General features: G+C 34.6%; 1 pseudogene; it reads right to left on the reverse strand.

The window, feature by feature from the left end:
- Positions 1–37,911: 37,911 nt before the first annotated feature.
- On the reverse strand, positions 37,912–50,633 carry LOC149243285 (CBL-interacting protein kinase 2-like; annotated as a pseudogene).
- Between the last annotated feature and the right edge of the window lie 15,817 nt (positions 50,634–66,450).

Below are 66,450 nucleotides of genomic sequence, written 5' to 3' on the forward strand. Positions count from 1 at the left end.
TGAAATTATTCATAATCTCTTGATCATGTGCTTCATTGTTGCATGTATCTTCGAGTGAGCTGCAATAACACCTCACTGACCCTCTAATTTGGCTCAGACATTTTGCATCTTGGTTCGCCTCTTATGGAACCTATCTAGCTTCACCTACTTGCTTGGATGTTGTATGCTTGCTCACTAATCCTTTAAAATTATACCCACCACTGCAGCTATGTAATTGTTGCACAACTTCTACCCAACCACAGCTACAAGTTGTTCTCTACACGAAATGTTCCCTTTCCCTGCTCTAATACAACCTGAGGCCGACCGATTTTGGGGTCTGCATTTTTCAACCATTGGTGGCTCCAATTTTAATTTGAAATGAAGCGGGAAAACATTTGAATTTTGAAATCCTTTGGTGCGGAGGTAACATTGAATGCATTTGTGTTCATGTCTTATCCACCACTTGTAATAGCTTCCAGGTGTCAGCTGTCAGAAGTGTCAGAAGTGCCGGAAATCTGGATAGCAGTGGCGTGGTCAGAAATTGGAATATTGAAAGTATTCACGGAATTGTCAACCGACGGAATTGGCAACGGAGACGGATGGACCCACTGGTCACGTCAACAAGATTGAGCAACCTGCAATCGAGATAAGCTCGGCGATCCAAGAGTCGTGATCACTGGAATTAGGTGAGTAAGGGACAACCTATCATCTTGGGCTCTTTGCTTGTGTGTTGCGATTCATGCCACGTGTCTTTCCATCGATTTCATTCTTGCATCATTCCGTACCGTATACGATAAATGTCTCCGACTAACTTGTTTGGCCGGCTTTCCCTTTTTTTAAGTGAATTTGTGATCTCACCATGGCATTTGATTATAGTTTTTAATGTTCATATGGAGTTTCATTTTATTTTGTCATCATTTGGAAAATTCATTTTTTTAATATACTAATGGAATATTTGGTTTATTAAAAGTTAAAATTATATGTTAGTTTTATTTTGAAAATCATTTTTTATATAAAGACATATATAAATATATATAAATTAATTATAATATTAATAATATTTCGTAACTCATTTTAATTTTAATTTTAAATATAACTTAAACATGATTAATTTTATTAAGGTTTTGTAGACATCAAATTTTAAAATGTAACTTGATTTTACTTTAGTTACATATGTATCATGATTTTAGAATTTGAAATTTAGTTGTATGTATCATTATTTCAAAATTTGAAATTTTTAGTGGACTTCTAAGGGTTAAACACTTAGTGAAATGGTTTATCATTCAATTTTCCAAATTTAAGAAGTTAGAAGTTTAAGACTAATTAGAATTGAATTAATATTTTTTTTTGGTAATTATATAGAAAAAAGTAAAAAGTAAGTGTGAGTTGTTTATAATTTTAAAATGTGAATTAATCTATTTTAGAGTTTGGTTAAATTTTTAATGATTAGGTAGAAGTTTTATTTTTAAATTAAAATTAAGAAATTTCATAATAATAAGATCTAAAAACTAGTAGTTATAATAAACTTTTTAATTATTATTTATAAAATACAAGTTTTATGTATGAGAAAGTTAACAAACTCCATAGCAAACATGTCAATATAAAGAAATTTTATAACAATGAAGATAGTGTTTTTCTAGGTTGATTTTCAGAATATAAGAGATTGTAAAGAGTTTTGAATCCATTGATTGTAGAGTTAACAAACTCCATAGTAAACATGTCAACGTAAAGAAATTTTATAAAAATGAAGATATGCTTTTGTTATTAGAAGTATCTAGAAAATGTCTTCACGACCATCACATAAACGTATTAGTTGTTGATCAGTTTTGAACCAACTAATGCAGTTCATCATCAAGATAATAAGATGGATGAAATTTGATTCAATATAGATATATAAAGAAGAAAAGTCAAAAGAAAATTATTGTTAGAAAAATAATTAAAACTAATAATAAAAAAATCATTGTTAAAAAAAATATTAAAGCTAATCAATTAACTGTTAGGAAATAATAATAATTAATATAAAAAATATTATAATTATTTATAATTTTATAAAAATGAATAATAATAATTAATATAAAAAAATTATTATAATTATTTATAACATTTATAAAAATAAATTAAGGGAATAATCATATTAAATTAAGAGATAAAATGATATTATAAAAAAACTAAAAATAATATTAAAAATAATTAAAATATAAATATAAATAAATATAAATATAAATAAATATTATGTTAATATTTTAAAATCAAAATCAAAAGTAAAAAATTAAGATAATAAAATATAAATTATAAATAAATAAATATTACTACTCTATATATATATATTCTATTTCTCTTATATATATGAAATCCTTTTCATATATATTATATAGGTAAGAAATGAGAATAAATAAAGAAAAAAAAAAGAACATTTCTCTTGAAATTAAACTATCCAGACATTAAAATTTCTTGCAATTTTAATCAATAAACAAGTGGTGTGGCCCATTCTTTCCTCTAGCCCCCACATGCTACTCACTAATATTTCCAGGTTTGGACAAAGGTGCATAATCAATGGTGATCACATGGCACTATCTAGTGAGGATGGATTTATCCTAGTTATTATTCTACCTATTTTTTCTCGTCGTATCATTGAGCCATGGTAGTTTTTCTATAACTTTGATGACGTGGTTGTTGGCTCTATTTATCCTTGGTATGTTAGATGGTTTTTTTTTTTTACTCTCTCCATTTTTTTTTTGTAGTATTGAGTTCAAACTATTTCACCATGGATGGACATTGGCACACCATACAATGCTCCCCATACAAAATTGTAGACTTTCATCAGGTTATGAGAAGGGTTCTGCAACATTCAAGGACTTTCAGGTAGCAATGTCACAACTAAAAGGGAGTTTCATTTTAATTAGAAGCTCATCTTGTCAACAAATGTAAGTTTTAAAACTTTATAGCAAGTAATGCAAGTAATGCACACGCAAATTCTTTATATATAGAAAATTAACAATGGTAGGAACACATAATGCTTAGAGATTTACTATGGAAACCACTAATTGGAAAACGAAAAAAAATTAGAGTTACACCTCTAACTTTTTTTATCATCTCGCTTCATCATTTACAATATAATATATATGATCCCATGGTATACAAAATCATAATATATTCAACTGGATTATATTTCTTTACTATAATTATGTTACAATGGGTTGAAATACCATTGGCCAAAAAATCACTAAAACCATGCTAAAAGGGAACCAAATCAATGCAAAATAAATAAATCAAAAATCAAAAAAAAAATTGGCATAAACCACCCTTACTCCAATATTAGTAATACATGAGACTAATCATATAAAGAATATAAAACATACCTAACAATCTTCCACTTGTTTTTTCCTTTACATACAAGGGTCACAAGATTACATGATTAATAATTTAAAGAAACAATGGCCATTATTTCTATATACCGAGGAAAATCTCTCTATGATCATAAGTTTTGTAATAAATTTGTATCATTCTTCAAAGTTTCCACTTTCACCAACAACACCTTCTTGTCTTAAATCATATCTCCCATAAAGTGATATTGAAGGTCAACATGCTTTGTCTTAGAGTGATAAGTTGGGTTCTTTACTATAAAGGTTACAATTTGTTTTTCACAAACATTTGATCTCTATAGCTATATAGCTTCTTGTATGAATAATTTCCATGGATTTAACTTCATTAGTTGAGGGAAAAATTATAATCTATCTCCTATTCATCCAATTGATTTCTCCTCCAAATAGGTTAAACATGTAACCACTAGTAGATCTTCTACAAGACATATCTCTAACGCAGCCCATGTTAATAAATCCATGTATGTCTAACACTCTATCTACTCCATTTCTTCCTTAGTGGAAGATTCCATAATCTATAATGACACGTAATGACGTGAAAACTCTTTCTACAAGTGTCCAATGCTCCTTTATTAGTTTTTACATATATGTGCTCAATACTCCCACTACATGTGAAATATTTAGTTATTCATTGGACCTCGTTGATCAAAAAGAACTCAACTGAGTTTAAATTTGCAGATTTCATAGACTGTTTCATTCACCCAATATCACAACTTTTTAGCAGTCAAAGTGAACCAAGAGTCAGTCCCAAAATCAAGAGGATCTTGCACCTTAGTGATCAAGTCAGAACAGGAGACTGGTATCTCTACCAAAACTACATAGATATCAAAGTATATAGATGTGAATTGGTTCCATATAAGTTGCCAAAGTATGTTCCAATGAGAAGTTTTCCTTTGGAATATATCAGGCAAATGATGAATATGGATGAGCTACATTTCATCTTATGAAAGAGAAAATCACAGTTTAAGATTAAAGCACACGTTGGGTCATTCATTTGCAACACCAGATTAGTTGGCTCAGACGTAGATGTCATACTCAAACATATGGGTTTTCAACCCAGCTTCACTTGGTCATATGATCCATTCAACATTATTTCAAATTTAAGGGTGGAGCTTAAGACTACTCCTTATAATCACACACCTAGGCCTGAGATTGAGAAATTTAGAAATCAAGAACAGTGGGAAGAGAATACTCTTCAAGAAGTAGAGGAACAAGTCTTTCCTCCTATACTCATCAGACTCCAGGTTCTCAAACTAAGCTTGACAAAAGGCCTAGGGAAGGATCATCATCATCAACAATTGGAGAAAAGGAATTCATCCACTACTAGAAGAAACCAAGGATTGAATCAAAGGCTACTACTACTACTACTACAAGTCAAGGTCAAAAGGAGCCTATTGTCATCAATCAGGATGATTCACAGGTTTCTATAGTCACTGGGGAGCCTGTAATTACTACTCCTTCTTCCTCTTCTACTTCACAAAAAATTCTAGAAATTACTTAGTCTGTTGGACCAAGTGAAACAGAGAAGTCAATTGCTTTCGCTAAATTTCTTGAGATCAAGCAGAAGAATGAAACTTTAAAAGCTAATGTCTATGCACAATTCTGGAAGCAGACTTCCACTTCAAAACACAGGTTACTGACAACATTTGACAATGAGAAGGGAAGAAAGCAGATGGCCTTTCTGTAAGCTCAAGTACCTTTTCCCAAAGGTTCTTCTGATTATAAGAAAACTATATTCTCATTTGATGCCAATCAGATTCATCCAATTGACCAAATGGACATGCATAGGCAGTCTGGTGAGATGTTGTTCTCAACCATGACCAACACTTCCATGGCATTGTCAAAGCTTAAAACTGCTCTATCAAATGTGCAGTCTCAATTGAAAATTGAGAAAATATCATCTCTGGCTAAGGATAATAGGGTTAATTCATTGGAGGACTTAGTCATTAAAATAGGATATGACCCTACTAATGTAAAAGCAGCAGAAGATATAATAAGAAGGAAGAACACAAATATTGAAGCATTGAGAAAATAGCTCAGACTGCCTTCTATAGAGGACCCCCAGACTAAGGAAATAGCAGATACCAAACAACATAAGGAAGAAATGCTCAAACTGATAATTGAGCAAAATGTACAGATTAAAACCATGGAGGAACAAATTGAGAAGTTGCTTAAAGGAAAAGAGAAATTTACTCAATTATATATAGCCCCCATCACATCTATTCCAATTACATCTTCATTAGCCACAGGGGAATCTACATCGACAAAAGAGGATTTGAACAAACTTTCATAGGAACTCATTCATCAAAAGCAAGAAAATGAAAGGCTTCATAAGAAATTCCAGACTTTGGAAGCACATAAAATAAAGAATGGCAATTTGTATGTTGAGGAGATGCATAAAACAAACAGGTTGAACAGAAGGATCGAAGAGTTAGTCATTGATGGCACAGACCTTGGCCCAAGCCAAGGAAAGGATTTGGGCAAGCATTAGTCAAGTCATAACTGAAATAGGGCCATCCAAGAAGATCGTTTTCGAGCAGGAGGAACTCATCAACAAATGTCAAGTAGTCATTGATGAAGTGAAACAATTGCTTAAAGATAAATCAAGTGAGGCTGTTGATATGATCAAAGTTCTTAATTCAAAGAGTAGGACAGAGTTGGAGCAAATATAGATTTTAGACAGAACAAGAACCATTTTGGAGATCAAGAAAGTTCTCTAAAAGAAGAACTTCATGACACAACTAGAAACTAAATGTTAAGCATTAAAGACCTCTGTTCAAAGGTTTCACTTTAAGTTTAATTTACTTAATCAGAGAGGATTGCTGGGATTAGTGGCTCCAAATGATAGGCTTATCAGTTTGGAGGATTACTGTGAGAAACTTTACAACGTAACAACTGATAGATCAACTTTTGTAGGCATAAAAGGGCACATTATAGGGAAGCAAGCATTGGAAGCTTTAGATTTTGATTTGACCATTAAGCATGAAATAAAACATATTTTTATAAATAAGCTCACTTTTGAGAAATACACAGAAGTAGATGAAGTTTATAGGAAGTTGGTAAATCTCACCATACCAAGTCAACAAATACGGAATCACTTCTGCAAAGTAATTGAATAACTTTCGTCCTCAACAAATAGACAGTTGGGCATCACTTTTTGGGGACCAATCATCAACATATTCCTAAATAATAGTGCCACCACATAACAATTTTCAATTTCCTATTATTTTGTACTATTTCTGTAAAATTTTGTAAGAAATATCTCTAACAGATATTTAGTTTGTATAAATAACTCCTCATTCTAGTTATTATGGGTTGAACCCTTGTATGAACTTTTTGGAGCAGAATTGTAATTGAGATGGAGATTTGTTGCATTAATAAAAGGATTCTGAATTTGCCTTCTATAGCTTGTACTTTGTGTGAATTTTTCTTTGTGATATTTCATAATGTTTTCTTCATATATTTAATTCTTTATGCAAATACCTGGGTAAGATCAAACTGAGTTTTAGTCAATGTTAAATCCCCTGTGGAGTTATAAATATTAATCAAAGACTAGTTTATGAAGCTATATGTTATTGTAAACTCTCATTTATCTATTAATTGCCACACCCTTTGCATTTGCTTAAATATATTTTGTTGTGTAAGTAAACATTGGTTACTTATATTCATTCTTATGGCCAATTAAATATTCTCTCTCAATATTTAACAAGTTATACTTCAACAAATTCTACTAATCATCCACTTTAAATCAAATTGTTATTTTGGACAAATAAACAACCCTTTTAATTAATTCTACAAGTAAATATGTTCAAGCACTGTTTTCAATTATTCATAACTAAAGTCATCCAAAAATCTTGAAAACAACCAAAATATTTTAGATGTTTTGACATGACTAATTAACCTAAAATCATATTAGAAGACAACACCACCAAACCAAAAAAAATGATAATGATGTAAAAGAGATAGAAAAATAACAACTACACCACCAAACCAATAAAAGTGATAATGATATGAAAAAGATAGGAAAATAACAACTCCACACGCACAGACACACCCCTCAAAGGCCGCATCAAAAAACCCCTTGGAAACCTATGTCAAATATCTTTGAAAGTCCTGTCACTTTTTTTTTCTGCAGGAAGAAAAAGGACCAATCTCCCAAAAAAGAAAAGACTCAACCGCTCTGAGGGAAATATGTCTTAGATTCGGAGCAGCATTTTCAAAAATGCAAGCATTCCGACATAGCCAAATCGCGAAAACAAAATACAGATGAATGCCCATTCATCTGACTAGGCATGCTCGGCGAAAAGAACTTAGCTTTTACTTTTTCTCCTTCTGCTGGGTCAAAGCAAATGATCAAGTAATTCTGCCCCCATGTGTCTGATAACACTGTTTTGAAAGCATGAACATTCAGACACTCAAATTAATACGAAAAGTAAAACTTTGTCTGTACTATGTGACGGTCTGGGATGTTTTTAATATTCTTAAACCTTTTGTCAACTTTTGTTTATAGAGATCAGCTAGATCTGGCTCCTGGTTCATGTCATCACATTTGCATGCGTAACGCATGTTGGTTTAAAAATATTAAAAAACTTTAATAAGAACCACCAGATTCCTCTTACCATAAGATAAACACAATGGTTGACATGAGAAGAAGGAAAATTCATGTGAGTGATGGCAAGTTCGGCCAAAAATTTGGGTGCTTCGGATTATTTTAAGAGCGGCAACTGGAAGCTTCCCTCATATCAAACAGGAGGAATCGATGAAACCCATTTCAATCCGACACGGATTTACGTAATGTCAATGCACACCACATCATTCCGAATTTCCAATTAAAAGTTCATTCGTGGAGAAGACCTTGCCTGGTCGTTCCTCTACTCAAAGAATTCGATTATTCTCACTAGTGACAACTCATTTTCAATGAGTTCCAATGTTTTCAAACATAAAAGTATTTTATTAAAGGAAATAAATTAATCTAAATTTTAGTTTTAATCATTAAAATTTTCATTAAAAAACTAGTATATATATATAAATAAAAAGTTGTTTTGTGAGATTTTTTGGAAAAGTGTTTTAGATTTAATTTTTCTTAAATATGGCAGGAATTTATTGAAATCACGAGTTTGATGAGTAATTTTTGCAAAACTGAAGTGCTCTAGGAGTTTTTTAAGATGCTGAATCCATATATACTGTTAAATTTCACTTCAAATTTTTCCACACATTCTAGCACCAAAAAATCCAAAAAATCACACAAAAAAAATTCTTATATATAAAAATTAATGAAATTATCCAAATGTCATGAGTTTAAATGCGTGTTTCTTTTCTAACAAGTGCGATGATCTAGTGTTTACTTAATCAAGGTGGTTATTTCTATGTTATCCCAAATGTTTGGGGTGGGTTATAAATGGTAAGTTAAAGAATTGTGGACTAAATTAACGAAAATAAGTTTATTTTATATCAAGTAAATTTTACTTTTAGATTTAATTTTAATTCAATTTGTTTTTTTTATAAAATATATTTTCATTTTAATTTAATTTTTTATTTAATTTTTTACACAAAGAATGATGAATAAATGAAGTGGAACTTTGGGATAAGTCGAGTTTTACATAATTCAAGTTTTATGAATTTCATATTGCTTAAATATTTATGATTGAAAAATTTAATTTTGATTTCAATTTATTTGATTATTAATTTTGATTTGTTGAATTGTCAATTTTACTAGAAGTAGTTTGGTTATTTAGTAAATATTCATAAACATCTATCTATAATAGCTATCAAACCACTTACTTCATTATACAATTCATGTTGTTAAAATTAAAAAATCCTAAAAACTAACTAAACTATAACTTTATTTTAAATTATTATTATTATTAATTATAAAATAAATTAATATATATATATATATATATATATATATATATATATATATATATATATATATATATATATAAGAGAACATGGAAGAAGATTCTTAATCCCACTTTACCGTGTAGATTCTTAATTTGCAAAAAAAAATTGTTACAACACCATGAGTGAGTACCATGGCTTATCAATATTGCATGCCCAAAAAACCATACGTTACTTCAAATAACAATTTTTTTTAATTAATTAATCTAATTAAAAAAAATGGGCATAACTACTTTTCATATGAATTTTAACCTTTCATTTGTGGATATTACTATGAATATTCTAGAATATTCATGGAAGTTGAATTCGTGCCTAATAGTTATTGCAGAGACAAGCACTCTACATCTTAGTATAAGGGGATGTGTGTAGGTGTAAATGCTTGTGGACATAAACATTTAACATTTATATGTCAACTCAATTAAAAATAAAAAATAAAAGGTTAAAATCAATACAAGAGGAGATCTTGTAGTGCCTAAAAAAAGTGTAAACATCTAACTCTCTCCTCAATTAACAATAAAAGGTTAAAAATGATAAAAATAATAAAATTCAATTTAGTATATTGTAATTTTTATTTTTCACTTTAGTCCTTCCAATTATAACTTATTAGTTCCTTTGCTTTGGAAGGAACTAACAAATTAAGATGTGAAGTGGATAAGTAAATTGTTTGGTAAGTAATTCATGGTAATTATATTTGTTTACATCTTATTACTGTCCATTTTTTAATGCAAATACTAGATTAAATTATGAAAGGAAGTAATTGATAGTAAATATGTTATTTATTTGAGTATAAGCTATTTTCAAGGATTTTATTTTTAGATGGTTTTTGTGCAAAAGCTTAAGAATAAAAAATCACTACACAAATATCTAAAAATCATGCATGAATATTGTAACCATATACAAGGAAGGCCAGGAAGAGTAGGGGATAGAGAATTTAGTATATTATGTCGTTTAATAAATTGGTGCTCTTAAATACTTGGGGAATTTTTTTTTTTTTTCAAGTAGCTTAGATCGATCTTAACCTCGGATCTATCAAGTGTTAAGAAGGATTAAAAAAGAAGTTTTCTCTTTCAAAAATTTGATCCTTATAGACACTTAATAGATCCAAAATTAAAATGGATCTAGATTTTTAATAATTAAATTAAAATTCAATAAAAAAAATTCAAAATAAACACAGAAATTACAACAAAATTAATATACTTCCAAAGGATAAAAAGTGGTTAAATTTCTAAATATAAAATTTTAAAAATAAATAAAACAAAAACAAAGCATTCACCTAAAATATCATATGCAAAGTTTATATGATTGTATTTTCTACAATAACATGTTTTATTTTTGATTACTGGGGCTTAGAAAAGTTTGTTGCTTGCTCATTGATGGAAAGATAAATAATTATAAACCAAACTTAAATAAAAAATGTAAGTTAATTGTGTTTCAAATAGATTCCATTTTTGGAGAAAAAGTTGAAGTGGAATCTTGCCATAAATTGTGGGTTGGACTAAATTTTATGCGATCAAGTTTTATTTATCAATAAAAATTTAAAGATTGGAGAATGGAGGGGACAAAGGTTTATTGATATTGGCTTGGATTAAATTTTATGTGATCAAGTTTTATTTATTATAAAAAAATTAATTTTAAAGATTGGAGAGGACGAAGGTTTATTGATATGGGAGATTATAAAATGGAGTATTTAATAAAAATTAGAGATATTTTAGAATTTTTTTTTATTAAAAATAAAAATATATATCCAAAGTAAAATTCAAAATTAAATTTTTTGGAGATATATATCAATATTTAATAAATGAATTTAAAAATATTATTTAATACCTTATAGATATACTTATTACACTTATTACATTATGATAAAGTATTGTAAACATTAAAAATAGTATTTAATATCCTTTAAATGTATCTATTATGTCATGACAAAACATTGTAACCCAAGTCAGAGAGAATAAGTTTATTTTATAATAAATAAACTTCATTATTAAGAAAATGGTTTCAAAAGTAGTTGAAATTTAATAGATACTAAATTTCATATATCATAATATTTTTGACGCTATATATTTTAGCGCATATTTTAAACTGATCTATATATACGATTTGAAAATTTGAAAGAAAAATATTAATAATAAATTTAATTTACAATGCTAAAAATCTATACACTTTAAAAGAAAATTATTACATTCTTGTCCCAGCTATCGGGCAGTATACGGTTGTAGCATTGCGCAATACTTGATATCGTTTCATTTGATTTTGTCTTTCATTTTGAAAAATAATTTTTTTAATATATTAATAAAATATTCGTTTTATTAGAAACTTAAATTATATTTTGTTTTTATTTTGAAAATTAATCATTTTATTATTTTTATATATTAATTAATTAAAATATTAATGATATTAAAATTATTAAATTATTATTTGTATCTTATTTTAATTTACACCTCATTTTGTTTTAAATTTAACTATAAATTAAACCTTCATTAGTTTTATTATACTTTTGTTTATTTTAATTTACACCTCATTTTGTTTAAAATTTAATTATAAATTAAACCTTCATTAATCACATCACATGTAAAAATGTAACTTGTTTTCACCTGAGTTGCATGCATCATTACTTTAGAATGTGTTGACTTCTAAGGGCTTAAACACGTGGTGAAATGTTTGCCTATTCAAGTTTTAATTTTCAGGGCTTCGAGAGGTTACAAGTTCACGACTTCAGAATTTGAAACTTTTTAGTTGACTTCCACGGGCTGAAACACATAGTGAATGTTTTGTCCATTTAGTTTTTAAAACTAGTAAATGGTTTGCGCTTTCAATTTTTAGGGCTAGAAGAGGATAGAAGTTTAAGACCACTTCAAGAGTTTAGAAGTTTAAGACCAATTCACTAATATTGTTTTGTTGTTTTGTTTTATATAATCTGATAGAAAGAAAAAAGATGAAATGTAAAATGGTTGTTTAAGACCAACTCACTAATATTGTTTTCTTTTATATAATCTTATAGAAAAGAAAAGATGAAATGTAAAATGGTTCCTGTGAGGTATTTATAAGTAAAATTTTTAATTTTATATTAAGGGTAAAAATTTCTGGTTATGATATATTTTTTTATTATTAAATAGAGAAGTTTATTCTACAACTGAGTATGATAGTAATATGTGATTTCTTTCATGTTTAACATGAAGTTGACACTTGTAATTTTTTAAATAAAAATAAAATATTCTTTGAATTAAAAATTAATATTAGCTATAATCAAACTAAAAAACAAATATACATATTTGGTTACTTTTACTTTAAAGTATTATAAAACGTAATTTCACTCTAATTGTGTTTGTGCTTTACTTTATTGGTTGTTGATACTACAACCCAGAAGAGATGTAAGAATTTTACAATCTCACTTTCAGTTATAAATAAAATATTTCCATGTCCATATGAAATAAGATAATTTTATATCAACTTTTATAATTCTTTTAAAGTAATTAAAAAAAAATAAAGTTGATATTATTTATATTTTTATATTTCCATTGGATAAGTAAATAAACAATTTTAATATGCATGTTAACTAATTTGTTTTAATAAACTTTAGAAAAAACATAAACATATATGTATATAATATATCGATGACAATATAATATTTCAATATGAAATGAAAAGAAGTAATTGAAAGTAAAAATATTTAATTCTAATAAGAGGCAAATGTATAATTAATTCACTTCTTAATATAAAATTAATATGTGACATTTAAAAAATATTAATAGTAATTAAAAAATTTAATATGCATCATAAATAAAATATTTTCAATATATTATTATTATTATTATTATCCACAGTCACGGCGAGACACCAAATTAAGTAATACTGATATATATTTAAAAATATATTAATAGAAAAAAACAAAAAAAAACTTTAATATGGACAATTTCATAAATAAAATATGTCAATGTTCATGTTAACTAAATTATTTCAATGTAACAATTTACATATTATATAATATGGCTTAAAGTAGTAATAATAACAATAATAAAATGAATTCTTATTGTTATCACATTTCAAGTACCATTATTTTACATTATGATTTTAAACCTCAATTCCACTCTAATATTCAATTTTAGCGTTGGTGTTTAGGCCACTGGCAACTTGACGTGAATTCGAGGACAGAGCATTAATAGCTCACCATACTCCAGTTGTGTCGAATAAATATCCGCATTATAGTCCCAACCTCATAGGTCCACCTGATGTCAAAGGTCAAGAGTCGGTGTTAGTTCATTAATCAGAGATCAGAACTTATAATACTCCCCATTGAAATACACTAAGACCCAACCTCGCCGACTAGGGGAGAGATTCCTAATGTTGTGCAGGGACCAGTAATTGACATAGTACTGGTCCCACCAAACTACCATAAACTGAGACTTTTGAAACCAATATTTAAACAAAAATAAATAACATTAAGTATAAATAGGTATTAATTTATGTCCAAAATTTCCCCATACATTGACTGGGCCCACAACTGTCCATAAATAGTATTTTACTAGTTAAAACTGCAAACCATATTGACCCAACTAGAAAACAGTTAAAACCATAAAGGCTTCCAAAATGGCCTATTCCAGAAGTACAAAGCAGCAGTCACTTCAACCCCCACTCATCAAAACTACAGCTTTGCATCCCAAAGGAATATGCCTACCTGCACATAACAAAAGGGAATGGATGTCAGCCATAACTGCTATGTTGTTCAACAACTAAACACCCCATGTTCAATAAATGACACCCAACCCAATAACATTTAAACCCACTTTGTACAATAAATGACACCCAGACCCAATAACTGCAATAAATGGCACCCAACTCACTCTATTTCTCATTAAAACAAATCAAAGCACATGGATCAACAAATAACCAATTCCCAACCATTAGATCACATCAAATTAAATCTAGACCACACATTCAAAATGAAGCCATTGCAATCCATGTGCATCCATGTCCACCAATTAAATTCAAATGCCCAAAACTATAAAAGAAGTCCACCCACTATTGAAGTTGCATCTTATGCTTTCAAACCATTTAGCAAACTTGAAGACAACATCACAAAACAGTTGCCAGTATATCGAGGTTAGTTATATGAATTACAACTCATTCTTCTTACAGTTCTGTTTTCATTGTTTTCATTTATCAGATTTCTTACATGATCTGTCTGGCCATAACTGCTAGAAGGATACCTGGATGGTTTCACAAATAGCCATTGAAAGTCATTGTTCTTACAGTTCTGTTTTCATTGTTTTCATTTATCAGAGTTCTTACATGATCTGTCTGGCCATACTAAATATTCAGAGTAACTAAATATTCCGAGGGAGGTTTTTCTTGGTTTTCTTGAAGATAATAGGGACGCGGTTCAAAAGAGTTCCATGCTACTGTAGCAAAAATAAATTCAAAATTTTATTTAATAACCATGCGGCAACAATGATGAGAACAAGAGCAAACAATCTTGATTATAATTTATCATAAACTAGAGACACATCAATAGGGCTCTTTAGTGCCTTCATTACATAGGTAAGCCTATGTTTTTGGTAGTCATTGCTTGATGCTGGATAGTGCACAGAAAAACTCTGTTCGGCTTTAACGTTCAAATTCTCTCTGATCGAGGAGTCACCCTTGGATCTCATCATGAATTATTTTGGCGGCTGAAAGCATTTTAATTTAAATTGGCTGCATTGAGATCAAGATCAGAACAATCGAATAGCAACGCATATGGAAATTTACAGAAACCAGAACAATCGAATAGCAACGCATATGGAAATTTACAGAAACCAGAACAATCGAACAGCAACGCATATGGAAACCAAGATGACTCTAACGATTGCTTCCGAGTCAAAGTTCAATTCCAGTAATCAGAAATTATCCCAATACAGTTTAGCGTCAAAAGAGACTTCACTAATTTGAATGAGTATGGTATCAAAAATCATTGTGGTATTGGCATGGACCATTATCTTTGTTGTGTTTTATAGTGAGATATGGGCTCAAAGGAATCATGCTTTGAGATGGTCAAAGGAGGAAAACAAAACATTGATAAACTACTTGACAGTTATCCTGGTTTTCATCACTTCTAAGATTTTGGCATTGCTTCATTTTATTCTTCCTTGAGATTGTTGCTTGCAAATTTCCAAAACCTAGAGAAAATATTAAAATGTAAATCCATCAATGTGAAAACTAATTTTTACGGGTGGCCCTAGGAGGTGAATTTTGACTGCTTATTTCAGGAAAACGAAGCAAAATTTTGAAAATCCACGAGAAGTTGTAGTACTGAGACATTTTTGGCAATGCCAACTATCATAGAATCCTACTTGAATCCATATAAAAGTTGCTAAATTAATGAACTATGGATTTACTTGGAATGACATTTGTAAAATTTTGACATTGCCCTATGAAAGTTAAACATTTACTCTCATTATGAAAACAGATGAATACATGGAAAAATAGCTTAATTGCAAAATTTCCTAGATCACTTTGGGTTTGGGTTATAAGAATTTATAAGCAAGTGTTACATTGTCGGTCATTTGGTGCCATTGTCAGCCTACACAACATATGTACTCCACAAAGATCATAAAGAGTTACAATTGGAACTAGTGGACTCTTCAAGGAATTTGGCACAGATAGATTTACAAGGGTTTAAAGCAAAAAAACTTTGGTTAGGTATTAATGGGTGGCATTGTCAGCCTACACAACATACAGATTCCATGAAAACCATGAAGATTTACGACACAGAATTATGGACTCTGCCAGGAATTTGGAAAAGATATATTTACAAGGGTTTAAAGCAAAAGAAATTAGGCTATGTATCAAAGCCCCCGATCCATTGTAAGGCCATTAATACATGCAAAAAACAGCATTTCAAATGAATCTAAGCCACATCAACAAGAAACAACATCAGAAACACAAAACAATTTCATCTCCATTACAAAAACAAAATCCCACTTCACCACTGAACCCTTAATGGGATAGACAGAGTATCAAGCCATCCCCAAGGGTTCCAATATCGTTCTGGTCTCCCCCACCAAATAAAGAAGAGAGGCAGGGGAAAAAATCCAGGTGATTTTGACAAAAAACCTCGCTCTCAGAAACCTACATCTAAACCAAAATAAGTCCCCAGGGACAATCGGGTCTGCTACTCCGAACAACATCCAACCAAACAAAAGATGAATGAATAAAACTCATTACTAAAAAAGATAAAACTTGATCATTTCTAAGCACTCATTCCATCGACTCTTGAAAATTCACATATCAAACTTCAAAGATATGAAGTAGATGACTTGACTCGCCCTAATCAGGGTATAGATTGGTAATACCAGCATCAGATTTTTCAAAAAAACATCACAAAAAAACATAATGATTTACCAACATTGGAGCTACATGAAAACGAGTATAAAGGATCGAACCCATGACATAACTCTACAGAGAAGTTGCAGTACTGAGATATTTTTGGCAATGCCAAACAACAAAAAAATGGAAAGTGATATTTGAAACAACTATCATAGAATCCTACTTGAATCCATATAAAAGTTGCTAAATTGATGAACTATGGATTTACTTGGAATGACATTTGCAAAATTTTGACACTGTCCTATGAAAGTTAAACATTTACTCTCATTATGAAAACAGATGAATACCTGGCATGATGGCCATGGACTACAATGGAGAAGTTGCAGTACTGAGACATTTTTGGCAATGCCAAACAGTAAAAAAAAATGGAAAATGATATTTGAAACAACTATCATAGAATCCTACTTGAATCCATATTAAAGTTTCTAAACTGATGAACAGGCAAGCAATTGAGAGACTACGAAGTAATTTGCAATGAGAGACTACGAGGTAATGCGATTCGATTTCCTGTAACATAAGTAATGCAATTCGATTTCCTGTAACATACATGTTGATAATTTCCTGTAATAAAGGAAAAGTATTTTTGCAGAAGTAATAAACATTAATTTACAAATATTCTAATGTCTAAATGCATGCAATAATTTTACAGGTTGTTGCATCTATGGCAAAAGGAAGTTACTCTGCTCGTACAAGGAGAAGTGGCAGGAGAGTGACAAGGGGTGCGCAGCTACGATGCACATCGTCTAATGATCATAGGCCAGCTGATGTTAATGCCAAAAATGCACCAGGGAACATTGTTGAGGATGACCATGTGACAGCAGCTGATGTTAACACACCATCAGCCATAGAACCACCGTCAACTACAACCCAAGGGGCAAGCTCAACTAAAAAGATCAGTGCTATAAGAGGATGGACAAAAGAATAAATGTTAGTTGCAATTAATGACATAGAGTTTCATGGATACTTAGTTCGGGCATCTGCAAAAAAATGGTATTCCTCCCTCATCAATACATTATTGGATAAATGGACTGACTCATACAAAACGTCGAGGGCCTCTTACAGTTATGACTGAGGAGGAGGAGGCCGAGGTGGTTGAGTGGTGTAAAGAGATGGCCCAACTGGGACATGGGCTAGAGTTGATACAACTCAAATCAACAGTTGCTCAAATCTATCAAGGGAGGCCAAACCCATTCAAAGATAGGTTTCCTGGTAAATCATGGTGGTTTGGGTTTAAAAAAAGGCATCCAGAACTTGTATTGCATACTGCTGAGGGCCTTGACAGAGACAGAGCATTAAATTTGTGCCCTGCAGTGGTGCAAAAGTTCTATGACACACTTTCTAGTGCTTATGATAAACATTCTTATGGAGCAGACCATATATGGAACTGTGATGAAACAGGTTTATAGGCAGGGAGGAATTGTGGCATGCCGATAATTGCCAAGAGAGGGAACCAAAATGTGCCAAAGATTTTTCCCAAGAGCAGGGAGTGGATAACTATTTTATGTTGTGTCAATGCAATTGGTACTTCAATCCCAGGATTTTATCTATTCAAAGGTAAAAATCAACTGAAAAACTATATACAGAACTGTGAACCAGGTGCATGCATGGCTGCACATCCCCATGCATGGATGACTAAAGAACTGTTTCTAAGTTGGCTTTTTCACTTTGCTACATCGGTACTAGGTGGCGTCTCGCCTAATAACATACACCTTTTGATATTAGATGGCCATGGGAGCCACATGGCTGTACAAACAATTGAGGAAGCAAATAATTTAGGCATCAACCTGTTGACATTGCCAGCTCATACCACTCACAGACTGCAACCCCTTGATGTTAGTGTGTTTGGCCCTTTCAAGAACTATTTCAGGTCAGAGCGCGCTGCATGGATGGCAAAGAATCTAGGGGTTGAGGTGAAAAGGTTTGAGCTAGCAGAGCTTGCAAGTAAAGCTTTTAAAAGGGCTTTGACACCATCAAATATCAAGGCTGGCTTTAGGAGGACAGGAATCTGGCCACTGAACTATGATGCTCTTATACATGATACTGGTTGTAGCCAAGCATTTCATGTGGATGGTCAGGAGGAAGGGAATGCCCAAACAGGTGTTGAAGTGCAAGAAGTAGATGACCAAGATGATGTTGTTGCAGCTGGTAATATGATTTCCCTATCTCAAGGACACTTATATGCTGAAGATGATGAAACTGTATGTGAAACAAAATATAACAATGAACAAATTCGCAGTAACATGGAGATCATTCCATCAACTCAAGAACATGAAATTCCTATTGTTGATATTGTTAATGATATTGTTGAACATGCAGTTGACAATGACCAATTGACATTGCCAAGCCAAGTAACCCCACCTTCATGGCTAGCAGAAGAAATGATCAATATGAATGCACATAGTGTCTCAGCAACCAATGAAGAAAGCATGAACATGCCCTCACAACTAGCAGAATGGAACAGTGAAATTCTTCATTTTTTTGTGGACAATAGATCAATGGAAGAAGATGAAGGACATAATGAGGCATCGAATGAAGATAATGATATAGTTCAATCAGTTCCAACAGATACTGAAAGGGAAGTACCAAGCAATGACATGTAGGTGGGAGGGGTGGAGAAGACACTTGGACGGTTCCTAAAGCTACCAGTACAGAGTGTATCAATGAAAAAAAAGCAAGGTGCATCAGGTAGTCTTCGTTTGGGTTGAAGCTCATAGTTACTCACCTTAGAGGACTATATAAACTTGTTAGTTGAGTTTGAAAAAAAGAAATTTGAAATGCAAGAATTAAAATAGAAAAAGAAGGATCTAGTCAAGGAGAAGAAGGCAGCAAGGATTGTTGCAGCACAACATCGAGCAGATGAAAGGATTGAAAGAGATAAAGCAAGGAAATTTAAGGACCAACAAAAGCAAATGGCAAGACAAGAAAAGGAAAAACGAAAGGCACAACAAATGCTTGAAAAGGAACAAGGGATGATCAATATGGTTGACAATGATACAAGAATAGCTAATGAAACCAGGATTATTTCAAACTCATTGGACTCCATTGCAGATAATACACCATTATTCCAAGATCTCATAAACATTCAAGTGCCTCACTATCAAACTGAGGATTTACCCACTTGCCTTATTCCTACCAGAGTTGGTGCCAATTCTATGTATGCTCATTACACACCTCCACTTAATGCAGGGGTCAGTAGTGCAAATGTGAGGTATGGGTACTCAATACCTCCATGGTTGGAAGCTGCAAATTGGAGTCAATCATATGGCAGCAATCAACCATTTCCTAATCAACCCTTGACAGGTAGGCCAACCTACCTGGCTCAAGAAGGTAACTCGGGGAGTTTTGGCACTCAAGATTCTCAGGGCCATAAAGAATAGGGGTGTCATATGTTTTTGGTTGTAACCACATTATGATGTGGATTTTGGATGGATTGTGTCTTTTTCTTGTCATAGAAACATTTTGGCTTACAACCTAGGTTGTTTTATTGCTTTGAAATGCTAACAACATTATGGTTCTATGCATTCACTACATTGAAAAGCCAACAACAGCTTGGTTGGTTGTAAAGCAGTTTTATTTGCGAGCTAAGCAGAAATGTTTATAAAAATTGATTATTAACATTGAAAGACTATTTATTACAGTGGAAGAAATGCTAGTACCTAGAAAGACAAAAAGAGAAACCAATGAAGTCTGCCACCCAATGGATGCAAACATAATAGTTAGACCTGAAACCAATGGCTCAAAAAATACACCAACCTCTGAAATATTTAAGAGAGATGATATCAGTCCACAAAATATGCTACAATGATAACTTAGATACTTATTCCCCTTTTGAAATTGTTATGTCAATTCATATTATGTCTTGGGGCTTCTTTTTCCACTGTAAAGATGAACAATATTTCACAAAATAAATCACTTAATACTTCACCATTAGCTTCAAAATGATGCTCCCAAGACTGATAAGTGATTTCTTATGGATATTAAACCTTAGCAAATTGATTTCTTCTTACTGAAACAAGTACACCAGATCTTGAAAAGCATATTTCAGATATCAAAAGACATATACTAGACCTTAGAAAAACACTTGGAAAGTCACCAACAGAAAAACATATGACTTTATTAACCTCTTATGGTCAATGTGCAATGGTCTTGGGCTTATTATTATTGTCTTATGGTATTTATTAAGTCATAGTAGCAATATGCTTTAGATCTAATTATTCATTGCAGTCAACAAGGATCATAGAAAGCAGGCCACGGTAAGCAGTTTTTCAACTTTGAAAGAATAACCTAGATCTAAGTAAGCTTACCTACAAGCACATACTTCTGTAAAATATCTTAACTCTCAAACACATCCATCTTCTATTGAATACAGAAAGAAGTTAATACACAACAATAGCTCAAAACCAAAACTCACTAACCAACACAGTGGCACACCCTACATTTCCTTTCTCAGATAACAGAATAAGGTAAAATAATGTCTCTAAACACGTGCAATAAGAACTTGGTTTCACTGTGTCAAAACCTAACCCTACTCAGAACACCTAGTACACCTTAGCTCCATGGATAACTACACATCAGGCAAATCTATTGGTGCCTCCTATAGAGCTAAGCTCTCATCCAGAATAGACAACTCCCATAAAAGCACCTTGGACAGCCTAAGGATGTACGCTATTTGAAAAACGAACCATGCATGCACCCTCAAAACTGAACTAAACTTAAATCCTACACAACATATGTACTCCACAAAGATCATAAAGAGTTACAATTGGAACTAGTGGACTCTTTGAAGTCATTTTCTTCATTTTTGAAGTAATAATTATTTAAATTTTCTGAATAAAACCTGAAACACTGAGATAATAAGACACAGAGCTGCAAATAAATTCTCAACCATAAATAAGTAAATAAATCCAACAAATCTGATTTTAATATAATCAAATATGTATTCATATATAGTTTTAAAATAATTGAGCTAAGAATTGTTCCAAGGAAACGAAAAAAATGCATGTGATAGACAAAATTGAATGGCATAGGCAGACATGAGAGATAGTCTTTAGGGACCTAACCCAAGCTACTGCAAGCACTAATAAATTATATGGAATGGTACAGAAGCTCGAAAGGCAGTTGAAACAATAAAAGATAAGTCAATAGGGCAAAATTTGTCAAATTACATGAGTTCGAACATAAAATAATCTCTTTGGGCACATCTAAACTCAAGATCCGAAGCACTTAAATTGAAGGATGTGAAGACCAAGATTTTCATGTCATTCAATCGCTTATTCAAATCCAGTATTACCATCCTCTTGCCTATCCCATGTTTTGGAAACTCTTTGATGATGATAAAGAGTGTAAGGTTGTTACTATTGCAAACCTATCATGGAGGAATTTGGTTACACAAGAAAATTCCCATAAATGCAAAGGATATCCAAGGAGGAATAGGATGTCTTTAAAACATTCTCTGTTCACGCTCCAATATTGAAAGGCAGCCTATAATATGGCAAGAAAGTCAAAAACCATTCCTACAATATAGGCTGTATTTGTAATCTATCAGTTAGCAACATAACACAGTTGTCTACAAGGGTGCTATGGATCTACCAAAAGGGTGAGTATTCAAAACAGGCGGTTCACGTGGGTAAGATCTATGCATCCAAAATAGGGTCAAACTAGGTGAGGTATCTCACTAATAAGATCCTGCAAAATGCACTAGACACGCAAGACCAAAACAAGAGCTTTCATTACAAGAGTTTCTTTCCATTGACTACATTTTCTAAATGAGCAAAGCAAGAAAGCATTAAACTATGATACTGGCATCCTTAAGCGAAGTTTTTCACAGCTAATTATGAAGCCCTCTTTTGTTCATCGAACAAGGTGGCACAAGTCGGTATTGATTGAAGTTCAAAATCTACTACCAAGTCATGTACTATATCATTATGCAAACCACTAAGATACTTGCGGGGATTATTGACAAAAGGTAGCAACAATGCAAGTTTATGTTTGCCAGAAAAGAAGTAAAGTGAAGGAAAAAATCCAGGTGATTTTGACAAAAAACCTCGCTCTCGGAAACCTACATCTAAACCGAAATAAGTCCCCAGGGACAATCGGGTCTGCTTCTCCGAACAACATCCAACCAAACAAAAGATGAATGAATAAAACTCATTACTAAAAAGGATAAAACTTGATCATTTCTAAGCACTCATTCCATCGACTCTTGAAAATTCACATATCAAACTTCAAAGATATGAAGTAGATGACTTGACTCACCCTAATCAGGGTATAGATTGGTAATACCAGCATCAGATTTTTCAAAAAAACATCACAAAAAGACATAATGATTTACCAACATTGGAGCTACATGAAAACGAGTATAAAGGATCGAACCCATGACATAACTCTACAGAGAAGTTGCAGTACTGATACAGGTCAGAAAAGCAACAACATCCCATGGCTTAATTGACAAAACCGATTTTTAGTGATACAGGTTAGAAAAGCAACAACATCCCATGGCTTAATTGACAAAACCCAAAACCTGTTTGCAAAATTAACAAAAATTCCAATAAACAAGGTGAGGTGTTGAAAAACACAAGGTGAGGTGTTGAAAAACACATCAGAAAATGGCTGGCAGGATTAAAATCCTACTGGATAGAAGCCATGTCCAAGTCCAGAGCTCGCCACACCTTCGGCGGACCTTCTCCAGTGCTCGCCACACCTGCCACACCTGCAACACCTGCAACAAGTGGGAAATTAGCAAATGGAGAAAAAAAAACCAAAAAAACCACACCAAAACCTGCAATTACCTGTAAATGCCACCTTCGACCTCGAACTGGCTGAAATTGGTACTGGCTCCTCCTCAAACAACAAATAGCGCAAATTAAACAATCACCTAGGAAACCCTAAACCACCGGCGGTCCAGACTGAACAACAATTGTAGGCAGAAAACCACAAGAAAAATAGAAACCCTGTTCCAACCATGGATTCATGCAAGCAAACAATGGCGGACATGAGCTCAACCATGGCGGACATCATGCGTAGGTAATGGAGCCCTCCCACGCCATCGTCGGTGGAGGGCTTCGAACAAACAATGGACTTGAACAGAAAACCCACAGGCAAACCACATATCGCGGCGTAAAGGCGGAAACGAGCGGGCGAGAGGTCAGCAGTTGCAATTTTATGGCCTGACATGTTGCACAACATGTGGCAATCCAAGCTGGATGCGTGTCGTACAACGTTGCGTGCTGTCCACGTGCTCGTAGGCTAGGTGGAGGGGAGGGCGCATAGGTAATGGCATCCCTCCCCTAGAGTCGGCCCAATTTCCATGCACCATTTGTGTTGAAGGCCCATAAGCCTGATTATATGGGCATTCCCGACATCAGCGTTGGCTTCTTCTCACTCACCTTCAACTTGGTGGTGCTTGACTGGTTTAAGGCCTCACTGGGTCCCCACCAAGTTGGGGTTAGGGTTTGGTCATGGTCCCTTCTTAGTGCATACAAACTTCCTTTATGTCGGCATTCCACATTGTCCTGTGCACACTTTCCTATTCCCATCTCTAGGCACGGCTCAACGTTCTCTTCTATTTTTCATACCAACGTTTTTACCCTATCAAATTAAGGTTCTTCAATTGGAATCCAAAATTTGGACACACGTGATAATCACAAATATAGACAAGGGTTTGAGGCACAAAAAAACAAGAATATGTAGATTCAAACACACACGAATAATTTTATTAAAATGGAAACGATTACATGCAACCTCTCAAGCCTAACCCAAAATTTCCCTAGCAGCTTCCCTTAGCCTGATCATTTCAAGGATTGAGTACCCCTTGAGATCTCGCAGACTTCCTATTTAAAACAAAAACCCTACCAAAATGAGGAATCTCATCCTTTGCCACAACAAGCTTACAAATATTTGATTAAATTTTATAAAAAGATAAATTTGTGTCCTTTGTTTCCAAGTGCCACGAGCTTCTTCTCAAAGGTTTTGGGAATCAATTTTGGTTAGTAGTGGGGTTCATTCCCTTGCATCATACTCTTGCAATTGAAATTCTTCATGATCTCCTGATCATGTGCTTCATTGTTGCATCTCATTCGTCACCATCTTGGTGTTCAGTCTCCACATGTATCTTCAAGTGAGCTGCAATAACACCTCATTGACCCTCTAATTTGGCACAGACATTTTGCATCTTGGTTCGCCTCTTATGGAACCTATCTAGCTTCACCTACTTGCTTGGATATTGTATGCTTGCTCACAAATCCTTTGAAATTATACCCACCACTGCAGCTATGTAATTGTTGCACAACTTCTACCCAACCACAGCTACAAGTTGTTCACTACAGGAAATGTTCCCTTTCCCTGCTCTAATACAACCTGAGGCCGACCGATTTTGGGGTCTGCATTTTTCAACCATTGGTGGCTCCAATTTTAGAAACTTGTGGGTTATATGCCCACGATCATGGCTTTTCTTTCCTTTTGAACTGTAGGAATGAACTCTCCATCCAATTAGACACCAATTCCACTATAATATTCAATCTCAGTGTTGTTGTTTAGGCCACTGGAAACTTCACATGAATTTAAGGACAGAGTGTCGATGGCTCACCATACTCCCACTACGCCAAACAAATATCCATGTTCCAAGATCAACCTCACAAGTCCACCTAATGTCAAAGGTTGGGAATCAACGTTATTTCACTAGTTAGAGGTCAGAACTTACAATACTCCCCGCCTAAAATACACCAAGGCCTGACTTCACTGACTAGGGTCAATCTGATTTCCATGCAGCATTTTTTTTAAGGCCCATAGGCCCGACTATATGGGCCCACCCAAGGTCAGGGTTATATTCTTCACACTTACCTTCAACTCAGTGGTTCCCGACTAGTTTAAGGCCCAACTAGGTCCCCACTAAGTCAAGGTCGAGGTTTTCTCCTTATCTTGACTACACTAAATCAAGTCTTATCTACTTCAACGCCCTTCGCAGTGCATACGCACTTACATTTGGCCGAAATTCCATATTTCTCTACATGCATTTCCCCATCCCAACTCTAGGCACGAATCTTGCTCCAGCTCTAGGCGAGATGGAGTAGGAGATGTATGTTATTAAAAGGAATTTAAGGGAAGCACGAGACATGCAGAAGAGTTATGTGGATCAACATAGATCATTCAAGAAGTTTCAGGTTGGGGAACATGTGTACTTGCACATCAAGCCCAAGAGGAGCTCCTTGGCGATTAGGTCATGTGCCAAGTTGGCACCTCGATATTGTGAGCCTTTTGTGATCCTTGAGAGGATTGAATTAGTGGCCTAAAAACTTATACTACCTCCATTAGTGAAATTCCATGATGTTTTCCATGTTTCATTACTTAAGAGATATGTCTAGGATGTTGATCATGTGATTGATTGGTTTGTATTGCAGGTGGAACCATAAGGAGAGTTCCATCCAGAGCCATAATGCATAGTACAACGAAAACAACTCATGCTCTAGAACCGAGCAATAGAGCAAGTTAAAGTGTAGTGGAAGCACTTTGGGCCCAATAAAGCTACATGGTAGATGGATGATCAGATGCAGGAATTATATCCTTATTTATTTGTTGGTTGAAGAAAATGAGTTTCTCGTAGGTATGTGTGTGTGTGTGTGAGAGAGAGATTATAAATACCACATCGAGTTGTGTTTATAAATATCTAATAAGCAGTAGGTTTATCATGTTTTCAACAGTTGGTCATTATAAAAACTGCATCGAGCTGTGTTATAAAGCTCCATAAGTAGTATGTTTTGCTGGTCATAACTATCATAGAACACCGAGCACGATGTTCCCCAAAGAGGGAGGGGTTTGTAACAACGCCGAGTTGATTTTCTATGTAAATAAATTAAACCAAGGTCATGGGACACATATTCCAAGATGAATAAAGGGGAAAACATTATAGTGGGCATCACTTGTGGTTTATTAATGGTTATGGAAATTGGAAATGACATTGGTAAAGGCAAAATACAATAAATGACAATTTAATATGAGAAATAAGGGAAGATTGGAGAAAAGAAAGATGAAGAGACACAAATATGAATGCAAGGGAAAATGAAGAAAAATGAAGGAAAAATAAAGGAAAATGAAACAATAGGAGAGAGAGAACACTCTATGCCTCTCTTGGGTACTCTAGCTACTCTTAGCCACTCATACACTTTTACACACTTCGAGCATTCTGGGAGCGTTCTAGCATTCACTTGGACACTGTGACATTCTCACTTGGATTTGGAAAGAGAAATCACTCAGACAGAAGAAAGCAAGCAAATGAACTCATGGGCACTGAAAGAGAAGGTTAGAAAGTAGCTAGAATAGGAGAACATTATGAAAATAATAGGTTTCATGTGTGATTTCATTGTTGATATTTGAATGCATGGTACATGCATTTGGTTATTTGGTGGTTTTGTTGTTGTTAGCATGGGATTTTCCTAGATTGACAGTGGTTTTAACCTTGCATTTCCATTTCCTAGATAGCCATGGTGTAGTGGGTTCCTTGTTATGATTAAGCTTTGGGTGGTTGGTGTACTTTTGATCCTGTTGAGGTGGTCTCAGTAAAATTCCCAAGGGTCGAGGGTGGAGATGAGATTTGTCCTTGAACTCTTGACGAATGGGTGGAGACAAGAAAATTCCTCTAGGTATGGTGAAGAAATTTGGAGGCATCTAAGCTTGTTTAGTGTTAATGATTTCTAGATAGGTTTAGGTGAAATCACTGTGGTTTAGCATTGAGGTGGTTTACCCTCATGAAGCCCTGGTTGGTTCCATTTTGGTTTAACCCATATGAACCCACATTCATGTTTGGAATATGGAATAGGGGTGATTGGTTGAAAGAGAGATTTGGTTCAGCCTAATCTATGGTTGGGTGGTACATGGAATTCCCTGACTTGGTTGGTTTATCCATATTTTATTATGTGTTATTTATTATTGAAATCAATGAGCACATGTATGGGTTATTGTGTTGGTTCTATGACTGAGTTTTCATGGAATTATTCTGGTTAAATTTTGGTTATAGGCATGATACATTCTTGTTGTATCGTGTGTTCTTGTTATCGATCTGGCTTATGGATTTTTAAGTTATTGAATGGTATATGAATTCATGGGCTAATACATGTTCTTGTAGCTAGTTTGAGAGGGCATTGGTCCCTTTTTATGGTTCTTTGATGAAATTAAGAAGAAAATGAACAAATATGTATTCATGACTTGTATTTACTATGTTTACCATGTGATTTACAAAATGTTTAGCATGTGTGTGACCATTTCTAAGTAGGAACTAGCCTTATTATTCAATATATTGACTTATTATCATATTAGATTGAGTTATCGAAAGTCATGGGTAGCTGGCCTGTAAATAGCCCTGAAAATTCGGAAGTGGGTTGCTAGTCGTACCCTTTGAACTGAGAGATTTTGGCTACAACATAGAGGAAGTCCTGTACATGCGACTGGAGCTTTCCAACCGCATTCACAACTTGGCATGGATGCGGTTGGGATGTAGGGTCAAGAAAAAGTTAGTTCTAGCCCAGGGTAAGGTCATCAATAGACATTGCCTAGTATCTTGGTGATGCGGTGCTCCTGGGAGGTTGCAATATGTTTTCAATTTGTAGACTCCACTTCCATAACTTGAACTTAGATGTTGGGTCATTTCATAGTAACTCTCAGCTCATGTTTACCTTGGAGAGCTTGTAAAATTAAGTAAATACGTGGTGGGGTGTTACATCCACATACATCAGTATGAATTAATTCAAGTATTTCCTCTGTCTTTTTTCTTTATGTATAAGAAATTCCTCTCTATGTTGCTTTCCAAGTACACATGCTTGACATTCAACATGATCATTCTTCATTACAAGAAGACCTTCAAGCATTGTATTCTTCTAAAGTAACATTAAATTACTATCATTTAAATTCCCATACCTTTGATTCCATAACTCTACTATTGACATTGTTGTATATGTGAATTCTTGATGACTTATCCTAGTCACATCCAACTTATACAACCCTCCAGCTCTAGTACTTGTGGAAAAAACTTTATAGTGATATTGAATGTCTTTAACAACACACTTTGATTTAACAAATTCCACCTTCAAACCTTAGTCATCAATAATAGAAACAAAAATTAAGTTCTTTTTAATACTAGGAACATACATCACATTATGGATTTGTCTCTCTTGTCCATTAGGAAAATTCACGCCTATTACTCCATAACCTTGAACTTTAAGTGGTCTATTATCTCCTAGATAAACATATGTTCCATCAATGTTTTCATAATATTCATCAAACAAATACTTATTACAAGCCATATGTAGTGATGCACTAGAATCGATGAACCAAGCATTCACATCATCAGTTCCCATAGACAGTGCAACATCAGAAACAAATAATCTAATATTTTTAAACTCGTCACTAATTGAGGTGTATTTTTCCATAAAATTTCCATTATGCCTTATGTTTCTTTGTTTAGACTCATTATGTTTTCATTTATAGTAATCTTTAGAGTGATGCCCGGGTTCACCACAATAATAACAATCATCATTTCTATTATCATGAGTTGGAAATTTAGATTGTGCCATACCTTTATGTTTTGCTTGAAACTTGCCTAATTTGTTCTTGTCGCATGGCTTGCCTCTATAGGGGTTTTTACCCTTGGCTACCAATGTCAAATCTAAACTATTAAAGCCCAAATTACAGTCCTTCATCCTCTCTTCCTATTGTAGAAGAATTCATGTCAATTCATCAATTGTAGGGAGCTTCTCTCTAACCAAAAGACTTGAAACAAAAATTTGATAATATTGCACTAAGCCATTTAATGTGACGGTGACTAAGTTAGTACTAGATATGTTTTCACCAATATATCCTAACATATCACTTAAATATTTGACACGGGACATGAAATTACTTATATTTTCATTTGCTTCAATTTTTATAGACAATATCTTAGTCTTCAAAAATAAGATCCATTTTGTATTTGATGTTTCATATAAACCCTTGAGCACATCCCACATTTCTTTATATGTCTTTGAATATTTGATGTGAGGAATAATGTTATCGTTTATGGACATTCACAAAAACACATTTGATTTCATCTCCCATATCGTCCAATCTGGAATAGATGCTGCAATAGTGGGTTTGGGCTCATCCCCACTCACAATTGACCAAAAATTATAACCCTCTAGTATTGTCAATAATTTGATTTCCAATTCGCCTAATTTTTACCATCTAGTTTAGTGGATTCATTCAAACAAGAATCAACTAGAAGATTTGACATAATGACAAAAATCTCTTTCTCCAAAAAACAAATTCTAAAATGAAATTATAACTGTTGAACCAATAAAATCATTAAAACAAATTTACCCATTTACTTCTCTCCTTTTTGACACCATTCACAAATATCTCTTTTTTCTTTTAATTGTTTTTAACCATTAAAAGACAAACACCCCACACAATAATGGTCACACCTCAAATACCTTTTTAATATTTTTCACCATTAAAAAAAACACCCCACCTAATAATCATCATATGTCAAATAATATCATTGTACCTTCTAAAAAAAAAGTGTTTTGACCGCACCTTTCCAATTTATTTTTATTTATTTATTTTTAATTTATTTATTTCTATTTTATTTTTATCTTATTTTTATTTTATGTTTTGAGATAGAAGTTAGAATACCTTTTTTCAAATTATTCGCTCACAATGTGAGATAATCTCTGTCACAATGTGACATTTTACCATGGTTGACAATGATTTACCATGGTTGATGATGGTTCATAATGGTTGATTTTTTTATTGAGACAATCTTTGCCATAATGTGACATTGAGCTATGGTTGACCATGCTTGACCATGATTATAAACCCAAGTGATGTATATTAAACCCTAGGATTATTATTGTAAACCTTATGAATAATATTATACCTTAGGAATATGAATCTTTAGATTAGAAAACCCAACGGATTAATAAACCCAAGGGATTAATACTAAGACCCCAAGGGATTATGAACCCAAGGGAAAAATATTAAATCCAAGGGATTAATATTATCAACCCAAGGTATTTAAAACCTAAGATAAATATTATGAACCCTAAAATAAACATGGTTGGCCATGGTTGATTTTCATATTGACACAATCCTTGCCACAATGTGACGTTGGACCATGATTAACCATGCTTGACCACAATTGATTTTCATATCGAGACAATCTTTGTCACAATGCGATGTTGGACCATGGTTGACCATGTTTGATTTTCATAATGAGACAATCTTTGTCACAATGCAGCGTTGGACCATGGTTGACCATTGTTGACTATGGTTAACCATGATTGACCATGATTGACCATGATTGATATTATAAACCCAAGGGATTGATACTAAAAACCCAAGGGGTTATAAACCCAAGGGAATAATATAAACCCAAGGTATATAAACCCTAAAATAAACATGGTTGACCTTGATTTATTTTCATTTTGAGACAATCTTTGTCACAATGCAATGTTTGACCATGCTCAACCATGGTTGACCATGATTGATTTTCATATCAAGATAATCCTTGTCACAATTAGATGTTGGTCCATGGTGGACCATGGTTGACCATGGTTGATTTTCATATTGAGATAATCTTTATCACAATACAATGTTGGAGCATGGTTGACCATGATTGTCACAATGTGATGTTGGACCATGGTTGTCCATGATTGACCGTGGTTGACCATGATTGATTTTCAAAGTGAGACAAGGTATTAATAGACACAAAGGATTAATATACCCAAGGGATTAATATTAAAAACCCAAAGTATTAATATTGAGAACCTAAGAGATTAATATTATAAACCCTTTGGATTAATATTATAAATGTAAGCGATTATTAATATTATAAATCCAAGGGATTAATAAACTCAAGGAATTTATATTATAAACCCAATGAACTATAAACCCAAAGGATTTATATTAAACCCTGGGATTAATATCATAAACCCTATCAATATTATTATACCGTAGGAATATGAACCCTTATATTAATAAACCCAAGGATTGATATTACAAACCCAAGGCGCTAATAAACCCAAGGGATTAATATTATAAATCCAAGGTATATAAACCCAGAGATAAATATTATCAACCCTAAAATAAACAAGGTTGGCCTTGATTGATTTTCATATTGACACAATCTTTGTCACAATGAAACATTGGAACATGGTTGACCATGATTGGTTTTCATTTGAGACAGTATTTGTCACAATGTGACGTTGGACAATGGTTGACCAAGGTTGATTTTCATATTGAGAAAATCCTATGATAAACCCTAAGAAAAATATTATAAACCAAGATATATAAACCCTATGATAAATATTATAAATGGTAAAATAAACATGGTTGATTGAGTCGAGAGGCTCATTCTACTACCCAATATGATGTGTAATCCTGCCCTTCCATCATAAAAATAAAAATAAAAAAAATTAAAAATAATCTAAAAATAAAAATAAAAAAATACTTATACAAAACATGTAAATAATGTCGGCTCATAAAAAAATTTGCACGTGAAGAAATTGGACCCCTCTCAGCTCATGTTAGATCTGTATTTAAAATGGATCTATGCTGGTTTTCATATTGAGACAATCTTTGTCACAATGCAACGTTGGATCATGGTTGACCATGATTTCTTTTTCATATTGAGATAATCTTTCTCACAATGCGACGTTGCACTAAGGCTGACCATGGTTGATTTTCATATTGAGATAATCTTTGTCAGAATGCGACATTGGATGACAGTTGACCATGATTGAGCATAATTGACAATGACTGAGAATGGTTGATTTACATATTGAGACAATCTTTATCACAATGTGACGTTGGACCATGGTTAACCATGATTATAAACCGAAGGAATTTATATTAAACCCTAGGATTAATATTATAGACTCGAACAATTATATTATACCCTAGGAATATGAACCTTTAGATTAATAAGCCTAAGGGATTGATATTATAAACCCAAGGAATTAATACTAAAACCCCAAGGGATTATGAACCCAATTGAATAATATGAAACCCAAGGGATTAATATTATAAACCAAAGATATATAAACCCTAAGATAGATATTATAAACCCTAAAATAAACATGGTTGACCATGGTTGATTTTCATATTGAGACAATCATTGTCACAATGCAACGTTGAACCATGATTAGCCATGCTTGACCATGATTGATTTTCATATCGAAACAATCTTTGTCACAATGCGATGTAGGACCATGGTTGACAATGGTTGATGATGATCAGTTTTATAAGACATGGTTGACCATTGTTGACAATGGTTAATCATGATTGACCATGGTAGACCATGATTGACCATGATTGATATCATAAACCTAAGGGAATAATAATCACAAGATATTATAAGCCCAAGGGAATAATATTAAACCAAAGGGAATAATATAACCCAAAGGTATATAAAACCTAAGATAAATATTATAAACCCTAAAATAACATGGTTGACCATGGTAAATTTTCATATTGAGACAATCTTTGTGGCAATGCGACGTTGGACCGTGCTCGACCATGGTTGACCATGATTGATTTTCATATAAAGACAATCGTTGTCACAATCAAACATTGGACAATGGTTAATCATGGTTGATTTTCATATTGGGACAATCTTTGTCAAAAATGCGATGTTGGACCATGGTAGGTTATGATTGTCACAATGTGACATTGGACCATGGTTATTGACCATGTTTTTCCATGGTTTACCATGGTTGACCATGAATGATTTTCATGTTGAGACAATCTTTCTTACAGTGTGACGTTGGACCATGGTTGACCATGGTTGATTTTCATATTGAGACAATCTTTCTCACAATGTGGCGTTGGCAGATGGTTGGCCATAATTGGTCATGGTCAACCATGTTTGACAAATGTTGACCATGATTGACCATGATTGACAATGGTTGACAATGGTTGAGTATGGTTGATTTTCATATTGACACAATCTTTGTCACAATGTGGTGTTGGGCCATGGTTGACCATGATTATAAACCTAATGGATTTATAATAAACCATAGGATTAATATTATAAACCTTGTGAATAATATTATACCTTAGGACTATGAACCCTTAGATTGATAAACCCAAGGGATTGATATTATAAACCCAAGGGAATAATAAACCCAAGGGATTAATACGAAAAGGCCAAGGGATTATAAACCCAAGGGAAAAATATTAAACCCAAAGGATTAATATTTTAAACCCAATGTATATAAACCCTAAGATAAATATTATAAACTCTAAAATAAACATGGTTGACCATGTTTGATGATGGTTGATTTTAATATTGAGACTATCCTTATCATAATGCGACATTACACCATGCTTGACCATGATTGATTTTTATATCGATACAATCTTTGTCATAATGTGGTGTTGGACCATGGTTGACTTCATATTGAGACAATATTTGTCACAATGCGGCGCTAGAGCATAATTGACCATGATTGACGGTGATTTATTTTATAAAACATGGTTGACCATGATTGATATTATAAACCCAAGGGATTAATACTAAAAACCCAAGGGATTATAAATGCATGGGAATAATATTAAACACAAGGGAACAATATAAACCCAAAGTATATAAGCCCTAAGATAAATAGTATAAGCCTTAAAATAAACATGGTTGACCATGTTTGATTTTCAAATTGAGACAATATTTGTCGGAATGCGACGTTGGACCATGCTTGACCATGATTGATTTTCATATCAATACAATCGTTGTCATAATTAGACGTTGGACCATAGTTAACCATGGTTGATTTCCATATTGAGACAATCTTTGTTGCAATGTGACGTTGGATCATGGTTGACCATGGTTGTCACAATGTGATGTTGGACCATGGCTGACCACGGTTGACCATGGTTAATTTTCATATTGAGACAATCTTTCTCATAATGTGATGTTGAACCATGGTTGATCATGGTTGATTTTCATAATGAGACAATCTTTGCCACAATGCAATGTTGGAGAATGATTGATCATGATTGACCATGGTTGACCATGATTAACCATGGTTGACCATGATCAATATTATAAACCCAAGAGAATAATAAACCGAAGGGATTAATACTAAAAACCTAAGATATTATAAACACAAGAGAATAATATTAAACCGAGGGGAATAATATAAACCCTACAACAAATATTATAAACCCTAAAATAAAAATGGTTGACCATTATGGGTTTTCATATTGAGACAATCTTTGTTAGAATGTGACGTTGGACCATGCTTTACCATGGTTGACTATGATTGATTTTCATATCAAGACAATCGTTGTCATAATTAGACATTGGACCATTATTGATTTTCACATTGAGACAATCTTTGTCGTGATGCGAGGTTGGACCATGGTTAACCATGATTGTCACAATGTGACGTTGGACCATGGTTGACCATGATTGATTTTATAAACCCTAAAATAGACAAGGTTGGCCATGGTTGACCATGATTGATTTTATAAACCCTAAAATAGACAAGGTTGACCATGGTTGACCATGATTGATTTTCATAGTGAGATAGCCTTTTTCACAATGCGACCTTGGACCATGGTTGATTTTCATATTGAGACAATCTTTGTCACATTGCAACAATCTTTGTCACATTGGGACATTGGACTATGTTTGACCATGGATGACCGTGGTTGTCACAATATAATGAAAGGAATATACAATTTGAAATTACATAATAAAACATTTATATAATTATTATTTTTGAGAATATTTTTATGGGCAATATATGCTATATATATTTAGTGATTTATTATTATATGAATAATATTTATATGAGGGTTGTACAAGAGTTAATTGATATAATGATTTTAATAAATATATTATAGAAATTTAGTAATTTATGCCTATGTTATATTTAACTTAAAATTTACATTTTGGAATTTTATTTTCTTAAGCAATATGTATTTTATTTATCCATCAAAGTCACCCAAGGATCGTACCCAACCTCGGCCACACTAGCCCTAAAAATCACTGGATTTTTAGCATGTCTGCTCCTCCTAGCACGGGCTCAACAACCTCTAAGAGATTTGATCCTAGGTCACCTTGCAAACAAGGTCCATCCTCAACACAAACATAGCAAGGTATTTCAATCAAATTAAAACAGGTTCATTCGTTAGATCTTTCTCCTGAAGTTAGGGATGCTTAATTAGGTCCGACTATTGGCCATTTTTGTCTAGCATATAGTATGCAGTTAGACCTATTGAAACCATGAATCTCCTATTTTGTTAGCTAAAACAAGTTTTGATTGAGATAAGAAGAATGGCCTAATGTTGTATGTTACATTGAATTATGGAAATATTGAATTAAAATACATGTGATCGACACTAAGAGGAATTGGGGATCTAGTATATTGAATTGAACTTTTGAAATATTGAATTAAACCAAACAAGACTGAAATCAGAGGAGTGGGGGCCTAATTAAATAATTACTTGCAAGTCTCTGGTTTCCTGTAGCATATCTCCAGTTGTCAATCAATTTTTTCATGACACGGATGATAATTATCATCTTCTACTGGAGGGTGAGCATGAACACATTACATATGCCTATTAAGTATCAAGCCTCTTATTAATTAGCATAGATTTTGACATTACTGATTTAATATTTATCATGTTACCATTTGTGGGAGTTTCAAAGGCCCTTAGAAATTTAAGATTTGAATTTATTGGGTTCAAATATCTATATTTTTTCAATTGAAGCAACACCAAATCACCCTCCATCATTTTTTACACTGGGATATATTTTTTCAAAATTTTCAATTGAAACAACACCAAATCATCATCCATCCGTTTTTTCATTGGGATATCCTTACAAAAGGCCTCCCCTTCTGAAACACAATAATCTACTACAAAGTACAAACTCGTTAGATTTATTGTAACAAAAACAAAAATGTAACTCACAATACTATACTATAACCATACTGCTCAATTTAGTCAATGGAAGGTGGGAAGAAGATGACATCTTACAAAATGATCATAATACCAACCACTCGGAATTTGATTGAATAAAGTTTTAAGATAATATGGAGGTGATTTCTGGTTTTGCGAAAACATAATAAAAAAACATGGTTATAGAATATGGTCAGAGACACATTCTCTAATATGACTTTCCATTATAAAGATCCAGACATCTTAGGATTAGAGACACATTCTCGAATATGACTTTCTACTATAAAGATGTGGACATCTTATAATGATACATCATTTAACAATTTGTCTATACCTATGATCTTTTTGAAATTTAAATAAGATATATATAACACTCTAATAAATATAAGAAAAAAGTAATAATATTATTTTAATTTATATTTTTTTATTATAATTAGAAAAAAATATTATATTAAAAAATATTAACTACATGAATATGGAAAAGAACTTATAATGTTATATTAAATATATAAAAAATAAAAATAAAATTATATCATATTATATAATATTTTCAAAATTATATTATATTTATGTGCTACAATGATCATGAAATTTTTGAAATCTAACTTATAATTAACTATCTGTCTTTCCATTAATAATTTTGAATAATGAAGTAATACCATCCTCTTAAAATTTAATTAATTTTTAATTAACTGACTTTTTGTGTTGACATTAATAATTTTCAATAATTAAGTAATGGTATGCAATTCAAACCTTTTCACTTTTTCGGTGAATGGTAGATGTATACAATGCTATTTACATGGAGAGAGTATCTCTCTGTCATACCACCACTCTGTATAAGGAATCAACGCATGTTAACATTTGCGGAATCGATCCGTCCTTAGAGATTCTGGAGTGGCCCGGCCTGATCGATCTGCTGGAACTACTGTTAATGAATGATCAATTTCAGAAGATATGATTTGGCTCCAGACAGATGTGGAAGGCAATGTCCTTAAAGGAAACACTTTTTAAGAGAATCTGCCTTTCAAGAGATGGAAAGATTCGAAAATTCAGACAATTTAAGCTTCAACTTTGCTTGTCCCAAGGATCTCCACCACATGGGAATCTCTCTGATGGGAAGATTTGAAAAATTCAAACAATTTAAGTTCAACTTTGTCTGTGCGAAGGACCTGCCCCACTCAGGGATCTCTCTGAATTAATTAAGTTAATGAACAATGAGTTTTGAACCATATCATTCGGAAAATTCCCTAGGCAATGTCCAAGGCACCATCCCTGTGTAATAAAAACTGCCACACATGCACTGCTAGACCATAGCTCAGACGATATACGTTATGCTCTATTGACTATTGCCATCCCAAATCTAGACAACGTCTTTGAGAGCCGGTCTCAGCTCTTGGCTGCAGAAGTTATTGTACTCCAGTGTATCTCCCCCAGTCTTGTGAAGCTGCACCATAAAGAGCGAGGGTGTGATTTTGAAAATCTCAGCATCGATAGAAAACTGAACCTTCAGCCCCAGCTTCGAACCCTGGAGCTTGATCTTACAATCCTCGGTCTTCTTGATGCTGAATCTCAACGCTTTGGCGATTTCCTCCAGTTTTGATGTTATGGTTGTTGAAATGTTAATTTCCCCTGCCGCATTATCATTTCAGAAAACCGCCATGGGTTCCTCGCACCGCCTTTCACCGAGTGGTGGTTTTTCTCAAACGGCAACGATCACATTCACGATCTGACGCGTGTCCACAACAGATTTCCAAAACAGCTTTTTCCCCAAAGCATAAAGGTCGGTAAGTAGAGCCGTGCGATATTGTCTGTCAGCGGTCAGATTAGATCAACGGTTCTGTACAGGCCTACACCACGGAGTTGACGTGAAGTAAAATTATTGTTTGACTGCCGGTCTGTCAGTAAAGCAATTAAATGAAATTTAAATGTGATTGGTAGATTGTTGGTAAAAGTATTTAATTTTATTGTATTTTATTTTATGAGAGTATGGTCCAAGAGGTATGTAATATCATTTTTTTGTTTTGTTCATTGTAATGCAAGGGAAGCACGCAGCAACGTGAAGGTGAAGTATTGCCCTGTTTTGTTTTGTAAAACATGAAATGAAATATACACGCAGCAGCGTGAATGTAAGCTGTTCGTTGAATATGTAATATGGAGTACGCAGCAGCGTGAAGGGAATGTTTTTTTTTGTGGTTGTATATGTAATGTAAGGGTATACGCAGAAGCGTGAAAGCACGAAGGAAGTTTTTTTTTGTATGCATTGTAATATGAAGAAATTTTTACACACAACAGTGTAAAATTCTTCAGGAGAGAGAGAGTAAATTAATTTTTGTAGAATTGAAGTGTTCTTGGAGAATCCCTCTGTGAGAGGAGGAAATTTGTAATAGCAGTTGTTTTTATTAATGAATACAAAGTTTTTATTTTGCATGTGAAACACTCTGTTCTTCCCAGAAAACAATTTTAGTTTTCACTGTGTTAAAACAGAGCATTGTTCTGTTCAGTTTATTTTGTTTGGAATTACCAGAAATTCCCAACATGGTATCGGAGCTTGTCCAGGCTCTTTGAAGGTGTCAAAGAAGCTGAATGAAGGGTTTCTTGCTGCAGCAGCTTCTCCAGCAGATTGAAGACTCAGTCAAGAAAGAATCCAAGGTATTTCTCAAGTTAGTTTTCTATGTTACTATTGAAGACAACCAGTTATTTTAATACACAGTCAAGTATTTTGAAGCATAGTTAAGAGTGCAAGAATCGTTGGAGCCAGCACTAGCATGGGTATTTTTAATACTCAGCTCCCACAATTTAATGGAAAAAACTATGACTATTGGGCAATAACTATGAAAGCTTTGCTTGCTTCCCAAGACTTATGGGAATTTGTTGAGGATGGTTTTGAAGAACCAGCAGATGAAAATGAGTTTAATAGTTTAACTCAGGCAGAGAAAGATCTGTTGAAGAGAAATACGAAGAAGGATTCTAAAGCCCTCTACTTTTTGTATCAAGCAGTGCATGAGAGTGTGTTTCCAAGGATAGCAGCAGCCAAGAGATCCAAAGAAGCATGGGAAACTCTCAAGATAGCCTATCGAGGCATGGAGAAATGAAGACAACAAAACTACAGTTGTTGAGGAGAGATTTTGAAAATATCTGCATGAAGGAGTCAGATAATATTGACTCATTCTTCACACATGTGATTGGTCTGATCACACAGATAAGGTCTCATGGAGAGATTCTTGAAGAAAGGAGGATTGTGGAGAAAATATTGAGGATCCTACCCTCAAGGTTTGATGTGATTGTCACCACCATAGAAGAGACAAAGGATCTCACAAACTTTTCAGTTGATGAACTACATGCATCACTGATAACACATGAGCAGAGGTTGAGTAGAAATGAAAACTCATCTCTAGAACATGCCTTTAAGACCTAGATGTTCTTTGGAAGAGGAAGAGGTCAAGGTAGAGGAAACAAGAGAGGAAGAGGCAGAAGCCAAAACAGAGGTGGAAGAAACAGTCCAACAAATGCTCAAGGAAGAGGCAGCAATCCAAATCAGAACCAAGGCCAAGGCAGCAGCCAACAAAGTGGACAACATCATGCTCATGGACGAAGGTATGATAAATCCAATGTCCAATGTCACTATTGTAAAAAATATGGGCATTATGCAAATGAATGTAGGAAGAAGCAGCATGATATGAATAATAGAACTAGTGCAAATTTCACTAGAGAAAATATCAGCCAAAATAATTTGTTTTTGGCCTGTAATATGGCTGAAGAAAAGAGTGAAGATATATGGTTTCTAGACTCCGGTTGCAGTAACCATATGACAGGAAACATAGCCCTGTTTTCTATGTTAGATCAGAATGTGAAGTCACAAGTCACACTAGGGACTGATAATAAAGATTCTTTTATGGGAAAAGGAGAAGTAAATGTCTTAACAAGGAAAGGTGAAAAGAAAACCATAGTAGATGTTTATTATGTTCCTGGAATGAAATGTAACCTCTTAAGTATTGGACAGCTTGTTCAAAAGGGGTAAAATGTTTTCTTTGTGAATGATGTATGCACCATCATGGATAAAACACCCAGCAAACAATGTATTGTTGAAGTGAAGATGACAAGGAACAGGATGTTCCCTCTCAGAATGAAAACAAATTTAAAAAATGGAGAAGAAATAGTAGCAGTGACACAAGAGGCTTTCCAAGGCGAACCAAAAGATGAAAACTGGTTGTGGCACTTGAGATTTGGACATCTCAACTTTGGAGGTCTTAACTTGTTGAATAGAAAAGGAATGGTAAGAGGATTACCATTGATAGAGAAACCAGATAGCCTTTGTGAAGGTTGTATCTTGGGGAAACAACACAGAGAAAGTTTTCCATCTGGGAAAATCATAAGGGAAAAAGAACTCTTAGAGATTGTCCACTCATATTTATGTGGACCGATGCAAATTCCATCACTTGTAGGCAGCCACTATATACTAATATTCATTGATGACTTTACTAGAAAAACTTGGATTTATTTCCTGAAGAACAAAAGTGAAGTGTTTGAAAGATTTTGCAATTTCAAAGCACTTGTAGAAAACCAAAGCGGGTTGCATATCAAAGTTCTAAGAACTGATACAGGAGGTGAGTATATCTCCAAATAATTTCTATGTTTTTGTAGAGAAAATGGAATTCATAAGCAGTTTACCACTAGGTACACCCCGCGGAAAAATGGAGTTGTCGAAAGGAAGAATAGGACAATCATGGATATGGCAAGGAGTATGTTAAAGGAAAAGCATTTGCCAAATGATTATTGGGCTGAAACTGTACACTGTGCAACGTACATTTTGAATAGATGCCCTACAAAAGCAGTCATGAACAGAGTACCGGAAGAAGCATGGAGTGGGACAAAGCAAGGAGTCACCGACATGAAAGTTTTTGGATGTGTGGCCTATGCACACATTCCATATCAACTAAGAAAGAAGTTGGACAGCAAAGGGGAGAAATGTATTTTCATTGGATACAGTGAGGAATCCAAAGCTTATAGGTTGTATAACCCATCCACCAAGAAGCTTATTGTGAGTAGAGATGTTCAGTTCATTGAGGAGGAAGCTTGGGATGGAAGCATAGAGAAAACAATGAATGTTAAAAACTCTTTATCACATGATGAAGATGATGAGGAGATGGCTGAAATACATCTCCAAACACCAACACCAACACAAGGACAGCAAGGGACACCCTTGAGGAGAAATTAAAGTGCTTCTCCAAGCACACCACAAGGAGGAAATTCAAGTGCTTCTTCAAGCACTTGTAAACCAAATGAAAGAGGTAAGAAGTTTAGAAATTTAAGTGACATTTATGAACAAGAGGCAACAAATGAAGGTATGGACCCTTTGTTTGCTTTATATTGTCATGTTGATGACCCTGTTCATTTCAAAGAAGCAATTAAGGATAGGAAATGGATAGAAGCTATGGATGAGGAGATCAATGCCATAGAAAGAAACAAGACATGGGATTTAGTTGAACTACCAAAAGGAAAGGAAGTCATTCTTCCCATGAATGGGAGAAAGGAATTGAAGTCCCTTGAAGATCTTCTTATAGGGGAGAGATATGGAATTAAATCTGCCATAAGAGTAGAGAAGAAAAGGTTGCAGGATAGCTTGGAGATGCAAAGGTTGGAAATCTTGTCTGAGGCAGAGAGAAAGAGGATATTACATAATGATCAGAATACTTTTGCAGCTGCTATGTCATCTGAAGGAACATCTAAGGAACTGAGAGCAAATGACCCACTGATTTTCCCAGAAAGCACAAGTGTAGATCATGCCCCAATGGATATAGCCAACTGCAAAGACAGTACTCTTATTCTCTAGAACAGTAACCAGGCACAGTTTTGTGGCACGAGATTGATTGGAGTACCTGGGCACAACAGTAAAAGCGATGAAAGGAAAGCTAATACAAATAGGCAGAAAAGTTTTGAGTTTTTGAGGAAGTGTCTGGGTATGACTGATAACCCAGCAGTTGAAATTAAAGGGGAGTGTTGAAATGTTAATTTCCCCTGCCGCGTTATCATTTTAGAAAACCGCCATGGGTTCCCCGCATCGCCTTTCACCAAGCGGTGGTTTTTCTCAAACGACAGCAATCACATTCACCATCTGACGCGTATCCACAACAGATTTTCAAAATAGCTTTTTCCCCAGAGCATAAAGGTCGGTAAGTAGAGCCGTGCGATATTGTCTGTCAGCCATAAGATTTGATCAACGATTCTGTACAAGCCTGCACCATGGAGTTGACGTGAAGTAAAATTTTTGTTTGACTGCCAATCTGTCAGTAAAGCAATTAAATGAAATTTAAATGTGATTGGTAGATTGTTGGTAAAAGTCTTTAATTTTATTGTATTTTATTTTACGGGAGTATGGTCCAAGAGGTATGTAATATCATTTTTTTGTCTTGTTCATTGTAATGCAAGGGAAGCACGCAGCAGTGCGAAGGTGAAGTATTGCCCTATTTTGTTTTGTAAAACATGAAATGAAATATACACGCAGCAACGTGAATGTAAGCTGTTCGTTGAATATGTAATATGGAGTACGCAGCAACGTGAAGGGAATGCTTTTTTTGTGGTTGTATATGTAATGTAAGGGTATACGCAGAAGCGTGAAAGCACGAAGGAAGTTTTTTTTTGTATGCATTGTAATATGAAGAAATTTTTACACACAGCAGTGTAAAATTCTTCAGGAGAGACAAAGTAAATTAATTTTTGTGGAATTGAAGTGTTCTTGGAGAATCCCTCTGTGAGAGGAAGAAATTTGTAACAACAGTTGTTTTTATTAATGAATACAAAGTTTTTATTGTGCATGTGAAACACTCTGTTCTTCCCAGAAAACAATTTTAGTTTCTGCTGTGTTAAAACAGAGCATTGTTCTGTTCAGTTTATTTTGTTTATAATTACCAGAAATTCCCATCAATGGTTGACGCCAGTTGAGTTGATGTGAACCACAACTCCCGCTTCACGATCTTCTCCTCGAACAGCCCTGATAGATTGAACATCGACGACAGGGAGATTATGTCGAAGGCGTTGAAGCACGCTGGCTTTAGAACAAAGAACGCGGACTCGACATCGACATTGTGGGCTTGTGGGGGTTTGAAGCCCAGCCTGAACTAGGGGACCTCCATGAGCTGAGGAATGGTGATCCTCGTCTGGGGATTGTGGTCTAGCAGTCGAAGGTTGGAGGAGAACTAGGGCAGGCACTTGAAGTCGCCCTTGTAGATTTTCTTATACAGTGCCATCAGATTCGCATCCTGGAATGGTAAGTAACCCGCCCTGAGCATGAATAGTATGATCCCACATGACCACATGTCGACCTTGGCACCGTCGTAGCCCTTCATCGTTATGACCTCCATGCCACGTATGCCGGCATTCCGCATGCCATGTGGAGAAGCCCATCCTGTCTAAATTGCTCCGGCAGTGCATTGAGCCCAAAGTCGCAGACCTTCATGTCCTCGTTCTCGTCTAATAACAAGTTCTTTGGCTTCAAGTCCCGGTGGTACATGCCTCGGCTGTGGCAGAAATTCACCGCGTTGATCAATTGTTGAAAATACTTCCTCGCCTCCTCTTCTTTCAATTTTCCCTTTTTGGCAACCCACTTGAACAGCTCGCCGCCCTTAACGTACTCCATGATGATATAAATCTTGGACTTGCTCGCCATGACTTTGTAAAGCCAAACGATGTTGGGGTGTCGGACCAATTTCATTATAGAAATTTCCCGTTTAATCTACCCGCTCATCCCAACCTCGAGGATTTTTCGTTTGTCCATTACCTTAATGGCAACGTTTGTTGAAATGGTAATTTCCACTGCAGGTCAAAACCACCAGTTTTCCCCGCTCCGCCTTTTGCCGAATGCTGGTTTTCCTTCGAGGGCAGTGAGCATATTCAACGGCTGACACGTGGTTTGCCAAAACAACTTTCCCCGACAGGTAAAGTTTGGTAAAAAGGGACCTCTGGGTAATTGCGTCAGCCGTCCGATTTTTGAGGGCAAGATCAATGGTTATGGTAGTTCATGAGAGTGAGGGTACTTCACTGCTGCCTGTCCCTGGATCTTCCGTGTGATATTGCAGAGAACCGTAATCTATGGTTAAAACAAAAAAAATCACCGTGTTAAATGTAATTAATATAAATGTACTGTGGTTGGTAAATAGGAGGTGTAGCATTTATTTTTATTAATTCACAGGTGTAATTTTTTTTTACACGGCACAAGTCAAACAAAAAAGTCATGTTCTATTGTTTTTGTTGAGAATGTAACGTTTTTTTTTTTGTTGTTGAATATGAAAGAGGGTAATACGCAGCAGCAGTGCGCGTATGAAAAGAAGTAAGAAATTTTTACACACAACAATGCGAATGTAAGGAATTTTTTTTTACACACAGTAGTGTAAAAGAAATTTTCAAGCAAAGACAGTGTATTTTCCAGCAAAGACAGAGCTTTTTTTTTGCACAGCAGTGCAAAGATAGGGTGTGTTAAATTTGCATGAGAGACAGTGAAGTTTTTTTGGGACTGCATCTGAAGAGTTCTTGGTGAAATCCCTCTATGAGAGGAAGATGTTTTTTTTGTAACAGCCAGTCTCATTAATGAATAGAAATCTTTTGTGTGTGTAAAACTCTGTCTTCAGCAAAATCAATTTTTTGTTCCTCTGTGTTAAAAAACAGAGCATTACTCTCTGTTCATCTTTGTTTGGAATTATCAGAAATTCCCAACATGGTATCAGAGCTTGTCCAGGCTCTTTGAAGGTGTCAAAGAAGCTGAAGGAAGGATTTCTTGTTGCAGTAGCTTCTCCAGCAGAGTGAAGACTCAGTCAAAAGGAATCCAAGGTATTTCTCAAGTTAGTTTTTGTGATTACTATTGAAAACAGTTAGTTACTTTAAATACACAGTCAAGTATTTTGAAGCATAGTTAAGAGTGCAAGAATGGCTGGAGCCAGCACTAGCATGGGTATCTGTAATACTCAGCTCCCACAATTTAATGGAAAAAACTATGACTATTGGGCAATAACTATGAGAGCTTTGCTTGCTTCCTAAGACTTATGGGAATTTGTTGAAGATGGTTTTGAAGAACCAACAGATGAAAATGAGTTTAATAATTTAACTCAGGCAGAGAAATATCTTTTGAAGAGCAATAAGAAGAAGGATTCTAAGGCCCTCTACTTTTTGTATCAAGCAGTGCATGAGAGTGCGTTTCCAAGGATAGCAGTAGCTAAGAGATCCAAAGAAGCATGGAAAACTCTCAAGATAGCCTATCAAGGCATGGAGAAAGTGAAGACAACAAAACTACAGTTGCTGAGGAGAGACTTTGAGACTCTCTGCATGAAGGAGTCAGATAATATTGACTCATTCTTCACACATGTGATTGGTCTGGTCACACAGATAAGGTCTCATGGAGAGATTCTTGAAGAAAGGAGGATTGTGGAGAAACTATTGATGATCCTACCCTCAAGGTTCGATGTGATTGTCACCACCATAGAAGAGACAAAGGATCTCACAAACTTCTTAGTTGATGAACTACATGCATCACTGATAAGACATGAGGAGAGATTGAGTAGAAATGAAAACTCATCTCTAGAGCATGCCTTTAAGACCCAGATGTTCTTTGGAAGAGGAAGAGGTCAAGGTAGAGGAAGCAAGAGAGGAAGAGGCAGAAGCCAAAACAGAGGTGGAAGAAACAGTCCAGCAAATGCTCAAGGAAGAGGCAACAATCCTAATCAGAACCAAGGCCAAGGTAGCAGCCAACAAAGTGGACAACATCATGCTCAAGGACAAAGGTATGATAAATCCAATGTCCAATGTCACTATTGTAAAAAATATGGGCATTATGCAAATGAATGTAGGAAGAAGCAGCATGATATGAGTAATAGAACTAGTGTAAATTTCACTAGAGAAAATATTAGCCAAGATAATTTGTTTTTAGCCTGTAATATGGCTGAAGAAAAGAGTGAAGATGTATGTTTTCTAGACTCTGGTTGCAGTAACCATATGACAGGAAACATAGCCCTATTTCTATGTTAGATCAAAGTGTGAAGTCACAAGTCACACTAGGGACTGATAGTAAAGTTTCTGTTATGGGAAAAGGAGAAGTAAATGTCTTAACAAAGAAAGGTGAAAAGAAAACCATAACAGATGTTTATTATGTTCTTGGAATGAAATGTAACTTCTTAAGTGTTGGACAACTTATTCAAAAGGGGTACAACGTTTTCTTTGTGGATGATATATGCACCATCATGGATAAAATACCCAGCAAACAATGTATTGCTGAAGTGAAGATGACAAAGAACAGGATGTTCCCTCTCAGAATGAAAGCATATTTAAAAAATGGAGAAGAAATAGCAGCAGTGACACAAGAGGCTTTCCAAAGCGAACCAAAGGATGAAAATTGGTTGTGGCACTTGAGATTTGGACATCTCAACTTTGGAGGTCTTAACTTGTTGAATAGAAAAGGAATGGTAAGAGGATTACCATTGATAGAGAAACCAGACAACCTTTGTGAAGGTTGTATCTTGGGGAAACAACACAGAGAAAGTTTTCCATCTGGGAAAAGCATAAGGGAAAAATCACCCTTAGAGATTGTCCACTCAGATTTATGTGGACCGATGCAAACTCCATCACTTGCAGGCAGCCACTATATACTAACATTCATTGATGATTTTACTAGAAAAACTTGGGTTTATTTCCTGAAGAACAAAAGTGAAGTGTTTGAAAGATTTTGCAATTTCAAGTGGGCTACATATCAAAGTTCTAAGAACTGATAGAGGAGGTGAGTATATCTCCAAAGAATTTCTACGTTTTTGTAGAGAAAATGGAATTCATAAGCAGTTTACCACAAGGTACACTCCGCAACAAAATAGAGTTGCCGAAAGGAAGAATAGGACAATCATGGATATGGCGAGGAGTATGTTAAAGGCAAAGCATTTGCCAAATGATTATTGGGCTGAAGTTGTACACTATGCAGCGTACATTTTGAATAGATGCCCTACAAAAACAGTCATGAACAGAGTGTCGGAAGAAGCATGGAGTGGGACAAAGCAAGGAGTCACCCACATGAAAGTTTTTGGATGTGTGGCTTATGCACACATTCTAGATCAACTAAGGAAGAAGTTGGACAGCAAAGGGGAGAAATGTATTTTCATTGGATACAGTGAGGAATCCAAAGCTTATAGATTGTATAACCCATCCACCAAGAAGCTTATTGTGAGTAGAGATGTTCAGTTCATTGAGAAGGAAGCTTGGGATGGAAGCATAGAGAAAATAGTGAATGTTAAAAACTATTTGTCTTGTGATGAAGATGATGAGGAGATAGCTTAAATACATCCCCAAACAGCGACACCAACACAAGGGCAGCAAGAGACACCCTTGAGGAGAAATGAAAGTGCTTCTCCAAGCACACCACAAGGAGGAAATTCAAGTGCTTCTTCAAGCACTTGTACATCAAATGAAAGAGGTAAGAAGTTCAGAAATTTAAGTGACATTTATGAACAAGAGGCAACAAATGAAGGTATGAACTCTTTGTTTGCTTTATATTGTCATGTTGATGACCCTGTTCATTTTGAAGAAGCAATTAAGGATAGGAAATGGATAGAAGCTATGGATGAGGAGATCAATGCCATAGAAAGAAACAAGACATGGGATTTAGTTGAACTACCAAAAGGAAAAGAAGTCATTGGAGTTAAATGGGTCTACAAGACCAAGAGTAATGCTGAAGGCAAAATAGAAAGACACAAGGCAAGACTTGTTGTCAAAGGATATAAGCAGCAGTATGGGAGAGACTATGAAGAAACTTTCGCACCGGTTGCTAGAATGGAAACAGTGAGAGCAGTGTTGTCCATAGCAGCACAAAACAAGTGGAAAGTTTACCAAATGGATGTGAAGTCAGCATTCCTAAATGGAGTGTTAATGGAAGAGGTTTACATTGAACAACCTCTAGGCTATGAAAAGAAAGGCCAAGAGCACAAAGTGTGCAGATTGAAGAAAGCTCTTTATGGGCTGAAGCAAGCACCAAGAGCGTGGTACAGTAGGATAGATTCCTATCTACTGGAAAATGGATTTGAAAAGTGTGAGGGAGAACCCACCCTCTACATCAAAGAAAAGGATGGTAAATTACTAATTGTTGTGTTATATGTTGATGATGTTATTTTCACAAGTAATGATGATTATCTTATTGAAAATTTCAAGACAGTCATGAAAGAAGAATTTGAAATGACTGACATGGGTTTGCTGAGATACTTCTTAGGAATAGAAGTAGAAAAAAATGGAAATGGGATTTTTATCTCACAAGAAAAATATGTTAATGAAGTGTTGGAAAGATTTAATATGCAGGAGAGCAAAGCAACAATCACTCCCACAGTGATGGGATTAAAACTCAGCAAAGAGGACAATAGCAAGGATTTTGATCCTAGTTTGTACAAGAGCATAGTTGGTAGCCTCATGTATTTGACTGCAACTAGGCCGGATATAATGCATGCTGTTAGTTTGATTTCTAGATTCATGGAGAGGCCAAAAGAAGCACATTGGCAGGCAACAAAAAGGATTCTGAGGTATGTTAAAGGTACTAAAAGGTTTGGAATTTTATATATTGTTTCAGAATGTTCAGATTTAATTGGATACATTGATAGTGACTGGGCTGGAAGTGTAGATGATCGGAAAAGCACATTCAGTTATGTTTTTCACATGGGTTCAGGAGCCATTTCATGGGCTTCTAAAAAACAGCCTATTGTAGCATTGTCTACAGCAGAAGCAGAATATGTGGCAGCTACAGCAGCAGTGTGTTAAGCAATTTGGATGAGAAGAATGTTAAGAAGTTTATGCCAAGAGCAAGTAAAAGGAACCATGATTTTTTGTGACAATAGCTCAGCGATTGCATTATCCAAGAATGTTGTGTTTCATAAGAGAATGAAACACATTGACACAAAGTTTCATTACATCAGGGAATTGGTAAACAATGGAGAAATTGTTTTACAACACTGCAGAACTCAGGAGCAGGTTGCAGATATTCTGACCAAACCATTGGGGCAGAAAAGTTTTGAATTTTCAAGGAAATCTCTGGGTATGACTGATAACCCAGCAGTTGAAATTAAAGGGGAGTGTTGAAATGGTAATTTCCACTGCAGGTCAAAGCCGCCAGTTTTCCCCGCTCCACCTTTTGCCGAATGCTCGTTTTCCCCCAAGGGCAGCGAGCATATTCAACGGCTAACATGTGGTTTGCCAAAACAACTTTCCCCGGCAGGTAAAGTTCGGTAAAAAGGGACCTCTGGGTAATTGCGTCAGCCGTCCGATTTTTGAGGGCAAGATCAACGGTTATGGTAGCTCATGAGAGTGAGGGTACTTCACTAATGCCTGTCCCTGGATCTTCCGTGCGATATTGCAGAGAACCGTAATCTACGGTTAAAACAAAAAAAATCGCCATGTTAAATGTAATTAATATAAATGTATTGTGGTTGGTAAATAGGAGGTGTAGCATTTTTTTTAATTCACGGGTGTAATTATTTTTTTACACGGCACAAGTCAAACAAAAAATTTATGTCATGTTTTTTTTTTTGTTGTTGAATATGAAAAGAGGGCAATACGCAGCAGCAACGCGCATATGAAAAGAAGTAAGAAATTTTTACACACAGCAATGCGAATGTAAGGAATTTTTTTTTACACACAGTAGTGTAAAAGAAATTTTCAAGCAAAGACAGTGTATTTTCCAGCAAAGACAGAGTTTTTTTTTTGCACAGCAGTGCAAAGATAGGGTGTGTTAAATTTGCATGAGAGACAGTGAAGTTTTTTTTGGGACTGCATCTGAAGAGTTCTTGGTGAAATCCCTCTGTGAGAGGAAGATGTTTTTTTTGTAACAGTTAGTCTCATTAATGAACAAAAATCTTTTGTGTGTGTAAAACTCTGTCTTCAGCAAAATCAATTTTTTGTTCCTTTGTGTTAAAAAATAGAGCATTACTCTCTGTTCATCTTTGTTTGGAATTATCAGAAATTCCCAACAACGTTCTTGCTGGTTTCGAGATTTCTGGCATGATAGACCTTGGCAAATGTCCCTTGCCCCAACAGGCGCCCTAATTCATACCTCTCCATTAGAATATTAGGTTTCATCTCAAACTCGAAACTAAAATCATAAATCCATGTGGATTAAAGCTGTTGCACAGGCGGCGTCTTCGCTGTATAAGGCCTATGAAGTTGCTTTCTGGCAGCCGTTCCATTGTGCATGGCATAGTCCAGATGTGTTCCGGTAGAGCCCGGCATAGCCTGCGTACATGAGCTCTGATAGCCTGGAAGACAAGAAGCAGTATAAACCTTTGAAATCCAGTTAATATTCGGGGGGTGGAAAAGCATGAGTGTGGACATATCCAGCATATCTAGGAGTCCTAAGTCGTTAGAATTATGTGAGGGAGGGACAACCTATAATGTTGGGCTCTTTGCATAAATTTACGCTTTGTGTGTTGCGATTCATGGCACCTGTCTTTCTATATATTTCATCCTCGTGTCATTCCGTCCCACATACACAAAATCTCTCCAAGTAACTTTTTTGCCCGGCTTTCCTTTGTTGGGGCGGATCTCGTTGCTTGGGAGTTGGTATCCTTCAGAGACAGGTTGCAGCCTTGGGTTAGTCCAATGGATAATGGGCATGATATGCGAATATACTTTTTGTTGTTTTTTTTAGGTAATCTGTGATGTTAGCATGACACTTGAATTTTGTTTTTAATGCTGATAAGGTTTCATTTTATTTTGTCTTCATTTTAAAAATTAATCTTTTTTCTATTTTTTATATATTAATAAAATATTTATTTATTAAAAATATAAATTATATTTTAATTTTATTTTGAAAACTAATCTTTTATAGTTTTTATATATTAATAATATTTAAAAAATTAAATTATATTTTATACCTTATTTTAATTTAAATATAGATTGCACATTTATTATGTTTTTTTTCACATCAAAAGGAAAAGTGTAAGCTTTTACCTTAGTTGTACGGATCATGACTTTAGAATTTGAAACCCCTTAGTGTTGGCTTCTAAGGTGTTAAACACTTCCTAAATGGTTTGCCACCTTCAATTTTCAAAATTGAAGAGGTTAGAAGTTTAAGACCAACTAGAATTGAGTTACTTAATATTATTTTAGATAATTATATAGAAAATGATGAAATGTAAAGGGGAAAGTATGGGGTTATTTATAATTTTGAGGGATAACGTGAATTAATTTATTTTAGAGTTTAGTGAAATTTTTATCAATTAAATAAAAACATTTATTTATATTAAGGTTAAAAAAATTATAATAATGAAGATATAGAAACTCGTAGTTTAATTTTTTATTATTATCATTTATCAAATGTAAGTTTTGTTTTCTTCACAAATTTTATGTCTTTATAGATTGATTTTAAGAATATAAGGAATTGTAAAGTGTTTTCAATCCATTGTTTTTTTCCAGGTTATTTGATCTTTGTACAAACTCCATGGAAAACATGAGACTGTTATTCAATGTAGGTATGGTGATTCAAAATGTTGAGGTACCCTTCATAGACAATTTCCCATGAAATTAAGCTATCTAAACATTAGAAATTCCTTGTGGTTTAAATTGATACACCAGTGGTGTGATCACATTTTCCTCAGGTCCCCTGTACTCCTCACTAATATCTCTAAGTTTAGACAAAGGTGCATAATTAATGACAATCAGATGACAATATCCAACAAGGATGGGATACGTTTGGTTTGCTCAGGGTGATGTTCATTTAGTCTAGTTGTTGTTCGACCTATCTTTTCTTGTGGTCTGATTGAGCCATGGGATTTTTAGTATAATATTGATGATGTGGTTGTTGGCTCTGTTTATCCTTGGTATGCTACCTAGTTTTCTTTTCACACTTTCCATGTTTTTGTAGTAGTGATTTCAAATTATTTCACCATGGATGAACACTGGCACATCGGACAATGCACTTAATGCAAATCTGTAAACATTCATCAAGTTATGAGAAGAGTTTTGCAACATTCAAGGTGTAGAAAATCCTATAGATTCACAAGCTCATGCAATGTACTAAAGCATAGGACAAGAATCTACTTCTACTTTCAACTAGCGGACGCCAATAGATTGATGAAAACAATATGAACAAGAAGAGGATAAATCACTGGCACATAACACAAGATGTATCTAGGGAAAGCCACTACTCAAAACCCCGCTATCTGTATTGCATATATCATAAATAAGAGTGAAGATACAAAGCTTGTTCTCATTAGAAAAATTTCGCACATGTATGCTCAACTCTCTCCACTCACAAGCTAGCTCTTGGCTAATGCTTGGCCAATTCTGCAACTCTCCAGGCCCCTAATCTTTTGCATAATTACTAGGTTGAATATCCCATATTTAAAGGGAATTCATACTTCCAAAATTGCGCAATCCAAACATAGGATCAATCTTTGATGCATGCATGATATTTACACTCCTGTAAATAATACAACTGATGGTACATTGTCCCTACACTCTAGTCTCAATTGGGGGTCTTTCTCAGAAACAACATGCACGAGTTTCTGATGAGGGAATCTTCAGTTGACTAGAGTGACACTTGTGGATGCACTAGTGCATCAACTGGCTGTTAACTCTCTGTTAGTTCCTACAAACAGTTTGGAACAAATTTAACTGAACTTAACTTAGTAAACTAAGTGATCTAATTTCCAACTCAATTTAAACTCATACCGGACCCCTAAAATTTAGGGAGAACATATACATGACTTCAGAAATACTTCCAACTCAAAATTCCTAAGCTAATTAAGTTAATTAACTATTTACATGTTTATTTTTTAAATTGAATCTTGGAGTACCCACAGTAATGATCATACTTGTAAATGTTAATTCTCAGTTTAATTCAATTTTAATCTCAGTTTAATTCAAGGACAAATTAAACTGGAATTTCTTGTTGTCATTTCTCAACACAATGACCTTCAAGTAGCAATCGCGCAACGAAAAGAGAGTGTCATCTCAACTAGAAGTTCACCTTGTCAAGAAATGTAAGTTTTATAACTTTATAGCAAGTAATGCACTCAAAGATTTTATATATATAGAAAAGTAAGCAATTGTAGACACACATAATGATTGGATATTTACCTTATGTTGACACTTAATAATGAACAACCTGAATGAATAATACGGGTTCTGATTTGAGGAGTTACCTCTTGGTCTAACATGGTATCAGAGCAGGCGCCATTTTTTGGCTTCCTTTTTAATTTGTAACTCCTATTCTATTTTTCCTTTGTTTTGCATCTTTTGCAAACTGACATCTCTGTCAAAACCCTGTGAAATCTCATTCATTGTTGTTGCGTCGAATGGCGCATTGAAGCCGAAGGTGCTATAGTAACTTGGATTTCCTCCCTTGGGCCGGATCTCAAATGTCATGAACCCGCATATATAAATATCGTTGGGTCCGCTTTTAATCGCATATCGCTAGTCTCTTTTCCTTCATCAATACTGCTGCATGTTTGCGATGCGATCATACCCTTCATTAACCCTTTCATATTTGAAGCTTCGTATACATTTTCTTATTCACCGCATATCCTTTTTCATATAGACTACCAATGGTGATGACGTAACTTGCTTGGACACAGTTCCCGAGGTTTCACTTTATTGAGCTCATTCTCCACTGTAGATCTCAAATCCAAAGATCTGACGATCTATAGCGATTTCGGGTGGACAACTTGCACGAGAGTTACCCGCCCAAAATGAGCAGTTTTTCTCTCTCCTTTACATGCTACCTGTCCATCGTTGAATGGAATCGGGCACTCTCCACTAAATACCACTTACCATTTCTCATCCGCTGGAAATCTCGCTTATCGCTTTAAAACTGCCCTCCGTCTTGGTTAATGGCCCGACTTGATTTGCTTGCAATAACCATTGATCACCTACCATCGACGACCCTCCTCCGTATTTCTCTTCTGCTCATCTCTGCCGATTCATCTACGCCACTCATCTCCGCCGTTCATCTCTGCCATACACAACAGCAAAAGAACTATAGCTCCAGTTAGACTCTGGTATTCGGGTGAATGTTGAATGTTGTTAAGTTGAACATTGTTGGTATAACAATCATTTTATGAGTAAAATTTTGCAGCAGCAATATTTTTCTCCACTATACATAGATTTTACAATGCATTCAATTATATCTATTGTGGGAGTAGTTCTCAATGGAAAGGAGAATTATACTGAATGGTCACGGAAAATCCAACACACTCTCATTTTTAATGAGCTATGGAAAGGAGTGTGTGTTGGAGAAGGAGACAAAGCGCAAGCCCAGCCTACCTCATACAAGGAGCTCACCAATTGGGAAAATAAGAACAACAAAGCCTATTCATTGATTGCAGCATCAGTAAGTTAAGAGGTGAGTCGACACATTTTTCCATTTTCAAATGCATTCAAAACCTTACAAAAGCTGAAGGAACTCTATGACTCACACTCTACACTTGAAGTTGTTCAACTCATGATTAAACTCTTCACCCTTGAATTACAAAATAATGAACCTCTTGCTCTTGCATCCGAAGTAAAATCTATAATGCATGATTTCAAAGTCACTAAGGTTGAATTGGATATTCCTCTGATCACTTTTCTCAAGGCACTTTATCCTACTTCAATTATCTTGATTCATTGCAAGAAAATGGAAATCTCAAAGATATTACGTTTGACTCTCTTGTAAAAAAAATTGCTGAAAGAGAGAAAGCTTTTGGAAAGAAGACAGCCCCTGAATCTTCTGAAGAGGCTGTGTGCCTTGCTCATAAAGAAAAGAATCTTTCCCAAGATTCTTCCAGAGGAAGAGGTGGTCGAAGAGGAATAGGAAGATATTTCAGAGGCAGGGGGGGCAGACACTCTCAAGGAGAAAAGTCAGATTTGCACTGCATACGCTGCAAAAGAAATGGATCTCATGATGCCTCCACATGCAAGTTACCTTGGGACAAAATTGAGCACCAAAGAAACCAACCCAAAGGTAAAACTAATGACAATGACAAAGTTAAAGCACCTGAATCCACTCATTATGTTGTGGCACAATGTAATATTGGAGTAAATGAAGATTTATTTAATGCTTCACTTGCTTCTTCGAAAAATGATTGGTTGCTTGATTTAGGAGCAACTTGCCACATGACTCATAGAAAAGATTTTTTTGAAGAATTTACTGACAATGTTGATGGAGCAGTATACTTTTCAGACCAATCAAAACTCAAGCCATCAGGGCTTGGCACAATCAGGCTTAAATTGCCTGGTCTTCCACACTTTCTTCTGCATCATGTTCTATATCTCCCATAGCCGAGGAGAAACTTGTTGTCCTTCGTCCACATCCGCCAGCAAGGTCACTCCATTCATATGTTTGATGGCAAGCTTGAGGTGAGAAAAACATCTTACCACTCACTTGTCATGACAGGGATTAAAGAAGAAAGGCTTCTCAAGCTGCAGGGTACCTCTACTCATGCACAAAATTTCTCATACAATTCTCATTATGAAGAAGGTACACTTCCATCAAGTTTATTATGGCATGCTAGATTTGGACATTTTAACTATGACAGCCTCCACTTGTTGAAGAAAAATGGTGTTACTAGTTTGCCTACAATTCCTAGGAAACTTAAGCAATGTGATACTTGCATTCTAGGAAAGCATAGCAAACAGTGTTTTCATGATTCAGATTCAAGAGCACATAGAGAAATTGAACTCATTCATTCAGATTTATGTGGTCCAATGCTGTTCCTTCTGCAAATGGAAATAAATATATGATGACATTTATTGATGACTACACCAGAATGTGTTGGGTTTATTTATGGAAGAACAAATCTGATGCTTTTCAAACATTCAAGAACTTTCATGCATGGATTGAAAATGATGCACAATCTCATATTGGCTCCATTCGCACTGATAATGGAAAAGAATATACTTCAAATGAATTTGAAAACTATCCTTGCCAACATGGGATTAAGCATCAAACAACTATGCCTTATAATCCCCAACAGAATGGTGTAGCTGAAAGAATGAATAGGACAATCTTAAATATGGTACGCTCCATGCTGTTCTTCAAAAATGTAAAAATGATGTTTTGGGCTGATGCAATTCTATGTGTTGTATATATAAAGAATAGATGTCCATCTAATGCTATCAGAAACAAGACTCCTTATGAAATGTGGTATGGGCACATTCCTTCGGTAAAGCATCTCAGGGTCTTTGGTTCCACCTGTTATGCCTTGCTACCAAGGGTACATGGAAACAAACTTGGTGCAAGAAGTCATAAGTGTATCTTCTTGGGGTATTCAAACACCTCTAAAGAATACCGTCTCTATGATGAAGTCAACAAAAAATTTGTTGTATCTAGAGATGTAATCTTTCTTGAATCATCCAAAACTGACAATGTTGTTGAAAGGCAACTTGATCGCCTGGTTAGATTAAAAAATGCAAAATAATTTCAAGAATTTGATAATCAAATTCCACATCTTGAAGGGGGGATTCCTATACTAGATCAACCTATGGAATCTTCTTCTGAAGCACTCTCTCCCCTACATGAAACTCCAACAACGGATGATACTTTGAGTGATGTGATTGATAGAATTGGGAGACTCAATATTGATTCAATCCGAACTCAATCAATGGAGTAGCCTGGACCATCTGAGAAAGGTCCTCCAAAGTGGTTGACAAAGACACTTGAAAGTGTTCATCCCGATGAGGTTGGAAAGACAGTAACTAGAAATTCAAACTGGAAAAATGGAGGTAATGTAGATGACTCTGATTCACCTGTTAATATGGATGTTTCTTATGATTGTGAATTCAATTTGTCTACAGATTTTGAACCAACCTCCTTCAAAGAAGCTGCTTCTCATGATGAATGGAGAGAAGCAATGCGAAAGGAGAATGATGCCTTGATAAAGAATGGCACTTGGAAGCTGGTTGATCCTCCATTAGGAACCAAACCAATTGGCTGCAAGTGGGTCTACAAGAATAAGTATAAAGTTGATGGCTCACTTGACAAGCAAAAATCCAGTCTTGTGGCAAAAGGTTTTTCACAGAAGGAAGGGGTCGATTATGAGGAGACTTTTTCCCCCACAGCAAAATGGGCTACCATCTAGACACTCTTTTCCCTAGCAGCTCAAAACGGTTGGAAAGTCCATCAAATGGACGTAAAAACTGCTTTCTTGAATGGAGATCTAAAAGAAAATGTTTTTATGTCCCAGCCTGAAGGATTTGTTGTGAAAGGACAGGAATATAAAGTATGCAAACTTGTGAAATCCTTATATGGCCTCAAACAAGCACCTCGAGCCTAGTATGAAAAACTAACTGAGCATCTTCTGAAACTCAATTTCAAAAATTACGATCTTAATGATGAAACTTTGTTTGTCAAGAAAGTTGGAAAAATAGTTGTATATCTTGTGGTATATGTAGATGATCTTTTGATGACAAGGAAAAATGAAAGCTACATTGCATCCATAAAGAAGGAATTGAAGAAAGGTTTTGAAATGACTGATTTGGGTTATCTTCATTACTATCTTGCTATTGAAGTAACTCAACATCCGAAGTCCATATTCCTTTCTCAAAAGAAGTACATTGGAGATCTGTTGAACAGGTTTGGCATGACTGAATGCAATCCTCTGACTACTCCAATGGAACAAAACTTAAAGCTCACATCCATTGAAGGAAAAGAATTTGAGGATGCAACAAAGTATAGACAGCTTATAGGAAGTCTCAACTACCTAACTACTACCAGACTAGACATTTCGTTTGCTGTTGGAATCCTCTCCAGATTTATGCAAAAGCCTTGTGAGGGACATTGGTCTGCTGAAAAAAAGAGTTTTAAAGTACTTGAAGGGAACTCAAGAATTTGGAATCAAGTATACACAGGTGGGCGACTTCAGCTTGATTGGATACTCTGATTAAGAATTCGATGGAGACAAGGAAACTCGGGTATCTACTTTAGGTTATGCTATGAGTCTTGGATTAGGAGTTTTCTCCTGGAGATCATGCAAACAATTAGTTCTAGCAGATTCCACAACAGAGGCAGAATATGTGGCAGCAGTTGAGGCAAAAAAAGAAATTGTGTGGTTCAAAAAAATTCTTGAAGATTTGCAGGTAAAACAAGTACAATCAACTCCATTCATGATCGAAAATACCTCTGCAATAAAGTTGGCCAAGAACCCAAAGTTCCATGATCGAACAAAGCACATCAATACTAAATATCATCTGATTCAACATAATGTTGAGGCCAAAACAATCCATCTCCGCCATTGTTCCACTAATGAGAAATTGTAGACATCTTCACCAAAGCACTTGGAAGAGAAAAGCTTGAATAATTCAGAATGATGCTTGGACTCACCAACATCCCTTCAGATTAAGGGGGGGAATGTTGACACCTAATCAGAGGGATTGGGTGTACAACTCTAATTAATGTAAATAAATAATAGAGAGGATAGAGAGTCATTGGGAGATGAACCGAACAGTCACTCTCTCTTGTATATAATAATGAACAACCTGAATGAATAATACGAGTTCTGATTTGAGGAGTTACCTCCTGGTCTGACACCTTGGAAACTCTTAACTAGAACACCCCTAAAATCTTTATAGTTGAGCCTCTAACTCTCTTTATCATTTACAATATATATATCCATGGAATCCAAAACCCTAGTCTTTTGACATGGATTATATCATTTACAATATATATATATATATATATATATATATATATATATATATATATATATATATATATATATGATCCATGGAATCCAAAACCCTAGTCTTTTGACATGGATTATATTGCTTTGCTATAAATGTATTAAAATGGGTTGAAATACCATTGGCTAAAAAGCACCAAAAGCATGCTAAAAGGGAACCAAAACAATGCAAAATAAATTCTCAAGAACTTTTCCCCATAAATCCCCCTTGCTCCCATGTTAACATACAATACATAAGACTAATCACGTAAAGGATATAAAACATACCCAACATTCTTCCACTTGTTGTTTTCTTTGCATATAAGAGGTCACAAGATTACATGATTAACAAGTTGGATAGTTGCAACGCAACATAGTCCCTGCCTATTTTGGTAGTTATTGAATTTGTTGCTCATATCAATCCAGGACTTGAAATCTACATTAGATCATGTTATTACTATATGGCATAGTCCATTTACTTTATATGTAAACCAAAATTTTAATGCCCCAAACTTTAATAAGCCAAAATCACTAATTTATTGATTAGTATGTAAGGAAATATGGGTGAAAATGAGAAAATGGGAAACACATTTTGGTATGTGTAGAGAAGTTGCAATATGTTCGGCAAACTCTCAGTCAAGAAAAAAAGTAAAAATATTTTCTTGACTGAGCGTTTAGTGGGTTTAATCCTAAGTTTGCAAACTCTCCATTGAGACTTTAACAAGTTTTTGTTCAAGAAGTTTGGAAAAAAAAAAAAATCTTGGGCACAAACTCTTGGCTATAAGTTTAGATTTTAACTATGACTCTTAGCTGAGAGATTAGATTCCACTTAGATATCTCGGCCAAGAGTCTTTAATGTTTATGAGAGACACTCTCTAATGTTTATGCCTTTAGCTTCTCTTTCATCATTGTAGTATTTTTTGCAACTTCCATTTTTTTATAGTCTACAATTCCTAAGCTTATATTGTTCCATTATACCCTATTTCTATAAAATGCTTAAGAAACCATTGTTGTTAAAAGTTATTCATATTATAATAGTTTCATTATTTAGGCCATAAGACATTCCTCATCTCAATTAATTATTAGTATAGTTGCACTAAACTAGATTTTCATCTTTTGGATATATTCTCCTCTATATCACAGTTCTAATGATTATACTCATGCCTCATTCTATTCTCTGAGATGAGGTTTACATCCTTCAAAAGTATAACATTTCTCCTTAATTGTGCCCCTTTTTTATATTCAATTATTGTCAAAGACTAACTTCTACCACTTGTTAAATAAAATATGTCAAGAAATAGAAAAGGATCATATCGGAAAAATATATTGTTATAGATTGTGAGTACACAATAACTTTCAAATTATAAAATGATGCTCTAGTTAAATCTTGTAGCAATCTCGAATTTCCAATTTTATAGTCGCACTAGCTATATCTTAAATTAAGCATTTTTGGAGAAACTTCTCTACACATTTTTTTTTTTGTATTGATGAGTCCCTAAAATGTTGAACTGAGCAAAAATTCTATCGATGATTACTCGATTCCTTCTTTAATAATCATCATAACTCTTTGTTGGTGGATGATATATTTTCCTTCATCATTGATGTTTCCAAAACTCTCGATTGATGACTTACTTGAAGTATTAATCAATAACAAGAATAGAATTTCATCAACAATCAAACAATTTGTCTCCTCTCATAAGTTTGTACAACTCCTTCCATTAGGGGAAATTTCAACCTAAAAGTGCCCATGAAATTTTCATGTGATAATATGTAAATCAATCAAAATCTTTTAAATTTAAAAAGATGTACATGTAAATAGTTTGGAGGGAAAAGAAGAATATATATATATATATATATATATATATATATATATATATATTGTATTTTTTATTTATCTCCTTGTAGGTTTACTCAAATTTGAAGTGTAGACACTCATTGGATGTGGAATTAAATTTCACATCCAACGAGTACCCATTATGCATACTTTTGAGAAGACCCACATTGATAAAAATCAAAGATACATTAAAAGTGTGTGTTGAACAATGGTTGTCAACACTTGAAATTTGAGTAAACCAATAAGGAGATAAACCAAAAATAAAATTAAAAAAAGTAGTTTCATTCTTTTCCCTCCAAAATTCAGAACTCTTATTTTATTATTTCATCTATTATTTTATTATTTTTCCTTAGGAGGCCACTTCTAGGCTAAAATTTCCTCTAATGAATATCAAATGACTCTTTCCTAAAGGTACCAACCAAAAGATTTCTTATGAAGATAAATTTCATCTTTCTAATTTCCTATTTAATGTAGATGGACTTCATAGGATTTAGCTAAATGTGCCAATTACACCCTTTCTGAAAATGCCAATAACCTTTCTAAGAAGTGTCAATGCACTGGCATAGTCTTACCCTTAACACAATCAATACTACCATGTCATCCATACTACCCTACAATGCGACTAGAATACATCATGGACATTTACTATAACATCACTTTTATATCCCAAAAATAATCATGTGAAGCACCAAAAAGGTGAGGCCATCAGACATTATCAAAATCTTCGAGATGATGAAGGCATTGGTCATCAAACTTCATTAATTATTTGTGAGATGCAACATAACAGTGAACTCAAACAAATCCACATTTACCTCTACTGATATAGGTCTTTTGCTAAAACCAAGGCTTTGATAACACAGCGTAACATTCACAACTCCAAACTAGGTCATGTCATGATAAAAACTTTCTTTGATACCAACCCTTTTCTAGCACTGTTATTCTTTTTGATATTAAATAATAAAAATATTTAAATCCATTTAAATTTAATTCTTGCCGAATGCTAATCTTCAAGATTAATATTAATAGCTAGTCCTCTTGTATATAGGAACAATGGCATTGAACAACCCCTCCACTGACCCCTTATCAGGAGGAGCCATGTTAGGTTCTAAAAAACATATTAGATGACATTTTGAGGGGTCTCTTGGGCATACTATAGGTACACATTTGATTTCTAGTAAACATGTTCAATGCTATGCTATAAATTCAATGTTTAACACGTGAACCATCTTTTTTGACACATGTTTAATGTGGAAAAATATAGTTGTTGATAGGTGCACGAGTTGAGCTTGAAGTTGGCAGTAATGATTTGAGTACTCTACCTTCGAGAACCAATCAATTATCTGATAGAGTTGGTTCAAGTAAAATTTGAATATAAATTTAAAGTGGGATGTTTAATACATGAAAATTTATCACACGTGTATCATACTTGTGATTGACAGTATGATGTAAATTGTATAGACCATGCATATATATCTATAGACAAGGATATAAGAACAAGTAGACGTGATTTTGAGGGGTCTAATTCACATGGTGTAGGCACACGTTCGATTTATATTTAACATGTTCAGATCTAGACAATATATAAATTTAATGTTTAACATTTGAATACTTTCATCTTTCACATACATTTAATGTGAAAAAAATATTGTCATCCATAGGTGAATGGACTGAGCATGGTGTTGGCCATGCTAATTCTCAGCGACTCGTCCAAGATCATTTAGGTGAAAGTTGAACACAAATCTTTTTCAAGATATGTGTAATGTTAAAATTTATCCCATCTCTCATAATTATGCATGATTGGTGATTTGATGTTTTTCATAGGGCATAATAGCTCTGAGTTTATTTCCTCAGAAGGGGATAATCATCCTCTGAGTGGTAGCTCAAAGAATGAGAGAGTTCATGGACTAGGTAATCTTAAATGTAGACATTTTTTTAGTATGAATTGTCTAAGTGAAATTAATTTATATTTAAATAGTATGTGAACATTTATCATGTTATACGTTTTGATTGTGCGAATGTGGGACGTCATCATAGCGGGAGAGGTTGTAGGGCTCAACAATATGGAAATAATGAATTCTATGAACCTCTTTACCCCCACCCGGGAGATGTTCATGAGGAGATGCCTTGGGAATACAACATCTCCACTCTTACTATTGATGACATCAAGGTGCATTATGTGAGATTCCAGAATGAACTAGAAAATAACAATATCTCTAGCCCTATTAGAGATTGTCTACAGATACTTTTTCTCAATTTGGGAAATCTCATAGCAACATATAGTGGGTTTGGACTGATGATCGAGGTTTTTTTTGACATGATACATGTTGGAAACAATGTTGATACTAAGAGGGGGGATGAATCAGTATTAAGGCTAATTTTAACTTTTATGCCAATTTATCTTTACTCATTCAAATTTGGCATCCATTATATGTGAGAAACTGTTAACAAACCATAACAATAGCCATATCAATCAACACAGTCATACACATCATGAGCACCAAACAATGAGACACAAAGATTTTACGGGAAACCCTTTCAGGAAAGAAACCACCAAAGTTTTTTGTTGTTACTGATGTAAAAATAAGAGCGCCTACTCTATTACATCAATATGTTTGTGATCTACCACTCACAGGAAGCACCAATTCCCTTCGATTGTTTGCTAGCACCCACTAGTAGTAAGCACTAACTCCCTCCTTTTGCAGACACCTGATCATCTTACTAAAAGAACCATGTGAAGCACCAAATCCACACATTTTTTGCAAGAACGAACTTACAGCTCCTTGGATTTATGCAAGCACTAACTAGTAGGAGGCACCAACCCCAAAATTTCTTTGAACACTCACTAGAGATGGAAGTGCCAACTTCCTATATGTAGGTTATAACCTGCACTCAAAATATAACTTACTACCCACTGTAATTCACAGCTTCTCTACCTATTTTCAACTCTCTGTTCTTCTCTTCCCTTGGCCAACACAACACTCTGTAAACATTGCAGCATCATACTTCTACTCTCAACTCTCTACTCTCAACAACATACGTTCAACACTCAGCCTTCTTCTTCTGATCTAACACTTTCGACATTTCACACAGTCACATAAGCTCTCTTGACCTCTCACACAACATCACAAGATCTCTTGGGGTCTCTTTCCTCTGCACGGGCACCATCAACCTCTTATCTATAAAACAAGCTCACTTGGCCTCACACAATAGTGCACACACACACACACAAAGATCTCCATTTAGCGCTCTAATAACACTGTTTTGTTCCCCCAGTTGCTCAACTGCAATCCTGTGTTTTGTTCCTCTCTTATGCTAGGAATGATAATCTATATGTTGACCATTATCTTGCCATTCACGATTCCCAAGAGTACTCCTGCATGGATGTCCATGTTGTTGTTGCATCTCTTTCTTGAAATATGTTGTTACATTAAACATGAAAATGGGCACCTGAGTGTTTTTCATCATACTGAGAAATAAATCTCAGTCACATTGTAGACTCAGGATCTCTTCCATTAACTTCAACTTCTATTGATAGTATGGCTCTTTAGCAGTTAGGACATACTTCTGAATTATCTTCCAAAGGCTATCACATACCTCAGGCATGTCTCCTCTGAGTTGTGAACAAATCTTCAGTCCCTGAGGCACCATTCTTCATTAATCACCTAAAGCGTGCAATAAAGATCAGGGATGACTTGTCTTAGCTCACTAATAGACTCCATTTAAATCATTATGCACAATCATGGTCCTTTCTGCCTTGACCCAACAATCTTTGTCTTTGTCTTCTACCTACGACAGTCACCATTGACTCCATCGAATGAGTAGTATTTAATGCAATGGATGACATATATTTCAATTTTAAGAGTTTGTCCTCTTCCACACGAGTCATAACAATCTCATCATCATATGTTCTTCGAATCTCCTTTGTACCATCAAATACGTGTCTTAAATGTCCTTGTTGTCTAATCTATATAAGAGACAACAAATTCCTCTAAAATTATGGGATGTAAAGAACATTATGTAAAAGATAATCTATAATCCATGGAATATTTAATCGAATAAAAATGATCCTTGAAGGTTTAACTTGCAATTTATCAGCGAAATAAAGTACTCCATTAATGTGATCACTAGATTTTTCAAACAAGTCTCTCCTAAATGTCATATGACAAGTCGCACATGTGTCTAAGATCAAATTGTCATGCCATGAAGAAAATGAGGTACTAAAGACATCATCCATATTAAAATTACAATGTGCAACAACATAATGTGCATTCTCAGAAGACTGTCCTTTATTTGGAAGTGGTTGATCTTTCTTTTCATTCATTTGTTCTCTACTTTCACTAACTTTCTCCCAATGAATTCTATAATTAATAGCAGTATGTCCAATTTTACCACATCTAAAACATTTGTTAGTTGGTTTATCAGTCAAATTTCTTTGTTGTTTATCATTTTGTTGTTTATCTTCCTAATTATTTTTGTCTCCCCTACCTCTATAATTCCTCCTACCATGACCTCTACCACTCTTATTACTTATGGTAGATTCTTCTTTACGGCTTTGATTTTTTTGAGAAAGGCATAAAGTTTAAACATTAGGATTTGGTAGGGGTTCTTTCTTGCCAAAATCATTTTCTCTTTCTGCATTTTTAGTACTAATTTATTGAAGTCTAAATCTTTTAAATGTCCACTAGCTTGGATAGCTTTCAAGTAGTGTGAATAGCTAGGGTAGAGGGATTTTATAATAGAAGTAAACTATAGATCAACTTTAACACGAGTAGATTCAATTTCATGATTGATGGATTTAATTTCAAAAGCAAGTTTCAAAGGGTCCTTATCTTTCATATATAGATTAAACAACTTCAATGATGACTAAATTATCTCCAATTATGAATGTGAATCATAAAGTTGAGGAACGCTTCCATTGAGAGGCTAGGGTTTACAGGAAAACATTAAGCGTTGGACACCATGGAAGGTCGTAGGGGGGAGCTCCACTCCCTCCTATAGTTAGGCAGTCTCCAACCGCAATAAGAAACCACTGGAGACTATAAAAGGTTTTTCAAAAAGAGGAGAACAGAACAACAGAGACACACAGGAACAGAGGGATAGTTGAGAAGAAGTTAGAAGAGAGATAGGAGTTGAGAAAAATAATCAGAATAAAAAAACCAAAAAACATAATGGTCTGTGTAAGCCTAAGACTACTATTACACCCAGAGTAGTTTTAAGTGATCTAGTGCTGCAGGCACATGGGGATCACATGATGACTTACGCAATCATTTTTAAATTCATGGGGTTATGGCCAATGGAGAAGGTGCTATAGGCATGGATTAAAAATCACTGGAAACCTAAAGGGCGTATAGACCTATGCCTTGGTTCAAAGGGTTTCTTTACTGTAGTTTTCACTAACCTTGAGGACAAAGATAGGGTGTTTGAA

This window comes from Pinus tabuliformis, chromosome 8 (genome assembly GCF_031772625.1).
Source record: "Pinus tabuliformis cultivar Carrire ecotype Pingquan chromosome 8, CPIR1, whole genome shotgun sequence".
NCBI lineage: Eukaryota > Viridiplantae > Streptophyta > Pinopsida > Pinales > Pinaceae > Pinus > Pinus tabuliformis.